Source organism: Ostrea edulis, chromosome 1 (assembly GCF_947568905.1).
Source record: "Ostrea edulis chromosome 1, xbOstEdul1.1, whole genome shotgun sequence".
Classification (NCBI taxonomy): Eukaryota; Metazoa; Mollusca; class Bivalvia; order Ostreida; family Ostreidae; genus Ostrea; species Ostrea edulis.
The window spans coordinates 2,055,245-2,127,333 of NC_079164.1; the positions used below are offsets into that span (position 1 = coordinate 2,055,245).

A 72,089-nucleotide genomic window follows, 5' to 3' on the forward strand; every position below is an offset into this window, starting at 1 on the left:
AATGGTTGCGAATAAATAGTTGGAAATCTCAGCACTGATCTGTCCTGGTATTTCTTAAGAGAGCTACAATTCTGCAGCTAAAGTATGTAGTGATTAGCGCCGCACAAAAATGGTGAAAGGATTATTTGGTGCACTTGGAGTACTGCTGATACATCTGTTCATTTCTTTGACGGATCAGACTGACAATCTGAATGTTGTACAAACAGTCTCGGTCGAAGTCAGCAATTCGCAAATTACTGTATATGGTCGTTATAACGATCTAGTTCGTTAATACAACCTATCATTGGGTCAAATGTTGTTTGACATGTTTCATACCGATTCTACAACTATAGAATGTAGTGATTAGTGCCGCACAAAAATGGCAAAAGGATTATTTGATGCACTTGGAGTACTGCTCATAAATCCGTTCTTTTCTTTGACAGATCATATCACCAATCTGAATGTTATACAAACATAACTCTCTGTAAATCTGAATGTTATATAAACAGAACTCTCTGTACAGACCAGACCGACAATCTTAATGTTATATAAACAGAACTCTCTGTACCGACCAGACCGACAATCTGAATGTTATACAAACATAACTCTCTGTACACACCAGACCGACAATCTGAACATTATACAAACAGAACTCTCTGTACAGACCAGATAGACAATCTGAATGTTATACAAACAGAATTCTAAGTACAGACAAGACCGACAATCTGAATGTTATACAAACGGAACTATCTGTAGAGATCAGATCGACAATTTGAATATTTTGCAAACATAATTATGTGCATGGACCAAATCGACAATCCACCTGTTATACAAACAAAACTATATGTAGAGACAAGACTGACAATCTGAATGTTATACAAACAGAACTTTCTGTACAGACTAGACGGAAAATCTTAATGTTATACAAACACAACTCTCTGTACAGAAAAGACCGACAATCCGAATGTTATACAAACAGAACTCTTTGTACAGACTAGACGGAAAATCTTAATGTTATACAAACACAACTCTCTGTACAGAAAAGACCGACAATCTGAATGTTATACAAACAGAATTATCTGTACAGATCAGACCGACAACCTGAATATTATACAAACAGAACTATCTGTATTTACCAGACAGACAATCTGAACCTCTAGACAGGTCTAACTCTTTAGACGGGTGTTATGCAAACAGAGCTAGCTGGAGTTGGACCTTGTCTGACGTATGCAATTATGTGTATTTTATTGTGTCAGACTTCATAGAATGATGGAGTAAATGGATTCTAATGACGTCTGAATGATGAATTATAGAACATAAAACTTGCTAAATATTCTGTGTGTACATTACAATTAATAACTGAACACTAAATTACCTCCCCTACTCGACAGATGATTACAGGTATTCAATATGTTGATTTTCACAATCCAAATTCAATAAAAAAAAATGCACAAAGGGGAGTTATCAAATGGTTTGATTTCTACTCTTGTGAGGTGGACGTTTCTGGGAGCTTGACCCCATAATGACGATACAGTTTTGATTAATTTGTCATTTTATCATTTCTCGACATCACTAGAATTAACAACTATAATTAGTAGATAGGAGGAATGTTAATGAATATTCCTTTAATAAGGTGATAACCAAATTAAGGTTAATGATTGGAACATTTGTTATAGTCTTCGTAATACTATCAAACAGAATGAAAGATAGATAACCCAGGCAGCATCAATTTGAAAGTTTAATGCAGAGTTATTTTTCTTGACCCGATAGATTCGAAACCGACTTTGTTGACAGGACAAACACCACCAAATGTTTTCCCATAGACTTCCATATAAATTCCAATCACTGTCAATTATTTATTAAGCCAATTTTCAAAAAATCAGTCACCATTCAGCAAAGTTCATCATCTCCCCTTCAAAATTCCACCAAAAAATTTATGGCTTGCCGTTGCGTTTTTCCTTCAATTTTTGGCCTGTTTACAACTAGTGTAGATCCGCACTGAATGATATTGTCCATCCAAACATCACCTCTCCACTCAGATCTTCCCTTATAACTTCTGTATCTTTCTACATATTCTGTTATGTCACCTGTCATTTTTATCACTTATATTTCACTATTAAATTCCATCACAAAGATTTTCTGTTAATGACCAATCAGATCTCCTGTCAACTTTTCTTCTCCGCACAACTTTGGGTGTCCACAATGGCGGCGCCCTGTAGCTAGGCAATTCTGGTGTTTTTCCGACAGTGAATAGCTACATTCAAAAGGACGTGTATTATAAACAAACGGTAAGGGATCTGGGACAGCCGTAAGCAAACCCTCTCCCCTTACTGGATTGAGGGCAACGCCTTCTGGACCCAGGGAGAAGTCCCCCCAACCCCCAACCCCACCCCCGAGGCTGGAGATGCAGGCCCATGACTTAAACAATCGTCTTCAAATATTAAATTATCTACTCCCTTTGTTTCACTAAATATTGGTATATTGTGAAAGAGGAAGGTACGTTGGGGCCAAATTTGGCCCCGCGTCCAAATTAAATGATATTCCTCAAAATTCTTTCATATGGTGTATACTTCCATAAATTGGTTAAGATGTCTTCGTAAAAAGCTTTACTTATGTATAATGCATTTGTAAATACAGTATAGTTTACGATCACTTTGTGCCACTCTGACGTTACTTTAGGGGACGTCATGAACAAGAAGGCTATGACATGAACTCAAAATGAAAATAATCCAATTTATGTCGCCATGTGCTTCAAGTTTTATTAAACACATGTGAACTATGATTTATATTTGAAAAGTTTAATTGATTTTTTTTCCGAAAGTGTAGATGATTCGATGCGACGGATGCTGTGAGATAAATAATCTTGTCGGTATCATATTCAATTTTTTAGCATATACGCTTGCATCTATTTACACTCATTATTTGAAGAAAAAATGTACAGGTTCCTGACAATCGTGACGTTTTGCAGTTTATGCCCTCGTGTATTTTTCAAAAATGAAAAATATTTCATATCACATTCAACTTTGGTTTCTTTCGGAATTTCCCTGTCATCAAACTATATTTACTACATGTCAGGGGCGGATCCAGGGATTGAGGTTACGGGGGGGGGGGGGGGGCGCCACTTTAGGCCCCTAATGGGTCCAGTGTCTGGTGGGGGCCCAAGGGGCGAAGCCTCCGGAAGCTCCTGGATTTTACAAATTTTATAGGGCTGTCTCCTATTTAGTCATTTGTACTATTTTCTATCATTTTTTATAAGGTGAAATTAATAAAATGACGCAAATTTTAGAAGGTTTTTGGAAAAAATAAAATTCTCCCAATAAAGTATTTCAAGAAATCAAAAGATTTTGTCAATTATTTCTCTAGAGTGGAAGAAATTATTGCTTCTTACATCGTTTAGTACATTTTTCTAAACAAGATACCACGATTTACCTTCAATTTGAAAAAAGGCGGCGCCCCCTCCCTTAAATCCGCCACTGCATGTATATTTATCAAGATTCATACGAACACTGTTCACATCCATATCGCATTCATGAGCAAATGGTTATCATTACCGTTGGTACAGATACCGGAGGCAAAAATATAGGAAATGTAAAAATATTCACATGACTCTGGTGCATCTTTGGATACATGTCAACTCTAAAGATGATGATGCTGCATGTGATCTATGAACATGGTTACAAATATAACTTTTTAAATATCCCTTTTAGAATATTCTCAATGTGCCGAAAGCGGTCGCAGTAGCTCAGTGGTAGGGCGTTCGCCTCGTAACCAGGAGAGGTGGGGGGGGGGGGGGGGGTCATCAGTTCGTGCCCCGCTCATAACATGGCCGCGACAAACCTAAGACGTAAACATAAATAGTTATTGCTATTTTGCCAAATGTTCGGGATATCATTTAAAAGTGAGAGTTACGGGTCTTTCGAACGGAACTGAACGGAACAATCAACGGAACTATATACAACTGTGTCGCGACAGGCGTTGGCACATTAAAGATTCCCAAGTGCTTAGCATCAGTTTAAATTTGTGGTACTTCAGCTATATACAACTGATGAATGACGTCTCAGTATGAGTGAAAAATTATCAGCAGGACGCAGGGCTGTAAATTACATGGAGGCGGAGGAGGCAGCTGCCTCCTCCAACTTTTGAGCCAAAAAAAATTAAAATTTAAAGTTCATTAGAATTTATGTTGTTTCCAATAACTAAGAACATGATACCTCCCTTAAAAAGCATTCCAAATCTTTCTTTTAGAATGAGTTAGTCAAGTAACATCTTAGAAGGCCCTAGAATCAAGGATTTTGCACGAAACGTGTTCAGTGTGCACAAAATGTGCTCAGCGTCTGGGGGCCTGGGCGGCCCCCAGACCCCCGTCTAATTTCCTGCCTCCTCCAAATTGAAGGTTAATTTACGGCCCTGGGACGAAAACAAACAACCAGTCAACCTGAATATGTCTCTACACTGACAATGCATCAATTATATGCTGTCAGTTTATAGGAAGCACGCTATTTTCTCTGTCATGTAAGCGTTAAACATTGATCAGTATTCTACATGTATATATATAGCATAAACTTGCAGGAATGAATCAGATTAAAATGGCAGACACCCCCCCCCCCCCCCATTATGAATTATTTTCCACACTCAGTCGGTTCTGTTGTCCTCTGATAATTCGATCTTCTTTTATCACTTATATCTTAGATTATCTAGTCCATTTTCTAAACTTCTGAGCCCCGTTTAAAATTCATCTTTGAATTTAAGAAGCATTTTGTAATTATCGCATTAATTTTGTGATCCCTATAAGAGTTATGAGATTGATTACTGTTATCTTCATCTTTTCATATGACAGATTGGAATTCCATATTCCTTTTTGATCCGTGGGGATCCGGGTTAGAATAGGTCCTCAGTACCCCTTGCATGTCGGAAGAGGCGACTACATTGTAAATGGGGCGGTCCTTCGGATGAGACAGCAATACCCGTGGCTCCGTGTCACAGCAGGTGTGGCACGATAAAGATCCCAGCCTGCTCAGAGGCCATAGGCGCCGAGCATAGGCCTAAATTTTGCAGCCCTTCACCGGCAATGGTGACATCTCCATAGAAGTGAAATATTATCGAGTGGGACTTAAAACAATATACAACCAATCAATCAATATTCCATTTCGTGACAAGTAGTAAAACACTTTATAATTCAGTAAAATATCAATGAACCGGAGCAAAATTTAAACTTGATAAGTACTTTATCATGGTTATTGCATATGAGTATTTCCAAAAATGAAGAAAAAATGTGGAAAAAAGAATACTTCCGTTAATTTCCTAAGTCCAAGGTCCATAACTCAAAATAATCAATGGACCGGAACAAAATTCGAACTTGATCATAAACTTGTCCGTCATGGTTAAGCGATGTACCAAATATCAAATGATAATCTGCAAGCAAAACAAAAAAGTGCAGAAAACTTAGTATTTGCATTTATTTTCGAAGTCCAAGTTCCATAACTCCGCAAAAAATCATTGGACCGGAGCAAAATTGTACCTTGCCATGGTTAAACAAGGTGTCAAATGGATATATGCAATCACGACGAAAATAAGTGCGGTAAACGGATTCGCCGGACAGACAGACGGATGGACAGACTGCAAACCTTTAAACCCCTTCAGCACCTCCTGTATCATTTTTTTTGTCAGAATATAAAATATCCTCTTTCTGTTGATTACAAAGAATCCTCGTTTTAATAAGATTTATTAAGCGCCTTACATAAAACAGCGCTTTACCAAGGTAAGAAGAGAAATGCAACAATAAAACAATTAAATGAAAATAAATTACCGAATGACATAAGATCTGTATTATCAAAATAAAAAAACTATTTTAAGGTGATAGCTAAAAGTTTACTTGGTCTATTGGGGGGTTTGATTTTTTTTTTTTTTTTTTTTTTTTTTTATTAAAATTTTATTTTATTTTATTTTTTTTTTTTTTTTTTTAAATTTTTTTTTTTTGGGGGGGGGGGTTCTTATTATTATTATTATTGATAACTAAAACAGTCACAGTTTTATACATGGAATCTAAAAAGCTCATTTGTAACAGTAAGTTTTAAGACATTTTTTGAAAATTTCATGAGATGTTGACTTCTTCATGTCATCTGAAAGGTCGTTCCAGAGATGTGCTACTGACCAGTTGAGTTAGCGTTGTCCGTATTGTCTTCTGATTTTTAGCACAAGTCGCGACTTCGATTCTGACCGTAATGATCGACTTGGATTGCATTCATTTAAAAGACTTACGATGTATAACGGCGCAGATCCTTGGAAGTAACAGTATGTATTGGTCAAAATCTTGAAATGGAGTCGGTAATGGATGGGAAGCCAATGGAGTTCCGCTACAATTTGAAATACGTATGTGTTCCCGTTTCAGCGACCTCGTACATGCATAGCTCTTATCCTTAGACGAATTTGGCTCCACTTTTTTGGCACGTTGTTTTTGGCTATATTTAGCTCTAAAACCTCATTGTTATTTCGGATTTCAAACATTTCGGTTGAGCATCACTGAAGAGACATTATTTGTCGAAATGCGTATCTGGTGCATCCAAATTGGTACTGTATAAGTTTTGTATTAGATGTTACAAAGGCGTTTATCGGAATTTTACAAACTTCATTTGCTAAGTTGCGTCTTATTCGCCCGATGTTAAAAGTATCACTCAAACTACCACAATAATGTCTCCAAGTGTGCCCCAGTATTTCAATCTACTATTGTTTCCGATGTCCCATTAGTGAATATTTGTTAGAGTAAATGTTGAACTGTTTTACACGAATATGGTTAGACAGTTTTGATAACATGTATCAACGAATTTAAATGTGCAATTAAAAAAACGAATATACATATATATGTGAACTTGGGCTCGATTTTCTCCACTTCTCTACGTACAACTGCAGTTTTCGATAATAAAAAAAAAACGCTATAAGAATATGATTTCTACATGAGTTTATTCAAAATCTTTATATACAGAGGATGTGAATTGCTAATATCAGGACACTATGTCACGTGGTGTAATCATAGGTGTAACATCAACGGTAGCACAAAAGCCCGGGTCTACGCTCAATTTTCACCAAAAACATTAACTCGTCTATGCCTGAAACAATTAGTCGTCTCTGCCCTTTTCCGCACTTCCTGGTTAGGTTCACTTGGATATGCTATTTCCATTCATCATAACATTAAAAACGGTACTAGGTTGCACTAGTTTCCCTCATTTGTTCAGCTCTTTTAAAAAGAGGTACATTTCAGCCGGAAGGTAAAGTCAACAAAATAGCGCCCCCAATCTGCACGAGCCTCCCGTGATAAAGGACCCCGGAATGGCGATAGGTAAGGGTACAAATCCCTGACAAAAATTCAATTATTGTTAATGCATATATTAAAAAAAATGTATCTTAGCTTTAATCTTAATTTTCATTTGAAACTAAAATCAGGGGACTAAAACATTCCCGAAGTCTGGATCAACATGAAGATAAAACTGCCATCTTGGTATTTCAGAATGCTAAAATCCGTTTTCGGCAGATATCCCTACCAGGGATCTGTTCTGGACCCGCTTGAGACATTAAGCGGTCCCCAAACCCCTTGCCGCTTGGTGCCTACGCTTCCATTTATCATTTGTTATGCCCCTGGTATTTTAATATTCCAGTGGGTTTAATTTAAAAGCGAATATTATATAAATGCAGCATGATAATGTTATTGATATGTAAACAAACACAATGTGAAAGCTATTAATGTAAAAACGCGCAACATCTCGTCAACAGCCTACATACAGTTATTTAAAAATATGTACATGATGTGAAGATTATTTCAATACGATATATAGATCAATAACATAATACATAGAACATTAACATAATATTAAGCATACATATATTTAACAAAAGACTTTGTGCTGCAGATGAGGGCGGTTGAAAGATGGCGCTGGGGTCGCTTGCGTAAACATGGCGATGATTGAGAGGTTGCGGCGGCCGGAAGTCGTTCGAAATATCTCTGTCGGACTCATTGGCATAGTTTCTGTGAACATTGTGCCGGAATTTCATCAGCTGAAATAAAACCATCTGTTTAAATCAAATATTTCATCAGCTGAAATAAAATCATCTGTTTAAATCAAATATTTCATCAGCTGAAATAAAATCATCTGTTTAAATCAAATATTTCATCAGCTGAAAAAAATCATCTGTTTAAATCAAATATTTCATCAGCTGAAATAAAATCATCTGTTTAAATCAAATATTTCATCAGCTGAAAAAATTCATCTGTTTAAATCAAATATTTCATCAGCTGAAAAAAATCATCTGTTTAAATCAAATATTTCATCAGCTGAAATAAAATCATCTGTTTAAAACAAACATTTCATCAGCTGAAATAAAATCATCTGTTTAAATCAAATATTTCATCAGCTGAAATAAAATCATCTGTATAAATCAAACATTTCATCAGCTGAAATAAAATCATGTTTAAATCAAATATTTCATCAGCTGAAATATAAAAATCATCCACAGAAGAAGAAAAAAAATATATTTACACAACCCTTGATCGAATGTAATAATTTAGAAGATTTTCGACCTGAAAATAGAAAGAATGGTATTTTGTATGTACCAAACTGACATTGCATTTAACGTAGTTCCACACTCGTGTGACGTCATAGGATTTGCAAAGTCAATAATTTAATGATAGGAACAAAATTTTTGTTGGAATCCTTTTCAATAGTTATTGTAAAAAATCTTGTTAGCCATAAAATATTTCAAAATTCTTAGTTATATTTGAATAGTCAAATATATGTTTCAAAATATTGAATCCAAGGACAATAACTCTGTTTTCATTCAATTATTTATCAAGTCCATAATGCGATATATTTCCTTTATTTTTGACAAACATTTTACCAAGGCGATAAGGAATCATTATCTGTGTTTTTTCATGAAATTACATACAATTTTAATCCCAAGTGATTTAAATAGCTCAGCTGTCTGGTGCCAGACTTCAGTTTTTGATGGGGGTATACATAATCTGGAAGCTATAAATTTGAAATTATTAAGGAAAGGTATGGATTTTTTCCCATGAATAACTATAACAGATGTAACTCTACTAATATAAACAGAAAGAATGATATGTAAACCATGCTATAAGGAAAATGCGTCCACATTTGTTTGTTTTTTAACATTTTGGGGAATAACGCTAATTCAATAATTTTCCACATATTATTCTAAAACTTGATGAACATATTGAAAATGACATGTGTTTTAGTTATTGACATGTTTCCCGATAAATAAATGCAATTCAAAAAATATTTTGTTGTTTTTATATTAGAATAACAACAAATAACTGTTTCCAATGAATTTCATAAAAATCTACATCGGGGTATATGACTTTAGTGGTGTATGTAATGAACATTAATATGGAAACCCTTAACTGTTTTGCCTTTTTTCATTACTCTGAATGTTAATTTATTGATTCCAAACAAAAAAATGCTACCTAAACCCCAAAAATCCAGGACTAAGGACCTACCTTAAATGTATTACATAACATTTAATTCCCGTGGGGATCCGGGTTAAAATAGGTCCTCAATAACCCTTACTTCTCGTAGAAGGCGACTAAATGGGGTGGTCCTTCGGATGAGACCGCAAAAACCGAGGTTCCGTGTCACAGTAGGTATGGCACGATAAAGATCCCTCTCTGCTTAAAGGCCATAAGCGCCGAGCATAGGCCTAAAATTTGCAGCCCTTTACAGGCAGTGGTGACATCTCCATATGAGTGAAAAATTCTCGAGAGGGACGTTAAACAATATACAATCATTCGATCATAACATTTAGTATCTGATTGTAAATGGTATATTATCACTGGTGGATTTCTCATCTTAACTTCTACGTGAGAAGAAAAACTCTCTTGCTGTGGCCTTCAATATCGACGACGTTTTATCTATTAATAATAATATTTTTTATTCATATGTCAATTCAATATATCCCTGTTAATTCGACATAAAAGACATCACGGAGTCCTCCACATCTGCTTCGTACTTAGATACTTTATAGAAAGTAGATATTAACGGCAAACCAACAACTCAACTTTATGACAAACAGGATGATTTCAACTTCTCCATCGTCAACTTCCCATATTTGTGTAGCAATATTCCATTATCACCTGCATATGGTGTTTATATCTCTCAACAGATTCGATACGCAGGAGTTTGTTCTGTGTATGGTCAGTTTTTAAATTGAGGCAAGCTTCTGACTAACAAGTTGATGGTACAGGTGTTCCAACAGTTTCGTTTAACATCAGTACTTCGCAATTTCTATGGCCGTTATAATTATCTAGTTTGCCAATACAACCTATCATTGGGTCAAATGCTGTCTGACGTGTTTCATACCGATTGTTCAGCCCTTCTTGGCGGGCAAACTGATTTTCACTACAGATAGCTCCGTTTACCTGATCAAGATATAGGGCTCACGGCGGGTATGACCGGTCGACAGGGGATGCTTATTCCTCCTAGGCGCCTGATCCCACCTCTGGTGTGTCCATGGGTTTGTATTTGCCCAACTATCTATTTTGTATTGCTTGTTGTGAGAGTTACGAGATTGATCACTGTTCGTTATCTTCACCTTTCATCTCATCCATACGGAACTATTCTGTTTATTCCTGTGTCTTTTCTCATTCATTTTATTTGTTAACTTCAAATTTTATATGGGGATCTGGGTTAGAATAGGTTTTCAGTACCCCTTGTTTGTCATAAGAGGCGACTAAATGGGGCGGTCCTTCGGATGAGACCGCAAAAAAAAGTGGCACAGTATACGTGTGGCACGATAAAGATCCCTTCCTGCTCAAAGGCGGTAAGCGACAAGCAACAGGCCTAAATTTTGCAGCCCTTCATCCGAAATGGTGATGTCTTCATATGAGCAAAACACTTTCGAGAGGGGCGTTAAACAATATCAAATCAATCAAATTCTATGACCGGTATAATGATCTAATCTGGAAGTACAACATGCTATTAGGTCGAATGTTGTCTGACGTGTTTCATGTGATGCCGTTCTGTACATCCTGATTTTGACTATGAATTACTCCATTTATCAAGATATAGGGCTCACAGCGGTGGTGACCGGTTAAAAGGGAATGGTTAATGCTCGTAGGCACCTAATCCCACCTCTGGTACATTCAGGGGTCCATGTTTGTCCTACTCTGTAATTTTGTATTCCTTATACGATTTATGAGATTGGTCACTGTTCGTTCCATGTTTATTTTCATTCTTCGGTTTTTCAAAAGTAAAAATAACTATTTGTACTTTATTGTACCTAGCTGTAAATGTTAGTTATGTCAGAAAAGACACGGACAGCCTAAATACGGTTATCGTCACTAATAAAAACTGGTTTACACACCTAGATACGGTTATGATGCGCATGCCTCACCTGATCTTCTGATATTTTGATGGTTTCTTTGAAGATGGTCCATATGACGGTTTCTGAGCACGGAGGTGTAGTAAGGCTGCCATGGTAACGGTAGTAAACTTTCAGGTCTTCAGGGAAAAGTTCAGCCAATGGAAACGTGGTCAGGTTCACGTGGTCATCTGCGTGTAACAAATTAATGCTCAAAGAACTAAGTTCGTGTGGGACAAATTCGACCCCGTGTCCAAATTAGATAATATTCCTCAATATTCTTTCATAGGATGTATGTTTGTGTAGTATAAAATAGTTACCATATCTTTACTTATGTACACTGTACATGTAAATAAAGTATAGTTTACAATAACGTTACGCCATTTTGACCTTACTCGATGTCGTGAACAAGAATGCCATGTTACGGTCTGATCATTTTAAATGAATTCTAACAATGATACTATTAAATATGTTGCGTGATTAGAAAGGAAGAAAATGTACGATTATAAATAGTTTCTTACCTTTATGTGCAATTCTGTAAAAATGTTGAATTATCTCATCAAAATGGTGGTTTACGGCACCGACCTTTGAAATAAACACTCAAGGGTTAGAATACAAGGTATGCAATTTTCATAATTATTTACCGGTCGCGGTAGCTCAGTGGTAGAGCGTTCGCTTCGTAACTAAGAGGTTGTGCGTTCAAGCCCCGCTCGTGCCAGCATCAAAACCTAAGTTAATTTAGGTAATCATTGATCCTTTCTCCAAACACTCGGTATTTAGAAGTGAGAATCACGGGTCTTTCGGATATAACCTTGAAACGGAGATCCTGTGTCGCGGCAGGCGTTGGCACGATAAAGAACCCTCACTGTACTACGGCCCAAGCATTATATAGGACTTATTTGTCACTAATTTACTATCCACTTCGCTAACGCGACCAGTCGATGTTGTAGTAATAATAATATTTACGACATACTTCAATTTACGACATACATCAAACAGGAAAGCCAACACGTGCACTCCGTCTGTGGCATTGACGGCTTCATCAAACGTGCTGTACGTGGAATCAAAGTGGACCACGTGCATCTATCCAAAGAAACATTGGCATAAAGTAAATCACAAGGCGTAAATGATAAACTTTCACAAGTAATTAAGATCATCTATCTCACATCTATCCAAAGAAACATTGGTATACAGTACAAGCGTCAATGATAAGCTTTCACAAGTAATTAAGATCATCTATCTCACATTCTGTATGTGTACTGATGATTTAATGTGTTTAAATTTCGCGCAGTCGGAGCTGAAGCACAATTTGGTGTGTTCATAATTTAGCGCTTCTGCTGCGTATTATGATAGATTGATCAAGAATTTCATATTTTAGCACAAGTATAATTTAATGCATTTCTTTCACTGCCAAATCCGCTAAATTTTGAATCCCGCTAAAATAAGATCACATAGATGAATATGATTTCATATTTTAACGAAACTGTATATTAACGCGCTTCACCGCCAAATCCGCTAAAATTTAAATCCCTCTAAAATAAGTACAGGTACATTATATAAAGAGGAAATTCGGATGAGTGGGCTAGTAAATGTACCTCCATTGGGAAATGGTGGTTATTGATGTCGTGTTCAGAGCCTCGTTTGTCTTCGGATCCCCAGTGGAAGTGAAACTGTTTCGCCCGGTATGTGTTCTTCAGCCCACCTCCTGATGTCGTCATCAACTGCCCCATAAGGTCAATTTGTACTGTAATAGTAAATTCAGAGAAGTCGTAATGGCGATTTCCTGTCGACATGGGAAGGAAGGTTAAATACTTGCTATTTCTTACCCTGTTTATCACTTTTGTTTCGCGAGACTTTATTTTCGTGTGATACAATATATATTCATTAGACATAACTTTCGCGAATTATTATTTATTGCTTAGTCTTCTATATATAAGAGTTTATTCGCGAGAATTACAATCTAATTAGAATTACAATTTTTTATCCGCTCACGTAGCGATAGACGTAAGTGGATCAAAGGATCAAATTTTAATTAGATTGCTAGAATTGAATTTTAGCGAATCACTAGTCTCGCAAAATTACGCATATTTAATGTCCTCGCGAATAAAATGAGATTTACGATATTGTTCAATATAAATTAGAAGTGTCTTAATCACTCCAAACTCCATTTTGATGTAACAATGCTAAAATATGGGTATCCCCAAATGATAAAAATAAAATTGCTGCAAATGAATGAAAAACGATTTGTGTTTGCACACCATACGAAACAACACATTGCATTGTACCACAGAGAGAGAAAATTTCGAAGATCTACATGGCATTCTCATACAAGGATATTTCTTTTAAAAAATAAATCTTAAAATTCTTTTCTTGATGGCGGTATCATAGCGCATTGATGAAAAACATTTTCAACCAATTTTCCCTATGATACCGCCATTAAAAAAAAAAGATTGTTAGATTCATTTTTTATCATTGAATTGTTTTTAAACAGTAAAACCAATAGATCCTGTCATTAAATCCGTTAATTAACGTTTTTGAATGATTTTGTTTTCGAATCCATACGCCGTATCAAAACACAAAATGAAGTTAAAATCAGGGTTGTTTCGTGCAGAAATGAAACAAATTTTTCAGCCAATCAAAATCGCCGTAATATCATCAAGACAATAAATATGAATTGATTTTCGAATCACCCAACCTGAGTGTCCGTTGTTCTTCATGCTCATCCTGACGTTGTTGATGCTGTCGTATCCGGTGAAGTTGAAGGTTGTTAAATTCGTATTAAGGACGGCTTTAGCTGTATTCACAGAGATGGGTGATTGGCTGCTACCGCCACAATGGGGATAGTGGTTGTGCCACGTGGACGGACCTTAGAGACGAAAAGACACTCTTTCAGGAAGAGGAGTGGAATCGGTGCAATGGTTTGTTTACAATGCTTCTGTATTTGAAGAAATGTGCTACATAAAGACACCCTACACTGTTGTGTTCAAAGCGTGTTTGGTTATAATTACATTCACTTTGGTTCGCACCAGGCAAACACTCCATCATAAGTGCACGTATACACATCATTTTAATTTTATTTTTCGTAAAATTAGAACGACTTTATGAACAGCATCCATATTGCTACAACATACATATCATTTAAAGATACGACATTGATATAGGTGTAGAGATATATATCATACAATGATACGACATTGATATAGGCGTAGAGATATATATCATACAACGATACGACATTGATATAAGTGTAGAGATATATATCATACAATAATACGACATTGATATAGGTGTAGAGATATATATCATACAATTATACGACATTGATATAGGTGTAGTGATATATATCATACAATTATACGACATTGATATAGGTGTAACGATATATATCATACAATGATACGACATTGATATAGGTGTAGAGATATATATCATACAATGATACGACATTGATATAGGTGTAGTGATCTATATCATACAATGATACGACATTGATATAGGTGTAGTGATATATATCATACAATGATACGACATTGATATAGGTGTAGAGATATATATCATACAATGATACGACATTGATATAGATGTAGTGATATATATCATACAATGATACGACATTGATATAGGTGTAGCGATATATATCATACAATTATACGACATTGATATAGGTGTAGTGATATATATCATACAATGATACGACATTGATATAGGTGTAGAGATAGATATCATACAGTGATACGACATTGATATAGGTGTAGCGATATATATCATATATCATATCAAGGTGCAGCTTTGTCAAATAAAAATTAAAGTTTCAAAGAAAGGTATTTGAAATGAAAGATATCAGTTGAAATTTTGCGCTTTGGTAGGGGCTAACTTTGACTTACACTAAATGTAGTCCATTGAAGATTTTGATATTTGACATGAAACAAAATGAAATAGAACCTGTTATTGTAATGGAGACCAGTCATTTGTGTTATCAGGGATATTTCTCTTGGCCGAGTTTTTCCTAAAGAAATTGACTCCACTTCAAATGTCCCTTATACTTGTAATCAAACATTTGAATTTTAACAAATCATGTAATAAATAAAAAGTTCCTTAACTATTATCGATTCCGCAAATATCATGGGACTTTGTGAACAAGATCGATATTGCTACGACGAATGAATCTTTCAATGAATTAATTGTTGATTTATTGTTAAAATAGACTTACCGATTCCAGGCTGATATCCCCATTCGTTGCCTGTAACAATACACAACTGAATAAAATAACAATACACAACTGAATAAAATAATGATACACAACTGAATGAAATAACAATACACAACTGAATAAAATAACACAACTGAATAAAATAACACAACTGAATAAAATGACACAACTGAATAAAATAACACAACTGAATAAAATAACACAACTGAATAAAATAACACAACTGAATGAAATAACACAACTGAATGAAATAACAATACACACCTCAATAAGATAACGTTATAATAATGGTTTTCGGGAATTCTACAAACCAACATGCTTATACAGCCTTATTTTTATCTGCTTTTACCTACATACACGACAGTGTTTTAAAAGTTTGGCTAAGGTGATTTCATTCCTCTGTTTGAAATACAAATCTAAAGGTCGGTTAAGGAGGAATGACACACCAGAGAAATACAAATCTAAAGGTCGGTTAAGGAGGAATGACACACCAGAGAAATACAAATCTAAAGGTCGGTTAAGGAGGAATGACACACCAGAGAAATACAAATCTAAAGGTCGGTTAAGGAGGAATGACACACCAGAGAAATACAAATCTAAAGATTGGTTAAGGAGGAATGCCACACCAGAGAAATATAAATCTAAAGGTCGGTTAAGGAGGAATGACACACCAGAGAAATACAAATCTAAAGATTGGTTAAGGAGGAACGACACACCCGAGAAATACAAATCTAAAGGTCGGTTAAGGAGGAATGACACACCAAAGAAATACAAATCTAAAGGTCGGTTAAGGAGGAATGACACACCAGAGAAATACAAATCTAAAGATTGGTTAAGGAGGAATGCCACACCAGAGAAATATAAATCTAAAGGTCGGTTAAGGAGGAATGACACACCAGAGAAATACAAATCTAAAGATTGGTTAAGGAGGAACGACACACCCGAGAAATACAAATCTAAAGGTCGGTTAAGGAGGAATGCCACACCAGAGAAATATAAATCTAAAGGTCGGTTAAGGACGAACAACACACCAGAGAAATACAAATCTAAAGGTCGGTTAAGGAGGAATGACACACCAGAGAAATACAAATCTAAAGGTCGGTTAAGGAGGAATGACACACCAAAGAAATACAAATCTAAAGGTCGGTTAAGGAGGAATGACACACCAGAGAAATACAAATCTAAAGGTCGGTTACGGAGGAATGACACACCAGCGAAATACAAATCTAAAGGTCGGTTAAGGAGGAATGGCACACCAGAGAAATTTGAAATGGATGGAGAGTGGAGGATATTTACTATGATATTTTGAAATTAAAACTTTAAAATTCACCTTATTTAGTTAAAGAATACAGTTTTAGGGGTGGGGGGGGGGGTGGGATCCCTGCTTGACTTGAAAGCAGAGCAGTAAACACGTAAACCTACTGGGCTACCCAGCTAGACAATTTTCAACAGGAAGTCCGCCATTATTACGATGTGTCATTCCCCCTTAAAGGACTTCCTAATTTACGAATGTATGTCATTGACGATTAAGAATGTTCACTTGTATAGTAAACGCACCGATTTATATCATTGTCTCAAATACTCATTTTCTGCAATCTAACTAAAGTACAGACCTAATGATATAGGTCTGTACTTTAGTCAGATTGTTATTTTATGTGGGATGTCCATACTTTATAAAAGTTTGGATTTATCGAGTGGTGATAGATGCAAATATCCGAACATACCACACTTCAATTCAGCATTTACTTTTTATGAAAAATGACTTGCAGTCGATTTACTGCCATGTAATTATATATTTTTTTCATTCAGATTTTTCAGTATCTAAGCTACGTCGTGTTATTATCTGTATTTGCTATTTCGGATCAAACATGCTCTTACATAAAATTTGTTTTAACGGATTCCATTCACAGCTTACTGTGACATATCTACAAATTTCACAGCCTATACGAGTATATCTATCTACTTTAATTTCAGATATCAGTATAGTGTTGCCTGTGGGGGAAATGCGGCTTAAAGAAGCGACTTTTTGTCGTACAGGTGTAAGAAAGCTCACCCTTTCATATCTAGAGAGAGCACAGGAAGATGGGGTGGTTAGAATATTTACATGCAATACAAAAGTAAAGGATAAGGAACAAGCCTTTATTGATTTCTGAAAACATACGGCAATGTAATAGAAGCATTTCAGAGGCACCAGACTCGCTCTTAACCGCTGTCAAAATACGTCACAATTATCCACACGTCACCTTATCTCGTTCACTATGCCTTTTACTTGTATGAAAACTTGATCAAAAACATGTGCATGCTGATGAACTATAGAAAAACACGGTTACAGCTAACATGTTTATAATGAATTCACACCTACAGTAAAACACTGTTACAGCTAATACGTTTATAATGAATTTCCGCTTACAGTAAAACACGGTTACAGCTAACACGTTTATAATGAATTCACGCTTACAGTAAAACACGGTTACAGCTAACATGTTCATAATGAATTCACACTTACAGTAAAACACGGTTACAGCTAATACGTTTATAATGAATTCACGCTTACAGTAAAACACGGTTACAGCTAACATATTTATAATGAATTCACGCTTACAATGAAGTGATTTATTCCCTGTACAGTCTACTTCGGATATACTGAAATCCAGGGGACCGACCTGAATTGTTCATTATAGTCTACCTCGGATATACTGAAATTCAGGGGACCGACCTTACCGGTCGACAGGGGATGTTTACTCCTCCGAGGCACCTGATCCCACCTTTGGTAGTTCAGGGGTCCGTGTTTGTCCTTCTCTTAATGTTTTATTCCTTATAAGAGTTATGTGATTAATCACTATTCATTATCTTCACCTTTTCATTATCTTCACCTTTTCATTACATCCAAAGTTCAGTATAACCGATGTTGAACTTTTTACATGTAAATAACGCTACCGATGATTTATGTTTGCGTCAATACAACAGATAGTTCAATATTAGCGACTTCAACATCAATGGAGTAGACTGCAGTTTTAAAACATAGGATTGAAAGAACTTATTGGATATAAAGAATTACGTTTACATGTATAATAAATCAAAATAGTTCGTCCCTGGACAGCACTTCTAAGCGTGTTTTATTGTACTGCCTCGCTGTCTGTCACGGTTGAGTGAATTAAATTACGCGCCGGGCGTTGTCGGTCCTTGGATTCAATTAGTCACTGGTTCAAAGCAATCAAGGTGACCATGAAATGATTATGATAAATATTGTCATTTATGAATTACCCCCCGAGTGAGATGCTTGATAACAAGCATGTATTCATATTGTAGATTTATAACTACTTTCCTCATCAGAAATCTTAATTTGCTATTCCGTTAATTACTTCATATATCTCTATTTATGAACCTGTTGTGCTTATGGTTATATTCATTCGAGAAGAGGTCCAAAATTAGCAATAGACCAAAAACTTTCCCGATCAATCACCACTGCTGACTCATAAATGTTTCCTTCTACAACAACAATGCAGTTTTTTTGTAGAGAAGATTTACGCAATCCGTGTAAAATGTTATAGTTTCCCACTAATTCATTTGGTGATTGTTGCAAACTTTGAAAACTGTAACCAATGCGTCAAAAACAAAGATTGTTAAATCAAGTTTGGGTATTTAATTATCCAAAAGTATAGAATTCAATAGGACGGAGAAAGTATAAACCAGACCAAACCTTCAGAAACAACCACGAGGTGAATTGCATCATTTATCACGTGACCGTCAGGTAGATTTGTTTGACAAAGTTTGATCTTACAGATGTGAAATGTGCGACGATATAAAAATGGAAAGTGTATGTTGAAATGATCTTTGAGTTCGTCTTTAGTCTTAATCCAGCGTGGCTTATGACAAAGCAGAAAGATACAAGATAGGTCACATACACTCTGGATAACAGAGCTAACAGTCCGTGAAAGTGAACACCCCCTTTTTTGTCAGGTTTTGTGGGTATTGGATGAGCTGATGTCTAGTCTTTTTATTATGCCCAAAATGTGACATTGAGATTGTAACTAGTTGTGGCTTAAAACATGTATATACATACTGATGTTTTATGGTACATGTACGTATCATTTTACATTCTGAATTATTTTTTTTGTATATCTGTATGAAAAGGTGTGTTATGTATAAGTGTTAACTTACCTTTTATTTCATGGTCATTCGCTCACTTAATAAATAACCATTTTTGCCTTTTATACGAGTTGTGTATTTTATAGGGCTGGCTGGCATGAAATTTATCATTGTAAGTGTGACGATCAGACATCTTTCGTACACAGATCACTTAAATGCGTTCGTGATAAATATTAAATCGTTTAGGATTGTCACATAGAATAAAGTGGCTAAATTCACGTACTGATGGAGCTCTTCTGAACCAATGTGTCCAAAAACTATCACAGCTGAACTCAATTTTTTTTTTATATGAAAGGTGAAGACAACAAACAATGATCAATTTCATAACTCCTATAGCAATACAAACTGAGAGTTGGGCGAACACGGACCCTGGACGTTCCCTAGGTGGGATCAGGTGCCTAGGAGGAGTAAGCATCCCCTGTCGACCGGTCACACCCGCCATGTGATGCCCCATGCAGGGCCGTAAATTAACCTTCAATTTGGAGGAGGCAGGAAATTAGGCGGGGGTCTGAGCACATTTTGTGCACACTGAACACGTTTCGTCCAAAATCCTTGATTCTAGGGCCTTCTAAGATGTTACTTGACTAACTCATTCTAAAAGAAAGATTTGGAATGCTTTTTAAGGGAGGTATCATGTTCTTAGTTATTGGAAACAACATAAATTCTAATGAACTTTAAATTTTAATTTTTTTTGGCTCAAAAGTTGGAGGAGGCAGCTGCCTCCTCCGCCTCCATGTAATTTACGGCCCTGCCCATGTGAATTACCTAGCAGAGCTATCTAAGAGTGACCTACATTTCTGTGGCGCGCTGCTGCGCAGGAAAATGTACCAAGCAACAACAAAGGCGTACTTAGGTTAGGTGAAGACCTTGACCACTTCGTGCATTTGAAAGATTATCAATTTCTATCATTTTAATCATTTCTGTACAACATGAAAAGCGAAAATAACGAACAGTGGTCAATCTCATAATTCCTATACAGAATACAAAATAGAGAGTTGGGCAAACACGGACCCCCGGACACACCAGAGGTGGAATCGGGTGTTTAGGAGGAGTAAGCATTCCCTGATGATCGATTTTCATTCATTTTATTCACTCAAGCCAAAATAAAAGTGATAGCTGAGGTACAATGCAGGAATTTCATGTAATAATACAAGTCACGTGACACCGGTCACCCCCGCCGTGGGCCCTCTTATCTAGCTTAATCAGGTAAACAGACTACTCTGTACACACGATCAGGTAGCAGGATTTATTCAAGTCTTCTCCCGGGGTACAAAGGCACTGTGTCTGCAAGTGCTGTACATTCTTAGAGATTGCATAGTACATGTCTGAATGAATTGAATTAAGGGGGTACTCTACATCGTCATAATGACTGACTTCCTTTTAAAACATGGATGAAAATATGAATATTAGCAATATTTATCTATTCATTTAAATTGTTATCGCCTATCAGAGTAGCTCAATAGATTAGCACGTCGTCTGCTGAACTGTAGATCGCGGGTTAGAGTCCAGCAGAGGTTTTAAAATTTGTTCAGATTGCTTTCTAACAAAACTGCATTTTCTAAATAAAAGTTTTCAATTTCAAAATATTGTTATACATATCCTCATTTTTTCTTCCATATCAAATTTCTCTGGTTACCTCCTTAAACTTTTGGGGTAAATTTCATCATATCGTTAGGTCGAATGTATGGGATTCTCATAGAAATAACCGATGTCAATGGGTTCCCGCTGTTCTTGTTTGAAATAATATACATATCAAATCAAATTGATATATTGATTCATGAGATTTATCACTGTTCAATATCTTCACTTTTTCATATATTTACAATGATTTATAATGATGTACACACATGAAACAATCATGCAATGTAAGAAACTAACTCTTTAAATATGTTGTAATTTATGTAAAAATATGAGAAAAAAAATGATATAATTGATTATACAGATATAAAGATATCAATAGAATTTATTCATATCAAAGTCATAGGATACCCAAGACATTGGGCGCATCAAATGAGGTACGATTTTGTTGTCTTCACGTGGGATTTTCTATTATCTGACAAACTACAATGTAAATATGTCATTAATACATAGAATGCAATGAAAATACGTTGTTGAAGGATTTCAGTTTTTGGGTAATGTTTTTCCTTTGAATTGTCAAGTATGGATTTTATGAATAATGAAAGAATAAATGTGGTTTTATTCACAGGGAGATTTGTCGGTGTTTAGCAATATTACAACAGTTACAAAATAATAGTGTAACAAAATTCTATAAAATGTTGGGGGTATCCTACGTCCTTAATGAAATAGCTCAATATTAACATTCCAACTTTTTGATGAGGTCCCATATAAAAGTAAAGTCAGTGGTACTCTTAATCAACTGTTATTCCTTTCTCCCAAAGATTTGTTTCCATTTAGAATACATCAATGATATATGAATGTAAAATTCGTAAAATGCTTGATAAAAAAAATTTTGCCGTGTTCAAATGCACTCTCATAAATTTTATTGTCGTCTGTGTAATGAATACCTTTTGAGTAAATGGAACAAAAGTTTAGACAGGTATCGTACTATGTACAAACGTTATAGAAAATAATAAACATATGCTTCTTGGATGTCAAAATGTAAAATATAGACAGCATATTATACAGGTAACGAACAGTGATCAGTCTCAGAAATCAATATATCAATTCGATTTCATGTATAACATTACGGCGGAAAAGCATTGTTCTCGTTCATTACTATGAGAATACTAAGAAAATTGATATGCTGAAATTAAGTGAATATTGTGATATCTTAAGTAGCTTATCAAAAAAAAAAAAAAAAATACAAAAACCAAGACTTTTTTTTTTAGATTGATGAAAAGGTTAAGATAACGAACAGTGATCAATCTCACAACTTCTTTAAGGAATACAAAATAGAGAGTTGGGCAAACATGGACCCTTAGACATACCAGAGGTGGGATCAGATGTCTAGGAGGAGTAAGCATCTGAAACTGCTGATTATAACGGTGAGGACTATGTTACAGGTCTCTGAGGAGACTTTCTCTCGGTTATCAAATAAGAAAAAATCAATGAAATAGAAAAACCAAATCATTGATGCAGGTGTTGTATAATTACACGTGACGTTCTCCTTATATATCAGCAATCTCCCAGAAAACTGGCTACTTTGTAGTTTTCCCCTCTCAGAAAACTGATTACATTTTACTCCCCCCCCCCCCCGGAAAACTGGCTATATAGTAGATTTTCCCGCCCAGAAGGCTTTTATGGTAATTTGACATCAGAATTTCTTTTGTTTCAATCGAAAATGATTCATTGCGGAGACATTTTTCATATTTATTTTATAAAATTTGATGGGAGGTTGTCTTTTTTCACTCTTAGATTTATTTTTCTTCATTTCTAACGCATTCCAGAATTTTAATCACGGTTCAGAATATAAAAGTTTATTCGTTCTAGATGACAGCTGATGCCCCTATAAGAATAAAGACAGTCACAGTTGTCTCCTCTTCCTAAACAGGACCTGTTCTGACGCCACGTGTTTTACATGTAAACACTTATTGCACGTGATGTCACGATGTGTTATTTTTTAATAAGGAGACCCGATGCTCTCACCAAAAAATCTTTCCAACAAATCCGTACCTGAAATGCCACCTCTAGTATATCCAGGGGTCCGTGTTTGTCCAACTCTCTATTTTGTGTTCTTTATAGGAGTTATGAGATTACTGTTTGTTATCTTCACCTTTCACGTTCTATCCAAAATCTTGGAAATGACCGATTTAGCAAAGAAGTGTAAAAGTTTCTAATAAGATTCGAATCTACTCTAACAAACTAAAATTCTCTGTTATCACCGGTATCTAGTTGGCGACACTTGACTACCAATGTGGTTACTCATTGTTTTAACAAACCCTAAACAATGCAAAGCGTACATCAGACGCAGATCACTCAAATTGCTATATAATATAAAGCGTACACCAGACGCAGATCACTTAAACTGCTAAACCCTAAACAATATAAAGCGTACATCAGACGCAGATCACTCATACTGCTAAACCCTAAACAATATACAATGTAAAGCGTATATCAGACACAGTTCACTCAAACTGCTAAAACCTAAACAATATAAAACGTACATCAGACGCAGATCACTCAAACTGCTAAAAGCTCTTCCGCACTTCCGGTGTTCAGAGTGTAGAGTGTCCTTAAGTGAAGACATATACCTCACAGCTCTTTTATCTTCCTATTACACAGACAGCGTAAAACCAATAGCGGTGCATAGTACAAGAATCATTCCACTTAGTTAAAAAAAATTGTCAAAACAAACAGCAACACGGGAATCTTTCTAGAATATAATTTAGAACATAAAGTATGCAAAAACTAAATTGCTTTTGAAATACATGTTCCGGGATGATAAAAAGTTCATGTTTGTACTTTTCCTACCTTCTTAGACGCGAGCTACCTGTTTCAAAATCATCTTACAATTTCTGTTGTTAAAATTTAATTGTTAAATGGAAGAATACCGACCTTAGTAATTACCATTGCATGTAAGTTTAAAATAGTAATTATTTTGATATATATTTACTCTAAATTCAAATTAAAGGGTATAGGCCAGTATAAAGTGGTACAGTTGTACAATATTTTCATAACCGACGATTTGTACTTTTGGCCACTTTATACCCCGACCCTTTACAATATATACACATCACGTGATGAAGATTGGAACATACCTGTCCACGACGTCGGGTAGAGTACGCTCTTAGTGGGAAGTGTTTCTGTATATCGAAATATGTTCACGTCATATACTGTGAACCAACTTTTATTCGCGACGACTTTATTTTGCGATTTACCGGTGATAAACTGACTCCTGACGGCTAATATTCGCGACTGAGATTATCTAGAACAAATACAGGAAATATCAAAGGCTGGTTCGCAGCGAAAAAAAATTCGAGATGATAAGAATCTCGCTAACCTCGCGAAAATTTCTCTCACGCAAATAAAAGATAGTTTATAGTATTATAAGCATAATCCACAGACAGGCTAGCATGGGCAATCCAACCGTAATAATTTTCCGCGACATATTACAAAACAAAAATTATAAGTGATTAGGCTATTTAACTTTTCAAATAGAATTTCACCGTTTGGAAATCCCTTTCAGTGCACAAAGGGTATCTTCCTATTTTTCGACTTTCCGCAAAAAACCTAACAATTTTTTTTTTATCTTACCTGATTCTAGTACAGTGACCAAATATTGAAATTTTCATTTTTGAAAAAGGTTGAACACTTTTCCCCCTAGATTACTTTTTTTATTTTATGGAAATGAAAATTCATTAACTTTATAGGAAAGAGATCCACCTAGATACTTTATTGTGATGAGTACACTGACTTACCTCCCCCTGAATAGACAGAAGACGAAAGAAACGATAGGAAAGTCCAAATCACAAACTCAGCTGTCCGCATCTCTACACAGGAAAGATACTGTTTTAAAACCCCGGACAGCCGTCCTTTAGATATGTGAACTGGCGTGTTTTGTGACGAATGATTCAACACGATTGTATTTAAGTGTATTGAGAGACAGAGGTGAAAGAGTGGTTCATAAGAAATAAAGCAATAAAGCGGGATTACATATCAGATATTTGCATTCAATAAGCGTGCCACTTATCATTTTAAATACAGGCTTTATCCCTTAGATGCAAGGGATGTATGTTAAGAATTTTATTTCAAGATTGTCGTATAAATCCAATAAATAATTCCAACTTGTATAATATTATACTCGTAGACAGCGCCAACAGTACGGATATCGGAACTATAACAATTTTGGAACTCTTCAGAAAAAGAAGTTGCGAAAAGTATGCGTCACTTGGGTAACTAATGATGGCTAAAGACGATTCTTTTCCTTTTTTTATACAAAGACATCTGCCTGATTTAAAGATAATTTTTCAGAACCATCCAAGCGAATATCAAAGTACTGAAGTAGTCAGGTTTGTTTGTTGTTGTTTTACTGACAAACAATTACCTGAAACCACGAGGTACCATTTATTTTCTAATTTGCTATTGCATTGTCCTTGTTTCGTGATTATGCATGTTGGAAGTGGTGGGGGTGTACGTACCTCATCAAACTTGTCTGTTAGACGCAAGTTTAAGTCTGCAACACGAATCCTGTGTCTTTGATATTAAGAGAACGCTGTATTTCATTGGAGTCAAACAAAATCATCAGCAATTAAAAACTTCCACGGATTGAATTTAATTTGGAGGAAGAGGGAATGTCAAGCTCAAAATTAAGACAAATTCTATCAGATGATGGTTAGGGCTCATGGCGGGTGTGACCGGTCGACAGGGGATACTTACTCCTCCTAGGCACCTGATCCCACCTCTAGTAAATCCAGGGGTCGGTGTTTGTCTGATCTCACCTCCGGTGTGTCCAGGGATCCGTGTTTATCTGATCCTACCTCTGGTATATCCAGGGATCGGTGTTTATCTGATTTCACCTCCGGTGTGTCCAGGGGTCCGTGTTTGCCCTACTCTGAATTTTGCATTTTTAAGGAGTTATGAGATTGATGTATTAAGTTTGGAATAACACTAGGGTTATCCGATTAAAAAAGCAAAGCTTAGATTAAAGCATCGCATAATTGTCCCGCAATATTTGTCATTAATTTCAATTCTGTTTAAATTAAAGCACTTAGGTCTATAAACCGAGCGAGTTTAGATCCAAAACGCATCTTATTATATTATCTGAATTTTTTTCCCGTTGTGTTTGCTTTCGATATCTTATCCAATTGTAATGATAGCCATTTCCTCGTGAACAATGTGCGTATGAATCTAGCTTGATAAATATGGCACGTCGATTTCAACGGCTGGAAATTCCAACAGAAATGAAAGTAGAATGTAAATATAAGAATGAAAGTAGAATGTAAATATAAGAATGAAAGTAGAATGTAAATATAAGAATGAATTTCAGTTTCGAAAGTACATGATTGCATGAACCTCGACGCATCACACCGGCGTGGTTTTTACGAAGCGTTTCATGAAGTCCGCTGGCGTGAAGCGTTGTATTTTCAAACATGAAATTTATTTCTAAAGGTATTCAATGTATAACGACCATATTTCATATCTAGTAAATGGAATGGTGGGATTTTTGTAATTATGGTATTAATTATTGTGTTACCTTTGTGTCATTTTGAAGGGGTCATCAAATAAAAATAATCCCCCAGAGGAATTGAATTGAACATTGAAGACTATGGGAAAAACATGAATTCTTAAAATATTTTTCAAAGAATTATTTTCACTCAAATCTCTTCGTAGAAAGTTACATAAACTTTCTTTATAGGAAAATATGAAATAAAATTAATCATTTAGCACACACATTTTTAGAAAATTAAGATTTTTCTTATTTTTACAAAGGATATATGTACATATAACTCTTCAAAAAAGTATCAAGTGCAAAAAGGTCAGCTCCTAATTATTTAATAGTCATGCGAATTTCATTTACTTCACTTTCATCGTTATTTAACAAAAACCGTCTACTGTATGTTGATTTGAATCCTTTAAAATTGTTCACTACCCTCATGTTACACATTGAATATACCTTGAATGAATGCATTTGAACCCAAATCCAAAATTTAGATATGCAATCTAATTTGAGGCTACACAAATCTTTCGGGGCTATAATTCTTGACCACCACCGATGTAGAATTTGAGCTTTGTACCTGACTGCGTAAAGTAGCATCTGATTTTTTTTTTATATGTCACCAGTAAGAAATTTTAAAAAAAATACAATATTGCACTTTATTTTTTATTCTATTTAACCATCTTCTTATATCAATTAACAAAAACAAAAAGCAAAAACAAAAACAAAAAAACAAAAAAAACAAAATTACAATTTTTCCATTTTCCTTATTTTAAACAAATATGTCATTTTGGTAAAATCGCTGTTCATCGACAATTTGTAAGAATGTAAATGTTCGAGTGCTATAGTTTGAATAGAAATGCGCCTACGTTGATAAACCAAATGACCCTAGTGATAGATAAAAGCGATATTGTTGATTTTGAGAAAGATGCCTAGCGCAAATTTAACGCAACAATTAATTCTTCGCGTACGATACAAATACAGTTTAAAATATTTCCCTGATTTGTCACAAAATTTAGCTAATCTTGGGAATATATAATAAACACCTAGATACCATTCAGTAAAATACGTGAAAAGGTAAAACTTGACATTTTGCTTTATTCAACAGTAGAGATAATCGTAGCGTGTGGGTTAAGGCAAAAAAAAAACCACATTATCTGATGTTTTATGATTCAGATCAGGTCTGCCTCGTAAAGTTGTTGGGCGGTGAATATGCATATAATTAGTCAATAATAAAGCCGCCATATTTCTCACAAAGTCTGACGGTCAGACAAACAATTACCACGGCTGTGATACTGGTAAAACGAAAGGAGTGAATTTCATTTTTTAAAAATACATATATGGGGTTATGGTTTGGGACCCCCACGCCAGCGTACTGGATATGAAGGGCGTTAAGTATGCCGATGTGAAAAGCGTTGCCGTGCAGACCTTCACATATTTTCAAAAATGAAAATTATTTTTTATATTCATATTTTTTCATTTACGTCGGAATTCCCAACCATTAAAATAGACGTACTATATTTGTCAAGATTCATACGCGCTTTGTTCACAACTGCAGCGCATTCATGAGGAGATGACTATCATTACAATTGGTAACGATATCAAAGGCAAAAACACTGGAAATGTGAATATTCTATAATAATTACATCCAACGAGTGCTACCTTCTTTTTTTTTTTTTTTTTTTTTTTTTTTTTTTTTGGTGCATCGCGAGGACGGCGAGGTGAGAAGATATTTAGGTAATAAGATATGTATATATTTGCCTTAATCTGAAATGTTTGAATTTGATTGGTGATGTTATCAGCTGATAGAAATTAACATGACTATTGAGAAGAAAAGTTGTACAAACTTCCTGAATGGCAATATAATGACTGAATTTCGTAACCTTGTGCATGTTTCTCTCACGCATACAGCAATGATTAAACAAATACCTTCCAAAGAGCGTGCATCCTAGCAATCCGTCAATGCAGTTTGAAATTTAAAAAGAAAACTTTCAAAGTCACTCTCTCAGCTTGAATGATTCCCCCCTACAAATTATTTATTTACCTTCCCTGCAAATTATTAGTTCAAGATCTGCCCAGAGATTATAGAACATCCTTTTTATTTAACAAATCGGATTTTGATCACTGTTACCCAGTAACTTTACCCTTACAGTCATTATAACTGCTTGCACTTAATGTACCTTGTAGAAAAACTGTGGACAGACTCATTCAAACCTCTCCTCTCTGTTTCCCCCTCCCTTTTGTCAAATTTAAAGCCTGTGCAACAGATGTGCTAAATTTGTTTCACACATATGTAAAGTTTATGTCACCTATATTTAAAACATTTGTCACTCAAGCATAAAGTCTGACCACTAAAATAAAGTAAAGTAAATTTTATTTAAAGTCGGTACTATATACATTCAACAAATCAAACACAAGCTCTGTAGAGCTTTTTAACCGACTCATGCAGAAAGTCTGTGTCACTCATGCTTGAAGTCTGTGTCATTCACACATAAAACTTATGTCATTCATGCATAAAGCTTGTGCTATGTAAAACCTATTTTTCTTATATTTAATTAAACATATATCACACACGTGTAAAGCCCGTATCACATGTAAAACCTATTATCACATATTTATAATGTCCGTGCCATTTATATGTAAAGCCTATGTCATATTCATGTAAATCCTATTTCAAATACATGTAAAGCTTGTGTCATATATACGTCACACATTGGGCAAACCCCTCGAAGGGACGTAACTCGTGGCTGGATGAAGACCCATAGCAATAGGTCACCTGAGTGACTCGGGTGGCCTAAAAATTACCAAAATTTAGATTACCCCACTATATAATGCATTTCCAATACAAATGAAATGGTAACTTCATCACAGGTTTCGGTTTGAAGAAAAGGTGAGTACACGTGTCGAAAAATACTACATTGTATTATATATTAGCAGTACCAATCAACGCATTGTCATGCGAAATACTCACTTAAAATCTACGTCACAAATACGTCACTTGCGCGGTAATTGTCATAAAGTGAGACGTAGATCTAAGGTCACGTGGCCCCGGAGCCAGGTATTAGATGCAGTTGGATTAGAAAATATAGAGCATAGCTGTCGATCAGAAAGATCTTTTTATAGTTTAAACATTATACTAAGTAACTGCAGGTTTAAACCACTACTAACGTAAATGAATTTGTTTTGGGATCAGTAATAAATGTAAACTTCTTTCATCCGATATTTGCACCGAGTTCCTTACAATCGAACTGTTGTAGTGTTGTAGTTTTCGTGAACTCTACGACAGTATTACGGAATTTTCAATGCCGTACGTCCTTCTGTGACTGGGTTAATCTTGTGATTCCATATTGACTTTGGCATCCTGGACTCTCTGAACACTCCTGTAGTCGATGGCGTAGGTACGCTTGTCGAGTAGCCGGCTTATCCAGATTCCAGTATGTACTATCTGGGATTAGTCAATACAGAAATTTTAAGACGGTCGTACGAGTACGTAAAATCACGAGAGTTACAGAAAGGACGCACGTGTACGATGGTTGAACATTCGTTAAGGTATCACTTCCTGGATTTAAAGAAGGTCAGGACAATATGCAGGACAATCACTGGCTCAGACAACCAAAAAACGTATGTCATTTGTAGACTTAATGAAACGCGGTCGTCAGTCGACATTCATCTGTAACGACCTACGGCCCTTAAGGAGGAATAACACACCAGAGAAATTTTTATATTGACGAAAAAGTGGAGGATATTTACAATAATAGTTAGGAATTGAAAATTTCAAATTTACTTTATTTAGTCAAAAAATGCAGATTTAGTAAATGCAATCTATAAAAGCTTTTTTAAAAAACCTGCTGGACTCGAACCCGCAATCTACAGAGCATTGACTGACTGAGCTACCCAGCTAGGCAATAGAATTTAAACGGAATATACAAACATTTCCGATAATTATATTTTGATTCATGTTTTGAAAGGAAGTCAGACATTTCCTTAAAATAACTCAGCGATGTAGTAATCTCCTTAAAATAACTCAGCGATGTAATAACCTCCTTAAAATAACTCAGCGACAACGGATTAGGACTCATTTCCTACGAATTCAATATATCCTTGGATGTGTAGGTTATAAAAGAAACATGTTATATATGTCACTACCAATGACATGAAAATCAAGCGAACCTTCATAGTTATGAACATAAGCTATATTCACACGATGCTCAAATGAAAAAAAAAAAAAAGATTTCATAGAAGTTAAGTTTCTCAAAGAGGGACCGCCCCTTTTTTTTTTTTTAGACCAAATCAATTATTTGTTGTTATAGATTGTATAGAGCTCGAATAACCCATAAAAGTAACCTAAAAAGCCTCAAAACTCCAGAGTTTACGAAACCTGGGCCACCAGTTGGGCTTTGACTGGGACCCTTAAGGCGGACTCCATACCCCCAGTCTATTGGGTCCCCTGTTAACAAATCCTGGATCTGCCACTGTGAGATCAACAAAGTTAGATGTATGCGAACAATACACAATTTGCTTTTTTCACCAGAAACCTCTTGTGGTGTCTGAATAAACTTTAATGTCAGAAAGATAAATAAACTTTAATGTCAGAAAGATGAAAAAAATAAAAATAAACGATCTTTATTTGTATATGTATATACTTCTTCAGTTAAATTGATTTATTCAAGTTTTTTCTTTTGTTCAAAGTTACCTTTTGATGGTTTTGATTATCATGATCACGTGGATTTACTTTAAACGTCGCAGGGTATCGTATTTGCAAATGAAAATATAAGTGCATGTACGATGCATGTAAACACACATGGTTTTTCTTCATGTGTCTGGTGTCTATAAATATGACAAAAAATACAAAGAGTAAACTTGCATTCTGTTGATGAAACTGAAGAACACGTCACTGTTAGAGATTTCTCTTTTTAAACGCCATATGTACCACATGAATTGGATTTTAAAAAGTCACACAGGCCTCATTGCTGTATTTCATGTTTATAATTAATCTGATGTTAATTGTTTAATTGTGAAAATATTAATGGACAAAAAAAGTAAACCTTGTACTTACCAGACCCACATTCTGTGTAAGTTGTCAAGGAAACGAGAACAAACAGACAGACCCACACCTGTCGATTCATGGTACCGTCACAAATGAATACAAATTGTTGTCTGTCTTCACTTTTATTCCAGTGCTACCAGTAGCCGGCCCTGAGTAACAAAATTGAAATCGTTATTCTGTATTCTTCCTACAATCCGCGACCATATTTTGTTACAAACACCGGAAGAAAAAAGGTGTTAAACTGCATTCATTGCGTCATATATTGTTTTAATGCAAACGTGAAAATAAGTTGTGAGCAAAGGGACCGTCCTATTTCGATTTTATCACAGAAGGGAAATAAAATTCGTCATATTGCGATGGGAAATAAATATTTCTACGGCCACATACTCTGTCCTGCGGCGGATATTGCAATCGTCAGGGGTCTGCTATCGAAGATAAAAATCAGTTTTTGTACTGAGTGTTTTATCTTATAAACCTTACAGACTAAGGGTTTTAAGAGTGTTCAAGCCCGGCCCTCGATCGCTGTTCGCCAACCTGTCCTACATTTTAGTTACACCACACACACAAGACAAATATTCATCCCTTCAGAAACGTAACGCATTCCTCATGCTGTTGGAAAGTGCAATACTAGGTGTGCATTTGCATGCAGGTGTGAAAGGTTAAAGACACTTTATCTCATATTGCGCGTGCAAATTGATGGTATGTCGTGTTTATCTATGCATGTTCGAACATGCATCATAGATATAAATAATTTGGAAGCGGATATCAAAGATGGAACCACTCTGTATCAATGAAATTGATGTGCTGCAATATTCGTCTTCGTAATATAACCAGATTTTATTGCTTATTGACGTTCGCCCAGTCACATTTTATTAATGAATTTATGTAAAACAAAAGTTGGCCAATAGCATTATGCAATTGCGCAATAGTTTTTAACCGACGTGTCAACATCAACAGAAATGAAAATCAACCACATTTATGTACTTTTCTTTTATTTTATTTGGTTAGTAAGAGAACAAGAGAATGGATAGCGAAGGAGAGCGGTCCCATGTGGCCCCCGTTTTCGTTAAAAGTTCAAAACAGAATCAAACCGTAAAGCCCAGAAAACTTTATTTCGATATGATGTCAGTTTAAAAAAGAAGAAGACATACACATGTAATCGTGGTCCTGAATGTAACTGTCTAAAGTCACAACAGAGTTCAGCTTCTCCGGCGTCAACTTCCCACATTTTTGAATCAATAGTCCATTATCACCGGCATGTAGAGTTTATGTCTCTCAACTGATTCTATACACAAGAGCTTGTTCTGTGTATGATCGATATTAGTTTTTTGAATAGAGATAGGCTACTGACAAACAAGTTGTTACAGGGGTTTCAACAGTCTCGTTTTAAAGTCAGCATTTCGCACATTCTATGGTCGTTTTGCCAATACAACCTGTCATTGGGTCAAATGCTGTCTGATGTGTTTCATACCAGTAGGTAAGCCATCCTTTACACATTGATTTTGACTACGGATTACTCCGTTTACCTGATCAAAATATAGGCTCACGGTGGGTGTACTCTCTCAACAGGCGATACGTACACCTCCTAGGCACCTGATCATAACTCTGGTATGTCCAGAGGTCTGTGTTTGCCTAACTCCCAATTTTGTATTCTTTATAGGAGTTATGCAATTGCAGGGCCGTAAATTACATGGAGGCGGAGGAGGCAGCTGCCTCCTCCAACTTTTGAGCCAAAAAAAATTAAAATTTAAAGTTCATTAGAATTTATGTTGTTTCCAATAACTAAGAACATGATACCTCCCTTAAAAAGCATTCCAAATCTTTCTTTTAGAATGAGTTAGTCAAGTAACATCTTAGAAGGCCCTAGAATCAAGAATTTTGCACGAAACGTGTTCAGTGTGCACAAAATGTGCTCAGCGTCTGGGGGCCTCCTCCAAATTGAAGGTTAATTTACGGCCCTGCAATTGATCACTGTTTTTTATGTTTACCTTTTCATTTGAGAAAATATAGGGCTTCAGAAGAAAATGGCAATAATAAACCATTTTGTCTAATTGGTAAGTCCTGTCTGTGCACTATTGCTGTAACGAGACAGTCGGAACTTATCGGGTCTTTACGGTAAGCTCGGGAAAGGCGCCTCGAATGCATCGTGTGCATCAGAAGTAAGAAATGTGTGCAAAATGGACACTTCTTGTTATTGTGCAGGTCACTAATGAATGATTTTCAACATGTTTTTAGACTTACTATGGGGATATCTCATTATTTCTAGCAAATATTTATTGGAAATTGGTCAAAAAGTGATTGGTTTTCACTAGTTGTAAGACGAGTTTACCTATCTAAGATAACTGGAAGTTCTATTAGAATATTTTTTTGGTCTGATACATTTAACATTTTCCCTATGGTACGCACACACTGGGCAATGTAAAAAAAGGGGGGGGGGGAGTCTCCATAAAAGAAACAAAAACCATTCAATTGAATCAGACGGGAAGCGGTTACGCATAACAGTTTTATGAAAAGGTGAGATTAACGAACCATGATGAATCTTGCATGTATAACTCCTTAAAAAAAAAAAAAGAAAATTAATTGTAGGACATACACGGACCCCTGGACATACCAGAGGTGGGATCAGGTGTCTAGCAGAAGTAAGCATCCCCTGTCGACCGTTTTCAGTGCCGTGAGCCCTATATCTTAACCAGGTAAATAGAGTAATCCGTAGTCAATATCAGGAGCAGCCACACCTTACCGGATAGCAAAAACGGACGTCGCACGGATACAAATGATTGTGACATAATGCTGTCCGGTGGTTTACATTGATGAAAGGCGTTCCCGCCGCGGCTCAAGGCTCCCGTATGAAGCGTATAAAACGCATAACAACCACACGATTACCGCATATACCGGGCAGTTAACGGTCGATTGATAGACATTACCGTCTGAATAACGGACAAGTACCGGGTTAAACGAACGTAGAACGCATGAGAAACTGAATAACGTTCTCTCAACGTTAGACGAACGGACTTTACCGGTCCTGTGGACCTCCGTTTGACAGTCGTTATTCACCAGTTTCATGCACTTCTTGTCCGTAAACATGTGGATGGTTTCCCATTACATCTTCTGTTGACCCGCTGCTTGTCCAGTAGTAGTCCGGCCATGACTCGCGTCCATCGGACATTGACAGATATGAACTGGACAATTACAGGAAAGGAAACACACGAGTTCCGATTAAAACGCATAGCTAACGTGCTAAAGCGAACAGTATCAGAGGAAACTTATACAGCCTCGCTAGTGAGCTAGCTTCCTGGTGATGTGGTAGAGTCTCTCTCTCTCTCTCTCTTGATCACGCAAGATAAACGACGGCGAGCGTGATCAGCACTTGGCTGGGAGACCGCTACACATTACAGCACACTAAGCGGACTCCATAGTTTGAAGTTTTGAACATGCTATAAATTTTCCGCCGGGCAAGGAACGCGTTGGCCGAAAGAGAAACGGCAAGAAACGCAGCAGAACGGAGACGGACTGATTGACAGCTTTGTTATCCGTTGGACGACGTCCATTAGCATTATCCGACGGGGTGTGAATGCTGCTTAAAGAACAGCCTGATATCGGTATGAAACACGTCAGACAGCACTTGACCCAGTGACAGGTTGTATTGGTAAATTAAATCGCCATAACGACCAATGCTGACTTCGAACGAGACTGTTCACACCCCTGTAAGATCAACTTAGTTCTCAATAGCCTTCTCTGATTTAAAACTGATCATAACCAGAACAAGCTCTTGCTATGAATCGTACCAGACTTCCTCCGGGTAAATTCTGCCGATAAAGACGCCTAACTTACAGATACATGTACTATGTTCAGTTTTACATTCTTTCAGCAGCACGTACGATTTTAGCAAATTATTTTTTTCTGGTACACTAGATGAATGCATGTACGAATCGTGTCTGATTTATGGGAAGTAGCTCATTAATTTCATTTACATATTTTCCTGGAAAACGGTTGGTGACTAGTACACAGACAAGCTGTGGGGAGAGTTCAACGCTGTTTGTATGAGGGGAATGCTTTCTTGTTTCTCCTCTTCGAATGCTACACCGCCAGTAGATGGCTGTTTGTCCTCAATGTCGGCGAAATCAACCGCGAGTGTCAGGCCCGTGGGAGGAAATTTCAAACTGGGATCAAGCCATATTTTGGGATAAATTTAACTGATCTGCCTGCTTCGTGAATTTTAAAACAAAATCCGAAACCATGGAGAGAGGTGTGTGTGCGCGTTAATATGCCAATTTGGGCTGGTGAGATTTGTAAATATGAGAGAGAGAGAGAGAGAGAGAGAGAGAGAGAGAGAGAGAGAACAGATTTTACGTGCATCTGAACTGTAAGCGGTGGTTTGGATTAGAACATTTAAGGCTATACGTGTAACACCTAAACATTGTCTGCAGTTATACATATATATAAATATAGAGAGAGAGAGAGAGAGAGAGAGAGAGAGACTCGCCTAGATGGTCTAGCGCGCTGGTTACATGCTGTTAGGAGATTTGGTTCCGCAGGTCGTGAGTTCAACCCCGGGTATCCAAATGAAGTGGGTATCCAAATGAAGTGAAATATATATATACGTGTGTGCGCGTCACTAATATATATATATATATATATATATATATATAGTCAGGTAGTATAGCATAAGAAATTTACAATATGTTAAATCAATCCCTGGTCAGTAGAAAGGCGATACCACAAACTGACTATTATTCCTATGTATCGCAAACTCTAGATACAGGTGGTTAAGAAGTAATCAAGATTGCGTCGAGAGTGAAAGTGACACTGCATCTACTAAGTGCCCGATTCACCTGTTCTTACTAATAAGCCTTGAACTATGGGGGTGTCAGGTCTAACGTATCCTGAAAACGTCAAGTTTGAAAGTCATTACATGTTCAAGACGAGAGAAAGTGACCGGAGGGGACCTTTAGTATGAAGTCCTATAATAGGCCTTATCAGGAGGCGATTTGTATGTAAATAGATCTACAGTGAGTGGGGCTATTTGAAATATTCGGATTACAGGTATTAGTGGTGTCAATTTGGAATCCTTATTTCAATAACTTGTGTTGGTCGTTTATCAAATTTGCACTCGTATCAAAGAAACCGCAGACAGACAGAGAGAGTTATTACCTGCAGAGTGGAACTATATCATTTCGTACACCGAATGTGTTCATAAAGCCTGGATATTGACAGTTTTTACAAATCATTATAATTGTAATTAATACAGCCACCTGGCGTCTTTTTGTGATCTGAAGAACACAGTTCGGTGTCTCGCTAAGTCTCTGACAGATTAAATTTTATATGAAATGTTAGTGTATATTTAATGTGTTTTAACAATGTGCTACATGTGTAAATTCTGTTGAAGGGGAAAAGATAAATCAAGTACACTTCAGGAAACCTTTTGATTTTCTTTTTTTATTATTTTTTTTTTTGTTTTTTTTTGTTTTTTTTTTTTTTTTAGTATTCCGAAGTATCAATTCTGCGAATTTAATATATTTCATTACCTAACGCTATTACACTTAATTTTACATATATCTGGAAAACTTTTTACAAATATATTGTTTCTTCCTAGCGTAGTTAGGGTTTTTATAAATATATTGTTTCTTCATAGCGTAGTTAGAGTTTTTATAAATATATTGTTTCTTCCTAGCGTAGTTAGAGTCTTTATAAATATATTGTTTCTTCCTAGCGTAGTTAGAGTCTTTATAAATATATTGTTTCTTCCTAGCGTAGTTAGAGTCTTTATAAATATATTGTTTCTTCCTAGCGTAGTTAGGGTCTTTTGAATTGATATAACGTACTCTTGCAGCCAGGACTTAAAACTGTAGTACTTTACTTGTTTATGCATTACGACTTGTCCTATATACTATATCTATACGATATATGTAGTGAATACAGCTAGTTATGAATAAAATGTTCTAAGAGTGAGTATAGTATTCAAAATAGATAGTTATAATCTAGTACAGACTAAGTATATAAGTTTTTCAAATTATACTTTTTTAATTAAAAAAATATTTAGAAACGCAATCGTGGCGTACGGTAAAATCCGGTATTTCCCATGTACACTTTAAGGAAAATTGATCGCATTTTAGGCTATCTTTCTTTTAATCAGATAATAATAAGCAAACGTAGAATTATAAATATACAGAACTCTACAACCGCAACATCGGGGTTTAGAATGGGATATTTATTTCTTTTTTCTTTTTATGAAAAATGGATAATGGCTGACCAATGTATACAGAAACGTCGCTGTGTACATCTCTCCCTCTCTCTCTCTCTCTCTCTCTCTCTCTCTCTCGTATGGGATTTCTAAAACGAGATGTGAACGATCTTTCTGCCGTTCAACAGAGGTGCGGTGATTTTCCGAGAATTGACAAACTTTGTCGTACATTTGTATCTTTAAATAAACCCCTATCAGCTATCTGGAGTGACTTTTTGAGACAATATAAATGCTGGCTAATACCAAATTTATCAACCGATGTTATAGTGCTTCACTGTCCGCCACGCTCGATATCACAAAATTCTATGATGCAGTCTGTTCACACAAGTCCTAAATATTTCACAGCTCCGTCTCAAAATAAATATAATCGTAATTATTGTACAACCCCGTGTCAAAATTGTAAATATTGTATAACCCTGTCTCAAAATTATAGATATTGTACAACCCCGTGTCAAAATTATAAATATTGTATAACCCTGTCTCAAAATTATAGATATTATACAACCCCGTGTCAAAATTATAAATAGTGTACAACTCTGTCTCAAATTTATAGATATTTGTCCAGCTCCGTGACAAAATAAATATAAACGTAAATATTGTACTTTTTTGTTGTGTTTTGACTTTAAAATGGCTGGTTTTTTGATAGCGCAGTTTCCATAAAATATGTTGCTCAGGCTTGGTTTTGCACCATAGAGTTATTTTAAGTGATAGATTTTGTTTTCATTATAAAACAAAAATATATCATGTTACAACCCCTGTGTGTCTCCTTCGAAATAGTTAGAATGCTTAAAATATCAGCGGCCGATTTGATACTTTGCATTAAAATTACCTTATTACCATTTGTTGAGATATCGAAAGAAAAAAGCATTGGAAATCTCTGTGTGTAGGTAGGTAGGTAGGTTCGTTGGTTGGTGTCTTTATTAAAACTGCACTTCATATATGTCGTTTACGTAAATGGACAGGGGAAATGAACTGGAAATTAAGCATGTACGATAAATCTAATATTGAACTCTATAAATCTCAGTTCAAAGTAAGAAATATATTGACTGTGGACGAACGCCATTGATCTTGTTGAAATATGTGTTGTACATGTTGGATGTGCTTCATTTGGGGTGGGCGTGTACGCTGTATAATTCAGCACACTGGTAAAAGTACAGGGCGATGAGGAATTATATCTCTTAATTATTTATTTTTCCAGGTTTCTTCTTTTGAAGAAAAGTAATAAATTACAACTACGACCCACTTTATGGCGTTTTTGAGGATTTTATTTGATTTCCTCGTCAATATTACAAATTTGTTAAAAGTGAATAACTGCGATAACATTTTGATATACACAAGTGAATAAATTGAGAGATATTTACAAGAAGAAAATTTAAAAGATGAAAGAACAAACGCGATTGAATTTTTTTTTTGTTGGTGTTAAAAATGATTCTAAGTGGTATGGACTTCACCTAGGTACATTCAGAATGTCCCGTAGAACAATCATATACCGAGAAGGTAGGCACCACACCAACAGAAAATGTATACATGTCAACCATCTAATGATATTTAATCAAGGAATGCAGGGTGTTTAACTTCATACAGATACATCTTGTTCCGGGTGTGTATGCATATCACGGGGGGGGGGGGGGTCAGTATCATACATACATTATCTCAATACAGTGCATGTCATTATATATTCTAAAATTTGTAAAAATGTTTTGAACTGCTTATAAAGGCCATTTCGAACACCCACCCACCATTGATAATTAAATGTCTTTAAGAAGTACTGGCTTCCTTCCAGAATGATAGTTAATTAATTACTTTCAAATGCATTTCATCATCGTCTTCAAGGCGAGCAAAACGTAGCAATTCTAAAACACATTTCAGATTTCGAAAAAAAAAACAATACTTTATTATGAGAAGGACTAAAAATCAATTCTTTATTACGAGGAGGACTTACAACCATTACTTTATTACGAAGAGGATTTAAAACCAAGTCTGTACATAGTGTCTCTACAAGCTTTTTCTATGAAGCCCTGTAGTGGCCTTAACCTTTGGACATCAATAGGATTCTTCATATCTTGAGAATAAAACGTACGTATGAAGTGTCAAATCAATGGAGGAAAATCATGGCCTGTCGAGTTTCTACAAGCTCAGTGTCACATTCACTCACATGTACTAACGGTCCCGTTACTATATTCTCTCTCGCCATGAAATGCGAGGAATGTTTGTTTGAGTTGACAATATTTTATTGCGGTAGAATTTGTTAGTTTTCGGTATTTTTTCAATCTGTACACTAGAGTTTAACTTTGAGTATGCAGTGACACCCTTTGGTTACTTTCAACCCCCCACCCCCACCGCCGTCTCTAAACGTGGAACAACGATTGATTGTCCTGTGATGCAGTATCTGCGCTTAACAACCTGTCCAATACATTAGATATATAATTAATTATACGTATATACTATAAAAATTATGATGTAATAGTACATGCGATATCTCGCCAATAGTCCTGGCTGCTTTTACGTCAGAAATTGAAAGACTAAGATGTCGTTTGTAAATTTGTATTCTAGATAAACGTTTCGAATGATCAACAAAGATACAAAATGTACAGAAAGTGTAATACATGTATTCGATATTTCATTGAAATTCAAAATCAAACTCCTTCACAGTTTCTCTATAGCAGTGTGGTCTGTCCTCAAGACAAACCTTGAATAATAAGAAATAACACCCTGCTACAATTAGCGACAATGAATCTATTGCTGAGATCAATGTCGACTGATATTTTTATTAAAGTAGTCCACTTTGATATTGCTTCATTTTTTAATGTTTTAATGTTACATTTTCAATATTTATACATTTTCTGTACATTTAACACGTACCACACGTTACCGGTATTGATTGGCAAATTGATCTGGTATTACATCATTAATCACATCGTTGATTACATTGTTAATTACATTAATTGTTAATTACATTGTTAATTTGTTTTACAGCAAAACAATAGGAAATATATCATAATGTATTTGTTGCTTTCATTGTCTCCGACAATTTACATAAAAGACATAACAAATTAGAAACAAACTGTGACAAATATCTAACGTGATTCACAGAGAACTATAGACCGTCCACAATGATTATATATAACGTGATTCACAGAGAACTATAGAGAATCCACAATGATTATATATAACGTGATTCACAGAGAAATATAGAAAGTCCACAATGATTATATATAACGTGATTCACAGAGAACTATAGAGAATCCACAATGATTATGTTTAACGTGATTCACAGAGAAATATAGGAAGTCCACAATGATTATATATAACGTGATTCACAGAGAAATATAGAGAATCTACAATGATTATATATAACGTGATTCACAGAGAACTATAGAGAATCTACAATGATTATATATAACGTGATTCACAGAGAAATATAGAAAGTCCACAATGATTATATATAACGTGATTCACAGAGAACTATAGAAAGTCCACAATGATTATATATAACGTGATTCACAGAGAACTATAGAAAGTCCACAATGATTATATATAACGTGATTCACAGAGAAATATAGAAAGTCCACAATGATTATATATAACGTGATTCACAGAGAAATATAGAGAATCTACAATGATTATGTTTAACGTGATTCACAGAGAAATATAGGAAGTCCACAATGATTATGCTTGTACAAATAAAACAAATATCAGAAATTTGACGTTCTATAAAAACATTCCGTTGTCGGTTTGCATGACGAATTTAAGACGACAACAACCACTCGACAGCTAGATTGGAAATGAAATGTACATATCATATCACAGTTGGAACATAAAGAGTTTTGATTAATGGTATTCCGAAGCAAACAGTAGAATTAATACATGTACATAAAGTCACATATAATATATTTACTTAGTCAAATATGAGTGATCAATTTGCATGATATCGATTAAACAACGTGCATTTTTCTGGTTACGCAGTAATTGATTTGCTATTGAAGTGTCAATGTGTCACACTGCATTCTAAAGGACACTGGTTCTACTAACGTAACAAAAAAAATTTAAAATGCGTGATTTCTTATTACATAGTGATACACAAATGATGCAAGGGAGGTAACTGTAAAAAGAATTATGTACTGCTTTATATATATATCAGGACGTGAGTGAGAAATACATAGTTTTATACATACAGGGAATAATATCATTGTGTAACTAGATCGTTGTAAAGATCTCAAAGAATGACGAAGGCTATAATAGATAAAAGAGTTACATGGAACAAAGAGAACCGTGTCACAGTGGCCGAGTTAAGTGGGTCGGGGCTGGAGACCTGCTGGGGATCGGATCTCCCATTAATGTTACTAGTGTAAATATTCCTATGGTTCAGAGGTTGAATTGGCCGGAAGTCGTCGGCTAAATCAATATCCGGATCAGTTGGGTAATTCTGTTTCACTTCGTGGCGGAAGATGTCAAGCTGTAAGAAAAAAAGAAGAAGAAAGAATACAAATGGTGTTTTTCTTCTAATGTTAAAAAGAATTTGGATTTCTTTGAATTGAATTTTGTTTTTGCATGAATATCATTATGCACAACTACACGACATAAATCCGTGTAATAAAAAATTATACATTGTTCTTAGTTTTCGATAACAACGCATTTCAGAAATAAATTTAATTTTTCAATTTCGGAAGTAGATAAGGGCATTAACTGCGGTGCTTTTCACCAGCATACTTCATGAAATCTATGTCGGCGTGAAGCGTTTTAGTCACACCCTCACGTGTTTTCAAAATTGAATTTATTTTTCATATTTACATTTTAATTTCATTTCTGTCGGACATTTCAGCCGTTCAAATAGACGTACTATATTTATCAAGATTCATACGCATATTGTTTATATCTTCATCGCATTCATGAGGAAATGGCTATCACGTTACAATTGGAAAAATCAGGAAATGTAAACATTGAAAAATAATGCTAGTGGTGCATCATGTATTTGGATGATTAGTTACAATATTTTTAGGAATTTCGGTGTCACATCTTACCTGTCGTCTAGAGATCTTGATGGTCTCTTTGAACACGGTCCAGATGACGGTCTCGTAACACGGCGGAGTGGTCAGACTCCCTCCGTATCGATAGTAAGTACTCAGGTCAGAGGGAAGGAGGGAACGAAGGGGAATAGACTCAATCCCCACGTGGTCGTCTGAAATATAAAACAAAATTTTTACGTTTCTAATGTTTTTGCTTTCGATATTTAACAATTGAAATGATAGCATTTCTTCATGAATGTGAACAATGTGCGTATGAATTTTGATGAATATAGTACGACTATTTTCAAGACTGGGAATTGACAGAAATGAAAGTAAAATGAAAATATGAAAAATGAATTTTATTTTTCCTTCTCAACCTCAAGAAAACGGTGAAAAGCAGATATTCAATGTGTTTATATAAAATGATATTTATTTTTCACACAACAAGAAACACTATTATGCTAAATAACTTTGAATCGTCTAAAATTTTAAGATCTGTGTGCTAGAAAGACCATTTCTGATATTTATTGAAATTTAGAAACGCTTTTGATGGTTGCTATGAGTTGATTTCACTACATTGCAATTTTCTTCTCTTCGTTTGTTCTCTCTTTTTAAGGATTGAAAATCTTGTAAAATTGTTAAGTCGTATATGTACGTAAATTAGATCACTAGCGTTTAACAGAATTTCAACCAATAAAATAATTCAGAATTTTCACTTCATGCATATTCTACTAATCACAAAAGAGAGAGAGTGCATTGCCCGTAGACTGTAAAATACTTCAACTTTATATACTGTAAACATAGCTACAGAAATTATAGTTCCTATCTGTAATAAACAGCTACATTTACATCACTTATTTAGAATGGCTACTTCTAATTCAAAACAAACAGGGAACCCTATAGGAATTACATTATCTGTCTGTCCGTCCGTCAACAGTCTTATAATTCTTAGGTGTCTTTCTCTCATTGTAATATATTTCTGTACAAAATCTGAAACCGTTACTGTGGAAACAAAGTTGTCTCGTCACAACAAACGCGCCGAGGAACAGACGGACGGACGGACATACAACGTGATTCCTACAGGATTCCCACATTTCATGCAGGACCCTAATAACCCCTTGATCATTTTATTCCTTTTTTCTAACACATTGAAATACTATACGTCTTGATAATTGACATATTAGAACTTACCTTTATGGGCGACTTCTTTGAAGTGGGAAATTATTTTCTCAAACTGTGCGTTCTCTTCGCCAATCTGCAATTTATTCAATAGTTATTCAATAATTATTCAGTTGTTATTACGTTCTGTATCTGTAAGTTATTCAATAGATAATACGTTCTGTATCTGCGAGTTATTCAATAGTTATTCAATAGTTATTACGTTTCTGTATCTGTAAGTTATTCAATAGTTATTACGTTCTGTATCTGTAAGTTATTCAATACATATTTCGTTTTGTATCTGCGAGTTATTCAATAGTTATTACGTTCTGTATATGTAAGTTATTCAGTAGTTATTACGTTCTGTATCTGTAAGTTATTCAGTAGTTATTCAATAGTTATTACGTTCTGTATCTGTAAGTTATTCAATAGATATTACGTTCTGTATCTGTAAGTTATTCAATAGATATTACGTTCTGTATCTGTAAGTTATTCAGTAGTTATTACGTTCTGTGTCTGTAAGTTATTCAATAGTTATTACGTTCTGTATCTGTAAGTTATTCAATAGTTATTCAATAGTTATTACGTTCTGTATCTGTAAATTATTCAGTAGTTATTACGTTCTGTATCTGTAAGTTATTCAGTAGTTATTACGTTCTCAATCTGCAAGTTATTTAATAGTTATCACGTTCTGTATCTGTAAGTAATTCAATAGTTATTACGTTTTGTATCTGTACGTTCTGTTTCTGTAAGTTATTCAATAGTTATTATGTTCTGTATCTTTAAGTTATTCAATAGTTATTACGTTCTGTATCTGTAAGTTATTCAATAGTTATTACGTTCTGTATCTGTAAGTTATTCAATAGTTATTACGTTCTGTATCTGTAAGTAATTCAATAGTTATTACGTTTTGTATCTGTACGTTCTGTTTCTGTAAGTTATTCAATAGTTATTATGTTCTGTATCTGTAAGTTATTCAATAGTTATTATGTTCTGTTTCTGTAAGTTATTCAATAGTTATTACGTTCTGTATCTGTAAGTTATTCAATAGTTATTACGTTCTGTATCTGTAAGTTATTCAATAGTTATTACGTTCTATATCTGTAAGTTATTCAATAGTTATTACGTTCTGTATCTGTAAGTTATTCAATAGTTATTACGTTCTGTATCTGTAAATTATTCAATAGTTATTACGTTCTGTATCTGTAAGTTATTAAATAGTTATTACGTTCTGTATCTGTAAGTAATTCAGTAGTTATTACGTTCTGTATCTGTACGTTATTCAATAGTTATTACGTTCTGTATCTGTAAGTTATTCAGTAGTTATTACGTTCTGTATCTGAAAGTTATTCAATAGTTATTACGTTCTGTATCTTTAAGTTATTCAATAGTTATTACGTTCTGTATCTGTAAGTTATTCAATAGTTATTACGTTCTATATCTGTAAGTTATTCAATAGTTATTACGTTCTGTATCTGTAAGTTATTCAATAGTTATTACGTTCTGTATCTGTAAGTTATTCAATAGTTATTACGTTCTGTATCTGTAAGTTATTCAATAGTTATTCAATAGTTATTACGTTCTGTATCTGTAAGTTATTCAATAGTTATTACGTTCTGTATCTGTACGTTCTGTTTCTGTAAGTTATTCAATAGTTATTATGTTCTGTATCTGTAAGTTATTCAATAGTTATTATGTTCTGTTTCTGTAAGTTATTCAATAGTTATTACGTTCTGTATCTGTAAGTTATTCAATAGTTATTACGTTCTGTATCTGTAAATTATTCAATAGTTATTACGTTCTGTATCTGTAAGTTATTAAATAGTTATTACGTTCTGTATCTGTAAGTAATTCAGTAGTTATTACGTTCTGTATCTGTACGTTATTCAATAGTTATTACGTTCTGTATCTGTACGTTATTCAATAGTTATTACGTTCTGTATCTGTAAGTTATTCAATAGTTATTACGTTCTGTATCTGTAAGTTATTCAATAGTTATTACGTTCTGTATCTGTAAGTTATTCAATAGTTATTACGTTCTGTATCTGTAAGTTATTCAGTAGTTATTACGTTCTGTATCTGTAAATTATTCAATAGTTATTACGTTCTGTATCTGTACGTTATTCAATAGTTATTACGTTCTGTATCTGTAAGTAATTCAATAGTTATTACGTTCTGTATTTGTACGTTCTGTATCTGTACGTTATTCAATAGTTATTACGTTCTGTATCTGTAAATTATTCAGTAGTTATTACGTTCTGTATCTGTAAGTTATTCAATAGTTATTACGTTCTGTATCTGTAAGTTATTCAATAGTTATTCAATAGTTATTCAGTAGTTATTACGTTTCTGTATCTAGGATTGATTTTATCATAATTCATCAATAACAGTACAGCGTACTATAGACGAATGATGCGCGCGACACATACCTCATCAATAACAGCGCAGCGTACTATAGACGAATGATGCGCGCGACGCATACCTCATCAATAACAGCACAGCGTACTATAGACGAATGATGCGCGCGACGCATACCTCATCAATAACAGTGCAGTGTAGTATAGACGAATGATGCGCGTGACACATACCTCGAAGAAGAAGCCTAGGACTTTGAGACCTTGTGTTTTATCCATGGCTTCAGACAGATCGCTGTAATGCGTGGAGTGGTGGACGATGTGCATCTAAAACCGAAAGGGAGACAAATGGTTTAAATTCAATAAGCCTCTATCTTTTTCTGGATGAATTCTTTATGTAATCTCTGCAGTTCGTGTTTTTCTTCTATTATTACAAAAAGTATTTAAATATGGACACGTAGAATTTTTAACCTTCATTTCTCAAGGCTCACTATGCATATTATTGGAAATGCAGTAAAACACAGTTATAGCGAACCTCCATGGTCAGTTAAAACAGTTCATTATAACCAAACGTCGTTATATCACTTCACAATAAGCGTGAATTCGGTATAAGAGTGTTCGTTATAAGTGTGTTTTACTGTATTATGACTCGGAAATCTATTACAAAATTTCCCAATTGTGCCTCTCAATGCCAGACATTATGTACTTTAGTTGAAACGTGTATACATGATTGATGACGGGATTGCTTTATCGCTCTCACTGAAATAAACAGCCCCCCCCCCCCTCCCCCCGATATACGCAAACCTTACCTCCATGGGGAACCGTCTGTTGTCCAGGGCGTGTTCTGAACCCCTGTCATCCGTGGCTCCCCAGTGGAAGTGAAACTGAGCGACTTTAAAGTCCCCGGACAAACCCCCTCCTCGTAACAGCGGCTGCACTCCAATCAGATCGACCTGGACTATCAACAGAAAACATAATGACATTAATGGAAAGTGAAGATAACGAACAGTGATCAATCTCATAACTCCTACAAGCAATACAAAATAGATAGTTGGGCAAACACGGACCCCTGGACACACCAGAGAGTAACCTTACCTTTCAGCCGTTACTATGTATTCTACTATTTCTGTAGTGACCTGTAGACGGTGTCATGAGAGATAGTACACAGTCACGTGGAATCGGGGGGAGGGGGTTGCAGTCCCTCCCACATTTTTTTTTTACAATGATCGTATTCTGTTATTCTAATACTGGATGCATATAAAGATATTTTGGGTGACTGCCCCCCCCCCTCCCTCACTATCTTCAATAGTAGCAGTGAGAATAATGTAATCTTCGAACGTTATGAATGGAATCCATGTAGTGAAAGATCAGGGCTATAGCAGTGAGGGTTCTTTATCAGGGCTGTAGCAGTGAGGGTTCTTTATCAGGGCTGTAGCGGTGAGGTTTCTTTATCAGGGCTGTAGCAGTGAGGCTTCTTTATCAGGGCTGTAGCAGTGAGGGTTTTTTTATCAGGACTGTAGCAGTGAGGGTTCTTTATCAGGGCTGTAGCAGTGAGGTTTCTTTATCAGGGCTGTAGCAGTGAGGGTTCTCTATCAGGGTTGTAGCAGTGAGGCTTCTTTATCAGGGTTGTAGCAGTGAGGGTCCTTATCAGGGCTTTAGTGGTGAGGGTTCTTTATCAGGGCTGTAGAGGTGAAGATTATTTATCAGGGCTGTAGCAGTGGGGGGTTTTCTTTATCAGGGCTGTAGCAGTGAAGGTTCTTTATCAGGGCTGTAGCGGTGAGGTTTCTTTATCAGGGCTGTAGCAGTGAGGGTTCTTATCAGGGCTGTAGCAGTGAGGTTTCTTTATCAGGGCTGTAGTTGTGAGGTTTCTTTATCAGGGCTGTAGCAGTGTGGGTTCTTTATCAGGGCTGTATTAGTGAGGTTTCTTTATCAGGACTGTAGCAGTGAGGGTTCTTTATCAGGACTGTAGCAGGGAGGGTTCTTTATCAGGGCTGTAGCAGGGAGGGTTCTTTATCAGGGCTGTAGCAGGGAGGGTTCTTTATCAGGGCTGTAGCAGTGACGGTTCTTTATTAGGGCTGTAGCGGTGAGCGTTCTTTATCAGGGCTGTAAAAGTGATGGTTCTTTATCAGGGTTATAACAGTGAGGCTTCTTTATCAGGACTGTAGCAATGAGGTTTCTTTATCAGGGCTGTAGCAGTGAGGCTTCTTTATCAGGGTTGTAGCAGTGAGGTTTCTTTATCAGGGCTGTAGCAGTGAGGTTTCTTTATCAGGGCTGTAGCAGTGAGGATTCTTTATCAGGGTTGTAGCAGTGATGCTTCTTTATCAGGGTTGTAGCAGTGATGCTTCTTTATCAGGGCTGTAGCAGTGGGGGTTCTTTATCAGGGCTGTAGCAGTGAGGGTTCTTTATCAGGACTGTAGCAGTGAGGGTTCTTTATCAGGGCTGTAGCAGTGAGGGTTCTTTATCAGAGCTGTAGTGGTGAGGCTTCTTTATTGTGACAACGCCCGCCGTGACCGGAATCTTCGTTTTAAGGACATGTGAGTTTTACCTCTAATGTCGGGCGCTAAGTGATACTGCTTAATTCATGTCTATGTCATTTTGCTGCGGAGTGATGACTGGAGCCTTAATTCTTCACATCCACAGCTCGGGCTCTAATGCTCATTAATGATGTAACGTTATTTTACATTTATCAGCAATGCAAGCTAAATGACAATGAACTATATTCTCATACTAGTAACTGCATAAATGTAGAGAAGAAACAGCGCGTGTGTAATATTCACACACACACCAAATTCTCCACGCGTGAGTTACACATATGTATTAGAATTTCAATAACAGTTGGTTTACTGATACGTTATTGGAGATAAACACCTGGAACGTCACGACAGGTGTCTGCTGGCAATACAGGTACATACACTACAACATTCTCCGATCTACTCGTTGAATCATATGTCTGATGTTTCATACCGATTGTTAGGCTGTTCTCTACACACTTATTTTGACTGCTGAACCGGTCACACCCTCCTTGAAACCCTATATCTTGATCAGATACACGGAATAATCCATAGTCGAAATCAGTGTAGATAGAACGACCTAACAATTGGTCAGACAGCATTTGACCCAATGACAGGTTGTATTGGCAAACTTGATCGTTATAACAACCATAAAATTTGTTAAATGCTGATTTTAAACGAGGCTGTTGAAACCTCTGTAACATCAACTTGCTTGTCGGTAGCCTGCCTTGATTTAAAAACTGATCATACGCAGAACAAGCCCTTGCGTATCGAATCAGTTGAGACACAAACACCACATACAGGTGATAATGGAATATTGCTACATAAATATGGGAAGTTGACGAAGAAGAAGCTGAAATCATCCCATTTGTCATAAACTTTAGTTGTGCATTTGCTGTTCACATCTATGTTCAGTAAAATTACTAAGTATGAAGCAGATGTGGAAGATTGTGATATGTCATATTCTGCAGAGCAGTATATAACCTGTAATATCATTATTATCTACATTAGCCTATGGAGTACTTATTTCATCAGTTATCTTGTGTTTTACCCACACAATTGTATAATTCTTTGATTTACGGTGTACTAGAGGATGTGTTTACATAACCAGTAATCTCATTGTGTCTGATCTGATCGTATTTTACCTGACACTGATATAACAGGTGCTGTTACCTGTTTGCCTGACCTCTATGTGAAGCTCTTCTTTGCGTAACCTTTGACTTTTGTGACTCACCTGTGTGCCCATTATTTTTCAGGCTCATGTTTAGGTTTTGGACCTGATCATATCCCTCCATCTCAAAGTCTGTCAAGCTCTGATTGACGAACACCCTGTGAGTCTCAATGTGGATAGGAGACTGACTGTCCCCACCACAGGTCGGGAACACCGCGTGCCAGTGACTGGGACCTGTAACATGGGATTTAAAACAGTAAAACATGCTTATAGCAATGTGTAGGGGGAGGGGGGGGGGGGGGGCAAACAATTACAGTAAACACGCTTATAGTGAAGGGACAAAGAATTACAGTAAAACACACTTATAGTGAAGTGCTGGAGACAAACAATTACAGTAAAACACACTTATAGTGAAGTGTCAGAGGGACAAACAATTGCAGTAAAACACACTTATAGTGAAGTGCTGGAGACAAACAATTACAGTAAAACACACTTATAGTGAAGTGTCAGAGGGACAAACAATTACGGTAAAACACACTTATAGTGAAGTGTCAGAGGGACAAACAATTACAGTATAACACACTTATAGTGAAGTGTCAGAGGGACAAACAATTACAGTAAAACACACTTATAGTGAAGTGTCAGAGGGACAAACAATTACAGTATAACACACTTATAGTGAAGTGTCAGAGGGACAAACAATTACAGTAAAACACACTTATAGTGAAGTGTCAGAGGGACAAACAATTACAGTAAAACACACTTATAGTGAAGTGATGGGGACTAATAATTACAGTAAAACACACTTATAGTGAAGTGCTGGGGACAAACAATTACAGTAAAACACACTTATAGTGAAGTGCTGGGGACTAATAATTACAGTAAAACAAACTTATAGCGAAGTGCTGGGGACTAATAATTACAGTAAAACACACTTATAGTGAAGTGCTGGGGACAAACAATTACAGTAAAACACACTTATAGTGAAGTGTCAGAGGTACAAACAATTACAGTAAAACACACTTATAGTGAAGTGTTGGGGACAAACAATTACAGTAAAACACACTTATAGTGAAGTGTTGGGGACAAACAATCACAGTAAAACACGCTTATAGCGAAGTGTCGGGGGGAGGTCAAACAATTACAGTAAAACACGCTTATAACGAAGTGTCAGTGGGATAAACAACTGTGGTAATCAGGTATCTAGTATACCAAAAACATTTCCACATCTCTCAATATACATTAATAAATACATCTGTATGTAATATGAAGCCTACCTATCGCAAAATATATTATCTAGAAAATATCCTGAGAAATATACAGTAAAACACACTTGTAGAAAAGTGCTGGAGACAAATTTGATTCGTTATATCCAATAAATCCATAATATGTTCTGATACTACAGGAAATGAAAATGACTTCGCTGTAAGCGTAAATTCATTATGAGCGTTTTCGCTGTGACGGTGTGTAAATGTAAGCGTGAATTCATTATGAGCGTGTTCGCTGTAGCCGTGTTTTACTGTAAGTGTGAATTCATTATAAGTGTGTTCACTGTAACCGTGTTTTACTGTAAGCGTGAATTCATTATGAGCGTGTTCGCTGTGACGGTGTTTAATTGTAAGTGTGAATTCATTATGAGCGTGTTCACTGTAGCCGTGTTCGCTGTAGCCGTGTTTTACTGTAAGTGTGAATTCATTATGAGCGTGTTCACTGTAACCGTGTTTTACTGTAAGCGTGAATTCATTATGAGCGTGTTAGCTGTGACGGTGTTTAACTGTAAGCGTGAATTCATTATGAGCGTGTTAGCTGTGACGGTGTTTAACTGTAAGCGTGAATTCATTATGAGCGTGTTAGCTGTGACGGTGTTTAACTGTAAGCGTGAATTCATTATGAGCTGTTAGCTGTGACGGTGTTTAACTGTAAGCGTGAATTCATTATGAGCGTGTTAGCTGTACCCGTGGTTTACTATAGACGATTTTAGGATTATTCATGACAGTGTGAGCAGAATGTTAGAATACTGGAACGTATATTCATAAAACTAAGGTAATAAAGTAAGACTTTATGTATAATGATATTTGATTTGATAATGAATATATATCGAAGCAGATTAAGTTGCTTTCGAGGGTAGTAAAAATAAAAAATATATAAATTAAAAAAAAATTACGTGTCTAATGCAGAACTGGTATCCACGTGTATTTTATTGTGCATGCAATATCAGAGGATAAATGGAGTGCTTAGATATATTGTCCTCCATCTGCAATTAAGTTGTCTAGTTAGTGTCGTTATTGATATTGAGAAATCATCTGCACTTTTGCTGGGGGAGGGGTGTGTGCGGTAAGAAGTGTGAATAAATGAACGAATAAACAAAGGTACTATATGACTTGTGATAAGTTCTCTCATTGTATCATGTAGTAGAGATAGAAAGAAGGAAAGATAGAAAGAGAAAGGAGAAATGAACAGAGGAGAGAGAAAGACAAAGGAAAGAAAGACAGGAGAGAAGGGAATGGGGGATAGAGAAAAAGAGAAAGGAGAGATAAATAGCGAGAGAAAGACAGAGGAGAGAAAGAGAGAAGAGAGAATGGAAGAGGGAGGATAGAGAAAAAGAGAAAGGAGGGAAGAGAGATAGAGAGAGGGAGGGGAGATAGAGAGATAGGAAGAGTGACAATGAGAAACTCACCGTGTTCTCCTTCATAGCTCCACTCGTTCCCTGAAAGAAAAGAGGAAATTAATTCACACTTCAGTATTTTCAACATGCCTATTTTAAAATTTGAGTCAATAAATCAATAGCCCCAGTTCCTTGTGGTAAACCAAGGCACGATTTCATATTAAGATTCTGTTTTTAATTATCACAAGACAAATTTGATTGATTTCACATTCAGTTTGGCGGACCCCGTCCGATATAGGTAAACTGGCAATATTGTTTCCCGGTGACTTCAGTTTAAAACCACGCTGTGATGAAATTAGATAATAAACCTTTTATATTACACAATTATTGCATTCATGAATTTAAACAAAACAGTTTGAAAAAATATTCTGATCAGGTTTTTTTCAAAGGTACATGTATATCTGTAAATATGGTACACTGTAAAATAGCATTGTTCTAATGTCTGCTTATTAAAAATGTATTAACAATTGTGACACGTTTAGGGTTCTATTAATTATAATCTGCTGTGCAGTGTTCATAGTAATTCGTACTGAAAAATAAACCAAATATACCAACAGGCAGACACACAGAGTCGGTAATTAGCGAGGCCCGCTACGTCTCGGCAACCTTCCTTTACAATAGACAAATACACCAACAGGCAGACACACAGAGTCGGCAATTAGCGAGGCCCGCTACGTCTCGGCAACCTTCCTTTACAATAGACAAATACACCAACAGGCAGACACACAGAGTCGGCAATTAGCGAGGTCCGCTACGTCTCGACAACCTTCCTTTACAATAGACAACTACACCAACAGGCAGACACACAGGGCCGATAATTAGCGAGGCCCGCTACGTCTCGGCAACCTTCCTTTACAATAGACAAATACACCAACAGGCAGACACACAGAGTCGGCAATTAGCGAGGTCCGCTACGTCTCGGCAACCTTCCTTTACAATAGACAAATCAACGAAACGTGCGACAAATTCCGTATAGATTAAAAGTACATTCCAACACGAAAATATATTTGCATTTCCGATTTTAAAAAAAATTACAAAGTAATTCTAAGAAATTAGTGTAATTATTCAAAACGATGTGGGTTGATAATTCAAATTTTGCCATTTATGAACTTCGAATTCTAAATTAGTAAATTGCAGTACCGAAAGAGATTAAGCATTCTTAATTTTATTTTCTGTAATTGTAATAAGTTTTTTGAATGGCAATTATCCATTAATCGAAGGAAATGCACTGGTAAGTTGTTTGACTTCGTTTCCAATCCTTTCACCGTATATCATCATTAAAATATGTTGGGGGAAAAGGGAATATAAATATGTTTTTAAAAATCAACAAACCCAAAACAAACAACAAACAAAACAAACAGCAATAACAAAAACAAACAGCGGTAACAGCAAACAAAACAAACAACAAAAAGTCTAAAAACAACCAAAAATCGTCTTACCATGAAAATGACTGCCAACATTAATGACACTGCCCGCCTGGACCAGAATTACTAAATCCAACACGATAGCCAACCCCACACTACCGTGAAACTCTATGGACAATTGCATACTGATACTGCAAATATTCCAAAACTAGTTCCCGACACTGTCTCCCCACTAAACACCGAGACCGACTCAGCGCACATCGTGGACCAGCGTAAAAATAAAGTGATTGTGACGTCACCAAAATTGTGCAGGCCCCGATAACCCTCCACGAATACCAATGAGAAAGATCAAAAAAATAAATTCTTAAAAGATGCAGGTAGAATTAGATTGAGGGCATTGTAAACTTGTTCACATCAAGCCTGACAAATTTACTAATCAAGCAATTTAGATTCTCATATGAGTGGGATTTATGAGAGAAGTATAACATTTAATTAGAGTAGTTTAATTTAAATTTAAATGTTAAAGTTGCAAGTTAAATTTATCATAGACACAGCAAGTCTGATAAAAATAAAACATAATTAAATCGGTCCGAATTTATTGTTATATTTTTTTTATATCCAGTATGTCTATAAATATGGTCTGTACTTTAAATATTTATCTGCTGAAAGTTTTAAAAGATGCAGAGCAGTGAGAGCACATGCCTTTTCAATGCTGCATAATTCAAAGGGTTTTTTTCCTTTTTTCTTGCAGTTGATAAATAAATAAAGTGTAACAATGGTAATTAAGAAATCGTTAATTACACAGAAAACAAAAGGAATGCTGGAGGAAAATCTGGGTCCAGAGGCGACCTGTATAGTTGTGAAGTAAGATGTACAATGACAGGCTTTAACAGGTGTTGCCGGGGACGATGTGAGCGATATGACGTAACGATAAATGATCCTATCTTCGTCAGAAACGAGATGTATCAGATTCCGTCCAGTGTGATCGCGAGATAGCCAGGTTTTCTGGGGACTCGTTAAGGTTTGTCCGACACAGTACTCTCACCTGCCGAGGGAGAAATTTACCTTGTGTGGACGTACAATATGAATGTACTTCACTAATTTGATACATTGCCCTGTGTTAATTACTAATTAACCTTGTTTGTTCTTAATCTGAATATACGGAACAAATTCGATGTTATTGTAATAATATTTTCTATAAATACGAAGACATTTTGTATTTTTAGAGTTTTAGCAGCGACCTTGTTCTCAGAATAAGAACACGTGCATCTCCGGAAAACTAGCATGCAGAACCGCTGAGGCCGTTAATTAACAAGTGTTACATAATCTATGATATAGGTCACCTCGCGGTTTAAGTAGACTGTGAAGCTCGGTTAATTTCTTCATTAGATATGTATATTAACACGCAATCTAAATAAATAGGAGATTCACTCATCAGAAATAAGAAATCTTTTATGCTTTTACTTTGTCTGCAGAAATCAAGGTCTTTTAGAATAGGCTAAAAATGGTAAGTGATTTACAATTCATAGAAATATGTGTTAAGTAATGATAAATAAAGAATGCTGAATTTGAATGGGTTGTCATCTTTTCTTCTTTTTTCAATCGTAACATTGGAATGTAAAAAGGGAATTTCTTAAAGATATGCTCACAATCGTTACAATGCGCAGAGTATACAGCGCGGATCTAAGAAATCTGACTTTTCAATGTTCTATACTTTCTTTATAACTATAAATATGACATGGATGGATATTCTGGTAGACAATTATTCTGTTTTACCGACGATTTAGATGATGACTTTGTTTTGTATGTACAAGTGAAGATAACAAACAGTGATCAATCTCATAACTCCAATAAAGAATACAAAATTAAAAGTATGGCAAAACAGACCCCTGGACACACCAGAAGTGGGGAAAATGTGTCTAAGAGGGGTTAACATCCCCTGTTGACCGGCCACACCCGCCTTGAGTCCTCATGCAATTTTGATCAAGTAAATTATCAAATTATTACATTATGTCCCTATACTAGTACTAGTTATTACATGTAATGTTTACAACAATCAAATTTTCTAACCCATGTGATAAATTGTTTCAAAGAGATCACGGTTTAATTTTTTTGTCGGTAATATTGATGTACATACATGAAAAATTGAAATTGTCTCAGAGTGATCTCCCAGCAAGGTTCCGTAACTCTGGGATTCCCTGTTTGTATACTGACTTTAAACATAAACCAGAGCGCAGCGGTTCAACAGAAACGAATTCCCAGTCTTGTCACAGACGTAATAATAGTATTTTGTTCTTTTTTTCTTTTCCGTTGAATTTTTATTAACATAGAGGGGAAAATAAACTCGGATAAATAACTCTTTGTAATATACAGGGGAAACTTTACACTCATTACGCGGTCATGTAATAAGCGCGTCCCCCACGTGAATAGTTATAAATGATTGATAATTATAGCCGCGTATTTTCCTCCACGCGTAGCGTATGACGTGAAAAACGTGCACTTAACCCCCAACGTAAATAGTATAGTATTTAAATAATATTGCCAAGGATACAACTATAGAACTAATTTATGCACATATATATATGTTCATTAGCACAAAATAGAAGCGGATTTTAGAAACGAATATGCATAGGTTTTTTTTTATATTTTAAAGTTTGAGGTTCTCATTAATTCCCTCCATTTCTGGCACATGACAGTATCTACGTGTCAAACTTTTTTTTTCAGTAGAGTAGATAAGGATTTACATTGTAAGATAAAGTGGATAGTTATTTACATTGTAAGATAAAGTGGATAGTTATTTACATTGTAAGATAAAGTGGATAGTTATTTACATTGTAAGATAAAGTGGATAGAGATTTACATTGTAAGATAAAGTGGATAGAGATTTACATTGTAAGATAAAGTGGATAGTTATTTACATTGTAAGATAAAGTGGATAGAGATTTACATTGTAAGATAAAGTGGATAGAGATTTACATTGTAAGATAAAGTGGATAGAGATTTACATTGCAAGATAAAGTGGATAGTTATTTACATTGTAAGATAAAGTGGATAGGGATTTACATTGTAAGATAAAGTGGATAGTTATTTACATTGTAAGATAAAGTGGATAGGGATTTACATTGTAAGATAAAGTGATAGAGATTTACATTGTAAGATAAAGTGGATAGAGATTTACATTGTAAGATAAAGTATATAGAGATTTACATTGTAAGATAAAGTGGATAGTTATTTACATTGTAAGATAAAGTGGTAAAGATTTACATTGTAAGATAAAGTGGATAGAGATTTACATTGCAAGATAAAGTGGTATTCTTCGGCTAATTTACCAGTATTACAGTGTGCATTTTCTATCAATTGCTGAAATTCCATACCACCTACCTACTTCCAAGGGCAAATGGTGGTTTGATGTTCTGAATTTGACATGGGGTTTTCGAATCTTTTTCGAAAGAATATTAAGTATTTTTCGAAGGCAATGTTTAGCTTAATTATTATTATTATTATTGCTTTTTTTTTTTTTTTTTATTTTTTTTTTTTTTTTTTTTTTTTTTACAGATTTGGCCCTTTGGCGAATTATTCGTATCATTTGTCCACTTCTGTATAAACCTGCCTGTTAGTCTTTATTTAACTACAGTAGTAATACATTTCACATCTAAACATTACAGAGCACTGTCCTGTCCAAATATTAGAAAACCCACAGGAACGTAAAATATTTCTTATAAAAACAACTCACGAGTTCATACTTTCATTATTGTGCATGTAGGCTATCTGTTAAAATAAATATCTACATACAGTAAACACAGTTTTATTTTCTTGGCCTTAAAACATTTTGCCCAGTACGAAATCATTCTTGAATATATAGTAAGAGAGAGGACAACGACCCGATTCACCATAGACCATAATTGATGGCGCACTACTTTTCATACATAAAATATATTTAAGAAATTTTGAATGTAGTCTTTTGATAACATCTAACTTTTCATACCCCCAAATTTCACAGTCACAGAGCACAATGTAGTACTAGACTACTACCATTACTACTTTATCAAACAAATCAAACGGGTGTTCTAATGATAAATTGAATTGTCAGATTTTTCTGATAATGTCGTACATTGCTTTCTGTGCTAGATCGACTAGATGTTCTAGAAAATACAATACCCAAACAGTTGAATTCATTCACACTTTCAACAACATTATTCCTATAATAAAAAATAAAAAAAAATCTAGGCTTAAGGCGCCTTAGGAACACTAATATCTTTGTTTTCTCTTCATTAACATTCAATTTCCATTGAGAGCAACACACGTAAAACTCATCCCGGGCCTGTATCTCGCGCAGAACAAATGGGGGGTGGGGGTGTCGTCGTAAATAAGCGTTTTATTTAAGGTAAGCATTATATTCATTTATTCAATAAATCAATCAGATTGGGCAGCGGCCAGCGGGCTTAGGTTATACGAGCCTTTTCCGTAAGAAAAAAAAAAACCCGTTCATCTTTCAAAAAATATATGTTTATTTAACGTACTAACCAAAGATTGTCGCTAATGATTTTAAGAAAAAATATATAATTGAGGTGTCTATATAGAAAATAGCAGATGAATTAACTTCGCGAGATTTCTTATTGAATAAATTTTCAATATCGATTTTTTTTAAACAGCAGCCATTGGATTTCATTGGGGGGGGGGGGGGGGGGGTTGCAGGGCTAAATATAATTTACCTGTAAGGTATATAGTTGATATAATTAATAAACAAAATTAAGAGACCGGTGTATACAGGAATGGCACTATTATGGAAATGAATCATCTAATGGCATTACTATAAAAAAAAAATCAAGCTAGCTGCTGATTTCGGCAGATGGAGTTGAATTTCATTAATTGAAAAATGGATATAGTCTTTAGAAAGGCGGTCAAACACCTGATAGGATACACATGTCCTGGTATTGTTATCATTATTTGGTAAGAAGAAAATATATTTATTTCAATTCAGAAAAAGTTAACATAGATTTGTGAAATATACTCTCTCATTCAATATTCTTACCGGCACTTGCCGTTGTTAAATCAAAGACTCCACAGAGAGACTGAAGTAGAACAATTAACACTGCGTCATGCCGGTATCGATACATAGTGACAACCTCCACGTCCAATGTCGAAGTCTCTAGACCAGGACCCCCATCCTTATATATCTAAACCACTGAAGTGGACGACGAGGGATTCCGATCACTGATTAAGAACCCGGAGGGCATTACGTCACAGTATCTACATCTAAAAGACACGCGCTATTGGAAATGTGCGGGAAGACCAGAGAAATGTCAAGAAATAAAAACAATGTAAAGAAAGACTGGGGTTTAAAGGTCGACCGAAATAAACGAAGCCATGCTGAATGCTTAGAATGAATAGAATTGAATAAGCTTCATTTCAAATTGGGTCTATCAATTTAACATTAACTTGGAAGAGCTACTTGTCGATTACATATGTACTAGAATTTCTATCGTAATTACAAACTATTGTGCAAGAAATTTTAGAGGTGGTCTTATGAAAGTATTTCCAGTCAGTGGTCGGTGGTTTTCTGGGAGTCACGTGACTCAATGCCGTAAGAAAAATAGTGTTATCATAAGGTCTTAAAAAAAATAAACATACGTTGATGAATAAATCTATCCAATTACGGTGGTTAATTACAAAAATAAATCAAAGATTGCAAATATTAATGAATATGAGATTAAATGAGAAAAACAGCTGAACAGCAAGAAAAGACAGCGCGGTTTTACACCCAGCATAGACTGCTACAGCCATGTTCCTGTAAATTGACAAATCCGGTTCAAATTCATTGAGTTCAAATTTGATTTTTTTTTAAAAAAATATTATAAGGTGACTGTCTTATCAATGTGTGAATTATAAACAAACAGAGCGGTACATTGTAAATCAGGCATATAAATATTAAATGACGAATAACAATTGCTGTCACGTGATTTCGCAATGTTTTCTCGTCGGACTGGTTGATTATTCATTAAGTTTTTTGAGAGCTTAAAATGACAATGCACTTGTTTTTATATAATGAAAACTCCTGATACATGATTTTCTAATACCGAGGAGGAAAGGTCATGTCAAAATGAAATGGTTAATTCATCCTCCGTGTCATTAAAAGAAGCGTACAAACATAGTCTTATATCACCACGTCTCTCAACCTCCACATTCAACAGATCGTTAGAAATAATCAACTTATCGTTTTCTAATCAACTGCTTTCGTTAGATATTCCTGAAAACCAAATATATCTACAATATATTGTTATACATCAGAAAAAACGTTTTGTGTATAAATATCCGACAACAATGGAAAAAATACAAGGCGAAGGAAACAAATAAGGTCCACAGTAATTTAACCTGCATACAAGGTTTAGGTGGTATCTATATAGAAGACATCTTGTATGTCTGTGTGTGTATAACAAGGTTTAGGTGGTACCTATATAATATAGAAGACATCTTGTATGTCTGTGTGTGTATAAAACAAGGTTTTTGTGGTATTTATATAATATACAATTCAAGATTTAAAAAAGAAATCATAGAGTCCACATTGACTTCAGAATAGGAGGTGCAAGTCCGTTTTATTGGTGGATTTTACATGAAGCCAAACTTTCAAAAATACCTATTTACTCATTCTTCTAAACCATTCCTCAAAATTAATCAGAACTTCTTATATATAGATATCGCTGATTTTGACTACGGATAACTCAGTTTGCCTGATCAGGATGTGGGGCTCACGGCTCACGGCGGGTGTGACCGGTCGACAGGGGATGCTTACTCCTCCTAGGCACCTGATCCCACCTCTGGTATAACCAGGGGACCGTGTTTGGCCAACTCTCTATTTTGTATTGCTTATAGAAGTTATGAGATTGATCACTGTTCGTTATCTTCACCTTTATAGAAGTTATGAGATTGATCACTGTCCGTTATCTTCACCTGTATAGGAGTTATGAGATTGATCACTGTTTGTTGACTTCATCTTTAATAGACAACTGCTTTGTTCAATGTGAAAAAGTAAGAAAATGCGTATGCTTTCTTCGGATGTACAAAATAACCGTTTTGACGAACTGTATAAAAAAATAAATATAGTTTTTTTTGTTTTTGTTTTTTTAAATACACGAGAACATGAACTGTGCCGCTTCACACCTGCATGTTTCATCAAGCACGTAAGACGAACTATATTTATCAAGATTCATACGCACATTGTTCACATTTGCTTCACTATCATGCATTAATGGCTATTATTACAAATGGTATTTATATCGAAGGCATAATCATTGGAAATGTGAATATTTAAATTTAATGTCCTAAATATCATTGGTACCCGGTCCCTGCTTTGGGGCAGTTGCTCACTGGCATATGAAATGAATCGTTTTATCTTTTGTTAAAGTGCATAGCTTTATACGTGACTCATGGACGTTTAATTATTCCTAGTAATTAAGTTTTGTCCAGAGTAAATGTGCATGAAAAATACGGTTTTAAAAATATTATCACATTGAAAGACAAATATGAATTCAAATGAGCAATCTTCTCTAAGAAACTCGAGTTCCTTTGTAAGAAAAAAATAATAGCTAAACCTGCTCCCCGACATGACTACTCGAATCGTAAAGTACAATATGCAACCAATCTCCATACTCATGCATGCCTTAAAACAACATCACTTTTTTCTGTAAAATACTATATGTCTATATACAATTGTGATGAGATAAATAAATTCAGTTCAGATGAATGTTTTCAATTGCCGCATTTCTATATATATCATAGCACACAAGAATAATTTATCGATTTAAAGGGGAAAAAACTTATTTCAGATCATCGGGTTTTTTTCCAACCACTCCCCAAAGAGCAAATATTCTATAAAAAAAAAAAAAAAAAAAAAATACACACCGTGCAAAATAGTTTCTTTCAAATATAGCATGTAGCGCAAATTAGATACATATATATGGCAGTTTTTAATTTGAAATCATATTCGTAGGAGTATAGAATGTTCTATGATATTGAAATTAAGTTCACGTGTTTTAAAAGTTGGTGCGAGTCTGGAACCAACATAGAGATTTAATTAAGTGAGTTTGGGATGATGTAAATTTTCCAGGTCTAGTACATGAATATGCAGAATTTCCCAAATTCACATATTTACTTTAATACAAACACAAACATCAATAAATGAATATATATATATATATATATACGTATATATATATATATATATATATATATATATATATATATATATATATGTGTGTGTGTGTGTGTGTGTGTGTGTGTGTGTGTGTGTGTGTGTGTGTGTGTGTGTGTGTGTACGTATTATCGTAATGAACAAGTGAATGAATCAATACAATTTCAATATTCTCTAAGTTGCCACATAAATTAAAAGGATTATTTTAAGAATAACAATTATGATTTATATTAAGTACTAAAATATGATTTTTTTTTTTTAAATTGAAAATATGAATAGCAAATCTTTCAAAATGCTCATCAATACTGAACTTAATTAATATTTTCAAATAAAAAATCAACAACTTTCAATTCTTAAATTTATATAGCTATTTTCATTTCGAAAGACAATGGTAATCAATAACATGATTTTCCTATAATATTCTATTTTTCACATGGATTATATCTTTTATAGCATTTATGGTAAAAAGAAATACATTTTAAGTTATCATTTACAAGTTATTGCACGACAAGATAAAGACAAAAATATAATTTTAGTTTTTAAAAAATGATAATGGTAGAAACAAACAAACAAAGATAAATTAATATTTCTCATTGTAAGTCTACTTCAAAGTAAAATTAACTGCATTGAAAACATGGAAATTAGTGAGGAAAAGTTGCTTAAGATTATTTCAAGCGAAAAGAAGGTCTTCACAGATTCAAAGTATAAAACTGACTAGTAAACCTCACCTGCGGCTGAGGCATGCGAGGCGAGACAGAGGATCACCATGGAAACCAATGTTCTGAAGACCGGCATCCTCCCCGATCTACCCAGGCGGAAATACAAAAATGGAAGGGGAGCGATCGAGCCACCTCGGTCCTATTTATACACGTATCTGGCTAAAAATAGGACCATGAAATGGAAAATCGTAGCTTTTGGCAAAATTATCAATTAGAGAGATTTTTGAATGACCTGTCGACCTAGTTAACTCAAGGTGAACAGGTAACTCGAATCCAAATTTGTAAAATGAAATAGATAATTAGCCTTTGGTGAAGGACTTAGAGATTTCAAAAATCTATCTATAAATCGTCATGAATACACTTCGAGTGCTTGCTGCCACCTGCCTATGTTTGCTGTACTTTAGCGATACAACAGCTAGCACCAAACTTCAAAGTACCCCACGAAAAACTCCCTGATTGTATAATTCATCGTTTGTCGTTTGGTCCCCCTCCAGTACGCGGGACGTCTTCATCGTTGTTTGCGGAGTACTTCATGCTCAATATATTAATCCTACATGTATTCTTTCAAAAAACTTCTCGGGGAATTAGTGGTACTCTCCACTACGATTTATTGCCGTCATTATTTCATTGTACGTCAAACGACAGTCAGAAAGGGGACCGAACAGCCCGCCCCGAGACAAACATGATATTGTTCAGCGGAGAAGTGGGGACAAGAAGGTAGCAATTTTGTCCAAAACATCTTGTCTTCAGATCATTGTAAAATTCTTTTTTTTTTTCTATTCGTAAATCATGACAAATCAACCAGGTCAGGTTTTGATCATAAAACTATGACGAAATGAACAAAATTATACTGAAAAAAGTGGTTATTAACGCTGGGGGTTAAGTACGCGTTTTTCCACGCCCAACATTACGCTGGGGGGGGGGGGGGGGGGGTACGAGGTAACTGAATATAATATATATTGTATGAAATATTTATAGCTATAAACGTGGGGAAAATTTATGCGCTTATTACATGACCGCGTAAGTATAGATTTCCCCCACGCATAAATAACCACTTTTACGGTACATCTCAGAATTATATGAAAGGGGGGGGGGTCAAATCAAATGTAAACATAAAAATAAAACACTATGTCTAGTTTTACCACGTGCCCCGTAACGGCTGTAAACATAAAAATAAAACACTATCTCTAGTTTTACCACGTGTCTCGTAACAGCTAATTAAACACTGTGTCTAGTTTTACCACGTGTCTCGTAACAGCTAATTAAACACTGTGTCTAGTTTTACCACGTGTCTAATTGTAACTTAAGGAGGTGTACCACATCGTCATAATGACTGGCTTCCCGTTTTGAATGTCCTTTTCAGAAAGTTCACAATCTAACCTTACAGGAAATATATATTTTATCATAGGTAAATAAGTCCAAAACTACAGAGAAAATACATTGATCATATGTTGCTAATTTACAAGAAACACGCTGATTTCTCTGTCATGTACGGGGTTAAGGACATACACATGACGTTCCTCAATAACACGAGTATATTTCACGTGACATTTCATTTACATTCTATCACTTTTCTGCAAAAAATGTTTGGGGTATATCATTGCAAGTGAAAAATGTAAAATCAGCTCTTATGTAATACATAAGTTGTATTATAAATGGACGTTACTGTAGCAAAAATCGTTGGATCAATCGGGTATCGAGCCCGAGCACACTGCATTACTAGTTTGGTAATCTAACCACTGACCTGTCCAGTCCGATATACAAAGCATTATAACATTACTACAATATAAAATGTCAACCTATTCATATCGATAAGATGAAAAAATAATTTTAATTTTACATTCTTTATGGGATTTATGAGATGGATCACTAGTACTGTTCGTTAATTTTCCTTTTAAATCTAATCGCCTTGCAGGGTAGCTCAGTCGGTTAACGTGACGACTAATCTATATATAGATGTTGTTTAGCAGGGTAGCCCAGTCGTCGGTTAACGTGACAACTACTAATCTATATATAGATATCGCCTAGCAGGGTAGCTCACTCAGTTAACGTGACGATTGCTAATCTATATATAGATATCGCCTAGCAGGGTAGCCCAGTCGGTTAACGTGACGACTGCTAATCTATATATAGATATTGCTTAGCAGGATAGCCCAGTCGGTTAACGTGACGACTGCTAATCTGTACAGAGCGTGGGTTCAAGTCCTGCAGGGGTTATAATTTTGTTTTGTCAGAGTACTTTCTACTAAAATCTGCATTTTTTGACGAAATAAAGTTAATATTAAACTTTTCAATTAAAAAATATCATTGTGAAATGAACATATTTTCCACTTTTCATCCATATTATACTGGTGTGTTATTCCTCCTTAAGACAACTATCATCTCCATCAGTCCACACAGAACTCCCGCATGCAGTATAACGAGAGATCGTGGACGTAGTGAAACCGCAGACTGACGGACTCAGATCTACGTACACCACAGTGTGGTCAATGTACTCTTAGACAGTAGTCACAATAGTAACTCTGTAATCAACAATCTCACGTGATAGGTCCCGTGATGCCACGCCCACAATGTGGTGAGTACGCGTAAATATTTTCAATGAGAGACATCTAACCATATGAACCTTGAGTGCACATTATTATATCAGAAAAATATCAACAATTAAAGCTAAAGTTGACATTGTGTCACTTGACCGTCAACAAATTAATTACATTTTGATAATGATTAAAATGTGAAATGTGTATACATACGCAGTAATTAGTCTATTTCAAAGTTGAAAGTTCATGATCTTAATTTTGGTATAAGACCCGGCACCAAAAGACATTTTCATGTTTAATGTTAAAGGACACAATGCATGTTTCTAAACTCTTTTCATTGGTTCAGCAAAATTAATTCTTTTCATGCAAAAAACTACTTTAAATGTTAGATTTAAATCCGTATATATGGCTAATTATCGCAATATTTCGGTGAACTAACTATTAGAACTAAGTACTATAAGCATCAGAAGGACAAAATGCATATAATTTTGTATACTTTGAAAGTATGCGATGTGTCCTTTAATGAAAGTAAAATAATTTGATTATTGAGGACTTTTATTCTCATGACCTTGCTCATAATTTAAAGTAAGACAACATTGGTTGGGTAAATAAGGATAATTAGATTATTTGTTTTACGTTACCAATGTCAGCTGCTACACTAGATTGACAAGATTGTGTCACCTGATTACATCACCTGTGTTACGTTAGGCATGAGAAATATCGGGTTTTGAAAACAATGATATTATCGACGTGTTTTATATTCTCACACATGCCTGGCCCACTCTCCGCTACGCTACAATAGTGCCAGATCCGGTCCCTGTCATAGCGTAGCGGGAAGTCCGGTCCCTATCATAACGGAGCGGAAAGTTCGGTCCCTGTTGTAACAAAGCTGAATGTCCGGCCTCTGTTGTAGCGTAGCAGAATGTCCGGACCCTGTTGTAGCGTAGCAGAATATCCGGTCCCTGTTGTAGCGTAGCAGAATGTCCGGTCCCTGTTGTAGCGTAGCAGAATGTCCGGTCCCAGTTGTAGCGTAGCAGAATGTGGATCAGGCATACACCATACTACGTGTTCTTTTACTTTTGTGTATACGTATACTTGTAACCAAAAAGTCACACCCTTTAGGGACCAGTATATACAGAGATAGAATTGTAATGAAATCTAATGTTGTTTATAAAATATTCAAGACAAAGTTTAATTGCGACCAGTTTTTAAGAAATTAATTTAGAAATATATTGAACAAAATTCAAAACCAGTATTCTCTGCTTCCGTTTGAACATTGAGCAATTGGAACTTTACACCAACCAGGAATTAAAAAAAAATATCTATCTAGCATGTAAAATGTTCTGAGCCTCTTGTATTGTCTATATAAGTATTGTCGGTGTGATTTTGAATGAATACACTAGAAAATAATTGTACACTTGTATGGTCCGTCCAATACGTAATACTACTGCAGCTGGAGACAGGCTCTAAAGCCATGGTGTTTGATCATTTTGAATAATTTTTCCAAAATTGCATTTTTCTCAAAATTATCTACACGCTTCAAATGGGGTCTGAAAGCATTAAATACCTGTAAAGTAGCATTGTAGGTGATAGAGATTAAACACAGAGATACGGTGCCGTAAACCCATTTGTACAACACACCCCCTTAAGGGTTAGTCCGCAGTTCACGCGGGTTACATAGAAAACGCTGAGTTGGCCCCAACTATATAGCTACTAATCTATACATCATCAGTGTGGTCATTGGTCAGTCACTATCGAGGGCATCGGGTGAGATTCAGCCAGAATTCGGACCAGGACACATAGGGTAACTAATTAACCGGAAGCTGTTAAGATTAAGCTTTATTCACATTACATCAGCTCTCGTGCCGTCATTCATTCAGTTGCTACCCAAAGTACTTTTGAACATTTAGAAATTTAAACAGTACTGGAATAGAGTTTTAAACTCGGGCACCTGAAGTGTGGGTAGCTGTAACGATTTTATGGACATAACATCCCCCCCCCCCTAATTATATAGAACCAATACACAGGCAAATGTGCCTCACGTGAATTTCACGTGAAATGCTGTTCATGTGAAATTCACATGAACCTTTCACGTGAAATTCACGTAAATTTTATGTGAATTTCACGTGATTTTTTTTTCGTGTGAATTCACATTTGATGCTCTTTTAACGTGAATTTCACATAGAAATTTTCACAAATCCATGTGAATTTCACGTGAGGCACATTTGCCTGTGTAGTTTCTCCAAAATAATATGTGATTTCCCCGCCGATCACCTTCACAAATCGTCCTGAAACGCCAGTTTCTACTTTCTGTAAGCTTTTGAGATGACCACTTTTCATTACCGTGAGCAGACGCTAATAGTTCTAGACAATAATCCCGACTCATGACAAATTGAGAGTCTTTAATCGTACAGCATCCCCGGCCTGAAAAACATTTCATTTTTCAATAATCTAATATTTTCTTTTTTATTTGCTATAAATAAAATGCTTTGTTATAAGAAATTTATGGACCCCCCCCCCTCCCCCCCCCCCCCCCATTTTGTAAACTCTGGATCCGCCACTAGGACTTGTGTATCTGTAGATTTTAAAAATCTTTATTGGCGAAGACAAACGGTGATACTAAATGATGACCTATAGGTTTATTTTATATAGCGATACTAAATGATGACCTATAGGTTTATTTTATATAGCGATACTAAATGATGACCTATAGGTTTATTTTATATAGTGATACTAAATGATGACCTGTAGGTTTATTTTATATAGTGATACTAAATGATGACCTGTAGGTTTATTTTATATAGTGATACTAAATGATGACCTATAGGTTTATTTTATATAGTATGGTGTTCATATTCAGTGGCGTATCTTGGTTTGACATATTTGTAAACAGGGGTTGGGGGGGGGGGGGGGGTAAGCACGTGCATACAGTGCTACGTCACTGAATTATTAATCATTTAATTATATTCATCATCTAAGCGACCCTTGGTACATTTATGTAGGTTATATGGGGTTTTGTTGCACACTGGAGATGCTAGTACTGGATTTACTGTAGGTTATATGGGGTTTTGTTGCACACTGGAGATGCTAGTACTGGATTTACTGTAGGTTATATGGGGTTTTGTTGCACACTGGAGATGTTAGTACAGGATTTACTGGTAGGTTATATGGGGTTTTGTTGCACACTAGAGATGCTAGTACTGGATTTACTGTAGGTTATATGGGGTTTTGTTGCACACTAGAGATGCTAGTACTGGATTTACGGGTAGGTTATATGGGGTTTTGTTGCACACTAGAGATGTTAGTACTGGATTTACGGGTAGGTTATAGGTTATATGGGGTTTTGTTGCTGGGGTTTTGTTGCACACTAGAGATGCTAGTACTGGATTTACGGGTAGGTTATACGGGGTTTTGTTGCACACTAGAGATGTTAGTACTGGATTTACGGGTAGGTTATATGGGGTTTTGTTGCACACTAGAGATGCTAGTACTGGATTTACTGGGTTTTGCAGAGCGCTCTATACCACTGAGCCGTAACTGTCTGACTACACAATGTCCTAGAGGTGAATTTTGAAATGAATAATTTTGTATTATTTATTCATAATATTCATGGTATTTTGAAGTTTTAAAATCTATCCTTTTTACATGTTTTTTTTTTCCAGATTGAGTTAAAACAAAATAATAACATCGCGCTCCGAAGTAAGTCAAATTCATGTATAGTGCCTTTAGTTTGCAACCTCATAAAATCGAATGTAAATCTGGTTCCAGAATTCCCCGACACAATGAATATGATAAAACAAATCATATTAACACCATATTGTATAAAACATGCCTATAATTCTTCAAGTAGAAATCATCAGAACGACAGGGTTTGGCGTTACAAAGCTGCAACTGATTACAAACTTGGAACCGGGTGTTGCGGAAAAACCTGACCTAGTTCCAGTTCGTTGACCCGCCCTGACGACATTCCTTGACCGCGTGATACCCCTGGGACAGCGACAGCACGGCACGATATAATCAGAAAGTTTGATAGTCTGGGGAGCCATAACTTTTAGTTTTGAAACCTGATTAGAAAAGTAATGCGAAATGTTGGATAAAATCTCTCAGGTCGAGGTTTTTTTTGTTTTTTTTTAAAAATGGGTGGGGGTGAAGATAAAGCACTTAACACGTTCTTTGAATGTAGTTATCAACTTTAAATATAGAAAAGAACCCAGTGTTGTTATAACAAGTATTTATTCATGTACGAAGACATGTAACGGGGAACATAATGCAATCACAAAATAAATATACATGTTTAGGAATATTTACGCCATTTCAAACACCTCCCGATTTCTTGTATTGTCAAAACTGAGTCAACATACATTGCAAGTTAGATCTGAAAACTTAGAATGTGCTATGACACTTAATGACAGCATGCACAGGAAAAAAAATATTAAAAAATGCGGTGTATATTTGCATGTACTGATTAATTGCTTTTATTCATAGTTTAATTAATTTCACATCACTATTTCACTGTTCAAGCTTTATACACTATACAACATCTTCTTTGTGCACCATATATATTCAAGTAATGGCATGGCTTTATTACCCAACACCCACCCCCCAATAAATTCCATAAGAATTTCAGCGTCCCCAAATCATGGTTTCATCCCCGTCCACTTTTTCCCCTGTGTGTACCCCCCCCCCCCCCTCCCTCCAGTGTGTGTCGTCCCACAATCCCCGTGTGTATCCTCCCTCCCCGTGTGTATTGCTGCGCCTGATTAGCCGTTTTGAGACCCACTCTGTGACAGATGACGTATCACATCCACCCAGTCCCACCCCCGCGGTTTTTCTCCCGTGGCATCAAGACGATCGAACAATTTACGTTTCTGGTTTTTCGTTAACTGTTCTTTCTTCTCCTTTTTCTTGGCCACTTCCGGAACGGAACACTTTTCATCATTTGATACCTAAAAATGATCAATGAGTTAAACAATATAATGAATATGGTTTTTAACAAATTAAAAAATTCAATTAGTTTCAACGTTCAAAATATAAGTGAATAAATGTCGGACAGAATGGAATTGATGAATACTGTATTTATCATCGCGTAATCTAGCGAGATGCATTACTCGCGGAGTAATAGCACTATCTTTTACTTTTATATTGCTGAAATACACGTAAAAATTCTTCGTCAACAGTCCAGTTGTGAATTCAATTTCTCGCGATTTCACGTCTCGATCCTGTTATCTCGCGAGACTAAGTATTTCTGTAAGATAAGCAATCCACAGTACATTGTATTGAGCTGTCAAAAAAATGAAAAAAAAAAAAAAAAAAAAAAAAAAAAATGACGTAGAGTAATATACCACTCTAACTGGGCTCCCTAAAACGAATTATTTTTTTTATGAAAATCATGCAGTACCTAATTTATATAAGGATTATATGCGCAATTTCCTGAGCTGATATCATTATGGTATATATTGAAGAAATAAATCTTGGTTTTGAAAATACAGAGCTTCATGCCACCATATTAGCAAAGAGCTATCATTACATGGCAAAGGTATCAAAGGGGAAAAATCGAGTTAGGTTGACATTTTCTCATGAAGAACAGAACATGCAGCAGTCGCTGAATCTTGATGAATATAGCATGTCTATTTTTAACCGGTTGGAAATTCCGACAGAAATGAAAGTAAAATGTAAGTATAAGAAATACATGGGGCATGGACTGCCTCACTTCACGCCGGATAACGTGCTTCATGAAGTGCCGCAATTCTTACCCTAATAACATATTTTTAAAATGAAATTGATTTCTTAAGAGATATTGGTTATCCCCTGACAAGACATTATTTAAGTTCACCATTTCTATAAGTATCATCGTCTTTCACATAACTAAATTTTGGGGGAAATATTCAAACTTCAATAATTACACATTTACAATTTTGGGGGTCAAAATAGACTCTAAATTATCAGTACAATTCTTTTAGTTTGTCTATAACATTGAATGGTTGATTACTTTAGTATGAAGTTAAAAGGTAGCAGGTCGTTCCGTCCCTAGTCGATCCGTCCCATGGTCGATTCGGCCCATTTTGCTTAGTCGATCCAGTCCCTCCAATTTTTTTTTATCAAAGATATAATAAATGAATAATTACTTAAGACAAATGGACGTTTTTGCATATATATTGCAGTTAGTTATCAAAATTAGATAACTGGCGATGGCGTTTAGTAGATTTATAGCGCAGACTGCCCAGTAGGGCCCCTGTTATTAGATAACTGCCGAAGATAGACGTGTAAATAAAATTGTTTATTCAGGATTTATAATTTTTGTTTGAAGTGC

General features: G+C 35.6%; 3 protein-coding genes across 6 annotated transcripts in view; all 3 read right to left on the minus strand.

Annotated features, from left to right (window-relative positions):
• Positions 1-6,917: 6,917 nt before the first annotated feature.
• Positions 6,918-32,515, minus strand: LOC125664510 (carbonic anhydrase 7-like). 4 transcript variants are annotated; one of them, XM_056150639.1, is made up of 9 exons: positions 32,254-32,502; positions 31,876-32,015; positions 15,557-15,586; positions 14,042-14,212; positions 12,942-13,090; positions 12,337-12,429; positions 11,868-11,931; positions 11,380-11,537; positions 6,918-8,025 (listed from the first exon to the last, which is right to left on the minus strand). In XM_056150639.1, exons 2-9 carry the CDS (start codon positions 31,943-31,945, stop codon positions 7,807-7,809), a joined length of 954 nt encoding a protein of 317 aa, XP_056006614.1. In that variant the 5' UTR covers positions 31,946-32,015; positions 32,254-32,502; the 3' UTR covers positions 6,918-7,806. The 4 variants fall into 4 exon arrangements, with proteins under 4 accessions (XP_056006614.1, XP_056006595.1, XP_056006607.1 ...); XM_056150620.1 differs by having other exon boundaries at positions 6,918-8,040; positions 32,254-32,500; XM_056150632.1 differs by having other exon boundaries at positions 31,876-32,515.
• Positions 32,516-40,637: 8,122 nt separating this feature from the next.
• LOC125664509 (carbonic anhydrase 14-like) lies at positions 40,638-54,654 on the minus strand. The gene is made up of 8 exons (XM_056150646.1): positions 54,411-54,654; positions 52,984-53,013; positions 50,370-50,540; positions 47,435-47,583; positions 46,860-46,952; positions 44,305-44,368; positions 43,129-43,286; positions 40,638-42,563 (listed from the first exon to the last, which is right to left on the minus strand). Exons 1-8 carry the CDS (start codon positions 54,517-54,519, stop codon positions 42,324-42,326), a joined length of 1,014 nt encoding a protein of 337 aa, XP_056006621.1. The 5' UTR covers positions 54,520-54,654; the 3' UTR covers positions 40,638-42,323.
• A 15,341-nt stretch (positions 54,655-69,995) lies between these two features.
• Positions 69,996-72,089, minus strand: part of LOC125664511 (RWD domain-containing protein 4-like) — a 15,631-nt gene continuing 13,537 nt past the window's right edge. The window contains exon 7 of the mRNA XM_048897290.2: positions 69,996-70,725. Coding sequence (XP_048753247.2) covers positions 70,540-70,725 — 186 coding nt within the window. The 3' untranslated portion in view covers positions 69,996-70,539. The remainder of the gene's footprint in view (positions 70,726-72,089) is intronic.

Bases quoted from the DNA above. Each gene is read 5' to 3' on its own strand.
- LOC125664510 (XM_056150628.1), bottom strand. From the start codon at position 31,945: ATGAATCGACAGGTGTGGGTCTGTCTGTTTGTTCTCGTTTCCTTGACA. The intron at 12,430-12,941 runs GTACATTTACTA...TTCTTTGGATAG, and splicing joins ACCACCATTTCCCAATGGAG to ATGCACGTGGTCCACTTTGA. The intron at 11,538-11,867 runs GTAAGAAACTAT...TGTTACACGCAG, and splicing joins TTACAGAATTGCACATAAAG to ATGACCACGTGAACCTGACC.
- LOC125664509 (XM_056150646.1), bottom strand. From the start codon at position 54,519: ATGCAATTGTCCATAGAGTTTCACGGTAGTGTGGGGTTGGCTATCGTG. The intron at 46,953-47,434 runs GTAAGGTTTGCG...TTTCGGTTTTAG, and splicing joins ACAGACGGTTCCCCATGGAG to ATGCACATCGTCCACCACTC. The intron at 42,564-43,128 runs GTAAGATGTGAC...TTTTTCTTACAG, and splicing joins TCAAGATCTCTAGACGACAG to CTTGACATCTTCCGCCACGA.